Consider the following 72089-nt stretch of genomic DNA (forward strand, 5'->3'; position numbering starts at 1 on the left):
TGCTCCAGAGTTATCAGGTCAGCCAAGGCTGACGCTTTGTGGAGCCTTCCCCCAGAATGAAGGTTCAGGACCGGGCGAAAGCTCCACAGAGCCTCGGGGGTACGAGGAGACAGCTCCAGTGCTCTAATGCAATATTCAAATCCAGCCTGTGTCTGATGCTGCAGCGTGCCCCGCTGCTGTAAAGCTGTCCTGTCTTATCACCGTCCACACTGAGTCACGCTCCCCACGCCCCCGCTGCCTCCACAGCCTCTTGACATTCTGTGTACCGCTCGAGGGCCGCGGGGGTGAACACACATGCAGGGACATGGACGAACACACACACACACACGCTTTAAGACAACCACAAGTAGGCAAGCACACACTTTATACACCTACACACTCACTGGAACATGAATGTTTCAAGATGAACACTTTAATTATTACAGCCTAAATGTGTGTTAACATACAATATCCTGTTTGACCCACTTTGATGTGCAGTATTGGGTTAATGTGCATGTATATTGTCCTAATTGGAGTGACAGTGCACATAGAAACAGCTTTTTCATAATTACATTGACCTTAATTTAAAACTAACTCCCACATGAAGGCTCTACTTGGTAATGGTGGAAAGTAACTACGTACATTTACACAAGTGCTGCGCTTATAGCCTGGTAAGATCATCCTGATGAAATGAGTTCAACATTGTGTTTCACTCTCTATACCTGTCTGGCCTCACACACTGCCACCCCAGACACTTTCCAGAAATGAAAATCCAATCAGGGCCAATCACGGGGTCGGGGATACGCACTGTAGTTAACAACGTAAGCAGCCAATCAGGGACTGCATTATAGTTGATGACGTAAAATGCAAGTCCCAACTTGCAGAGCAGTCATGATGACTCTTTCCCTAGTAGAGTATGAACTTTTGGATTTTCTCAGAGTAAAAGATATTTATCACTGTTTTTCAAGCTGGATTTGGCTAAAGCTTTATTAACAACTGGCTCCGTTGGTGCTGAGTATTTTCTTTAATGTTTTGTTACACTGATTGGCTGAAGGAGTTAGTCTGTCAAGGTGAGTACTCCTGCCCACTGAAAGTGTTTGGGGTGACAGCGGGGACAGACTGACAGAGAGCAACACAGGATGTTGAGCTCACGTCATCAGGATGGTCGTACCGGGCTACCTTTATAATGATCAGCTTATGGCAAAATGAAATAAAATAAAGGTAGTTTAAGCACATCAGCTCTGTTTCAACCACTGTATATATACAGTATATACAGTTTGTCCAGCTCAGGGCGTTGATGATGATTATTTTTCTGCAACTTTAAAATGTTTATATATTGGTCACAAGTGTTTATAAAAACTTACCTAACATTTGATGTTATGTGTTTTTATCTGTCCTTATATGGTTATTGAACTTTTAAAACTATAATTAAAATGCTGCTTACATGTTTATGCATCATCCGTTATATGCAGAATTATGTATAATACTACCGAACTCTTAATGAGTACTTTTACCTAATATTCATATCTAATATAAGTACATCTGGCTGGGAATAATTCTGTACTTTAATCAAAAGGGGCTGTATGTGAAATTCAGTGTGTAAGATATCATGGGTCTCAACATGGAGGTGGCTGAGCCGGCGGCTAGCACCTAACGATGCTAACTCCATAAACAGCACTAAACAATGGCAACAGTGCAGACCGATCAAACAGTATTAACAAAGGGGGAACCAGGATGTGGGAGCTACTCCTCCCAGACGACGCCGGTAAGCGCAGTATGAAAAAGAAGTGGTTGCGATGACTTTGTACATGCACTAACTACTTAAACATGCACTAACATGCAAGCGCAACCAGACAGGTGTTGATCGGTTGTCTACCTGTCGCATACTGTTTTTCTCCAGTTTATGCATAGTGCACCCCTCCATGATTAGAGTTGGTTCAGGTTTAGGAAGGGGAAAACACATCGATAAGGAAACAGTCTTTGACCCAACACCGGCGTACCACAACAAATCACAGAGAAGCTCAGACTACAAGAAGCTTGACTTCGTTTTCTGCTCAGGATACAATCACTCCACTAAATCTTTACACAGCAAATATTAGTTTGCTGCTACACTAATGCTCTGAATGTCGCACACAGAAACTTTAATGCAATTCTGAATGTGGAACTTCTGCATGTAATATTGTATTATTTTCCGGTTCAACTCAGTTAAAATATTTGACTGTGTCTATTGTTTTTTTTTTCGGTCATCCTTGAGTCTTATTTGTATTTAATTCAAGATTGATCCAGTTCAGGTTACCAGGTGATGCCTTACACTCAGGTCTTCACTTAAACTTTCATTACATTAACATAACAAAACAACAACCTTGTGCTGCCATGATTAGATTGTCAGTGATGCAGGTGAGCTAGATTTGTCTTGGATGATAATCTGCAGTTTATCTGACGTTGTACAATGAAATCACCTTGACTGCATTTAAATTAGTAATGCTGAGTTACCCGTTCTTGTTCCAGTACAGTAGCTTTTCAGAGCCCTTTTCTTTGCCATCATCTCATCTGAAATGAGTATACATTAATGCTCTGTGGCTGCTCCCACAGAATTACTGCTCAGGAAGTATAATTCAGATGTACAGTATGGTGAGAGCCAGGAAGGATGTGGCCTCTCCTGCCCTGTCCTGTGCTGTGCTGTGCTGGCTCACTCTTCCTGCCTCTGTCTATGTACTATATAATGTACGTTTAGGCAGGGCTTATGCTTTACATTCTCTCTGACTCATAAAACAAGTCATCACATTGTAACAGTGAGACTATAAACCAGTTTAAGGCATGCCCCAGTAGGTTCCATAGCTCCCTTTTGGTACAATCGCACCATCTCCCAGAAATAGTCCGTGCATATTTTATGAGGACCTTTATTTTTGTCGTTCCCGAGCTGAAAATGGGGTGAAGACGCAGTTTTGTGGTTCTTTCTCTGCAACGGGTTGCTCCCTTTATAGACTCTATGGTCACTGTGTGTCTCTTATGTGGTTTCACTACGAGGCACAGTGGCAGTGAACTCGTCACCCTGAGCTGACACAGTGGCAGCGGTTATACGACTTAAACTGAGAACTGCTGGACTGATTAAAGAGGGTGACAGAGCATGGTGACATATTTAGCAAAGCAAAAGTAAATGGCAGTTTACTTAAGAGTAACAGTGTTTAGATAAGTGTTTGGAAAGAAATGCACAGTACCATGACACAGTGACCTGAGGCAGTCTGTGTGTGGGTAAGACACTCACTCAGTCAGAAAAAAATTTTGTATCACTATGGAAATTACAGCTTCTCTGCCCAATCAGAAAGCATCTTGTGTTTGGCAGGACAAAAACAAAATACTGCTGGGAAAAGACTGGAGCCAAGTCGTAACACTGCTATTTTAACGTTAGCATGTGGCAACTATACATTGTGCACAGACACACACATCTGGTGATACAAGTGACTGAAGAAATTCGAGTCAAAATGTGCTAAACTCAAAGACTGATTTCTTTTAAAGTGTTTACAATGTGAAAATGAAAATAGAAATATATATGTATCATTTTCTACAGTGTGGTTATTCACAGTCAGTGATCAGCATCCAGTCAATTTCCAGTGTGCCATCACAAGCCAGTGTTTGATAAAAGTATTGCATTAAGTGTGTGGTATTATTGATTAACTGCTGTGCTTTCCGCTGTTTAGTTATTATCCAAGAGATGACGCAATGATGCAAAACTCAGAACCTACTAAAGGGTATATATATTCTTTGAAACAGCTATAACTTCTTTTAAAGCTGCACTGATCAGTGTTTTTGTATTAAAAGATGGCTGTCTGACAAGAAAAGGATTGTTTGTAGCAACGATCCAACTGAAAATCACCACGATTCTGCAGTTTGTTTTAGCATCTTTCACTTTATGGCCCACAACTTTTGGTTTACTCCCACCACTCTCATCAGTGTCATTTTCAGCAGCTTAGCAACTAGCTAGTTTCATGTAGCCACACCTATTTCCACAGCTCTGTTTCAGCACTAAAGAAAGGTCTGGGATCAGTAATTATCTTTATGCTATGGGAGTAAAAAAATACTCCGGTTTGTTTTTGTTTCTGTAAGACAATCACAATCATCTTGAGCAGCACTAATCCCAGTATGCAGCAACGACACTCTTGCAAAATAGTGCTGGGGGTGAGCTTGTTTTGGTGGAACATTTGCACTTGAGGAGGCCAGCACTGTCATTAAAATGGCCTTGCTAAAGAAAACATCAACTGTCTCATGTCACTGAAGCCTGAAGGCGAAGCCTGACTTTAGCTCTGGAGAAGTTCACTCGACTTGTTAAAACCACCGATGATTTGCTAGCTGAATGTGACTCTTGCAAAACATTATTACGATGATATCACAGAAGCTCGTATGAAGTGGAAGGTATCGATACATTAGAGAAGTCACTGTCACTGCTACATACTGCTGCCACAGTTGAAAGATGTGGCGAATCAACACCAGCTAGCCCTGTCACAAAATGGATCAACATAGGACACAAGAGTCCTGCGAGACGGAGTCTAGGCTTTTCCCAGGTGCGTTCACAAGTTGTTTTAGTTGTTGTAGATCTTTACGACAATTAACTGCAAGAACAAATCAGGCGTGCCTTACTGCACGATCGAAATCTTGCCATTTTCAACGTGTAGGTTGTCGGCTTGGAGGTTATTGTTGTTTTCTATAGCAAAGGGGATTTGGAAATGGTAACACACAGATAGCTGAAGGAAGAGAAAGTGCTGGCCGAAACAAGCGCTCAATGACAGGCTCATAGCCACAGTCTACATTCGGTGAATCAGGGAAGCAACTAGCTGGTGAACACAGTGGAATATTTGGCTACTAAAAAGCCAGAAACTTCCATCAGAAGTTGGTTTAGACCAAAACAGAGCAAAAGACGAGTGAATGTTGGAGTTATATTCAGAAGGTGAGCACAAACATGACTCCAAATGAATGCTAATGTTGCTCTGTGTCTGCTGGCGTTAGTTCAAGCAGAGCACTAATGTCGCACGTGTACTGACTGATCAGCATCCTGACTTCATCCTTACAGTAAGTCATGTGGTATTTCATATCTTTGCTAAGACTCAGTGTTCATGTATGTTTATTAAGTGCAATTCGCTCTCTCAGAAGAATTCTCTGCATCCAGGCAGGAGTACACTGCACATCTTTACTGCCAAATCTAGATAGATTTGTGCTCGCTGACTTTTATTTGCCTGTTTTACTGCAGTTGTCCCATAACTATATATCCACAGGGCACTTAAAATGATGTCTCTTGAGCAAAAAAAAACACTTTTTGATAAACAAGCTAAAAAAGAGTAGCCTGTGGTAAAAGTTTCTGGGGTTCAGGCTTCTGGGACCTCACTGATAGCTACAGCGTTGCTCTTAATACATCTATAGTTGTTACAACCCATTTCCATCCCCTCCCCTATTAACCCTTTGAAACCTGAGCAAATTGGCTTGATTTATTTTAAAAACATGGGAAAAAGGCAATGAGCAATGAAAGAAGAAATGACCCCAAAAATTAACAAGATATTAGTAAAAAAAAAAAAAAAAAAAAAAAAAATTAAGAACAAGAAAATTTGTGGAAAAAATGAAACCTGGAAATAGTGTTTAAAAATTATAATAATTATAACTTAATTTAATAAAAAAAAAAAGATTTATAATTTAGAATAATTCATGGTTATAATTTTTTTATTATAACATAATAATAATAATAATAATTACAAATATTGTTTTTTTCTAGCTTCCCTATTTTTTAAAAATATATATATATATATATTTTTCAATTTGTGTGACATTTCTTACCAAGTTGCAAATACTTGCGAAAGGTGTCTGAAAGCAGCACCTGAAAAGTGATGTCACTCCAGGTCTCAAAGGGTTAAGACATGTATACTTCATATATTCCCTGTAAATAAAAATCACCTTTTCCTTGTTGTGTATGTATCATAATATGTATTTTGTATAGTAGCCTATCCTCTGTCCTCTTTATGTATTTTTCTGCTTTCGTCTACTAGTCGTGCCAATCCTCAATGCCCAGGGATGTTAAGATGAATTTGTTTAGGAACACAGTCGTGTCATTTTTCTCTGCCCCTTCTGGTATCCCAATGAATCTGAGATTATTGTGTCTGTATCGGTCTTCAGTTGTAGCCAGCCTGTCCGTCAACAGCTGTATGTCGGCCTTTGTGGCTGCAGGATTAGCATTCTTGCTAGCTTGCTCGTCTTCCAGCCAACAAACTCGTTCCTCCACCTCCGTAATGCGAGAGATGAGGGAGGTTAGATTAGCTTGACTGTCGTATTTCTTTTATATCTGCAATTTCCTCCAGTACGCCAATGTTTTAATAGCTGCAGGACCTTTGCTAGCAGCTAGTCCCTCAACTTTATTAGCAGTAGAAGACACGTGCAGTTGGGTCTGTTTGGGTGAGCGAAGTTTTCTTTGTTCCATAGTATTACAAGCAGACGAACCATTTAAATCTTCTGACATATTTTGGTTTCTATTAACCTTTACCCATAAAAATACTCTTACCTGAGCATGTCTGAGGATAAAAAAGAGGATATTAAGCCCAAAGTAGGAAAGAGAGCACTCCCTTATCCCTGTGTCACGTGACTCCCTCAAATTATCATTATACTATGTGCTTTATGGTATTTTCGTGGCAATGTAAGCAGCCTGGATCTACTCATTCTCCATTGTACCCTACCATTAATTATATCTCATCAACTTGTGTTGATCTTTATACTGAAATTTTATACTGTAGAATTATAGTTGCAATTTCCTTTATTGTTTCTGTTTTATAGTGCACCTGTTGGATTCTTCCCAAAGTAGCACCTGATTATTTAAAAGGTGATGATGGCAAATGAAGCACAGAGGGAATCCCGTTTGGTAATTTTTCTTTTTTGACGGAAGCTGTCAATAAAATAAGTGTTGATCTGAGTATCCTGGTGTGCACTGGAACTTTGATTTCCTTTTGGTTCACTATGGTTTTTCCTGCACTGGCAGTTTTATTCAGTTTTTGGTCATCTATAATTGTATTCATGTTGTACCCAAAAACTGGTTTTACTGCACTGTATATAGCTAGCTGCAAAATCTTAATGCAGTTATCAATGATGCACCAGATGTCCAAAATACCAATACCAATTAAAGCTACATAAACATACAATAATTAAAGTAAGATTACAGCGATATAACCAAATAGAATACACAGGTTTTATGCATTTATTAGCTTGCATTCATTTCTAAATTAGACCTCAAAACAACTGCCTATAAGTGTCTTTATTCAGTTTCACAAACTCTCTCAAACAGTCAGCTCTGCATGGACATAATTGCACAGTGAAAACAGTGCCGAGTCCAAATGACGGGTTACTCCGTTTAATAATACATGGAAGAGGAATTTCTAGCGGTGGTAAATTATACATGAAAACTGTGGTGGTGAATTACAGAGCCGCCATGTCAAGGTACATGCTGGAACATCTCCTCCTGGCCGGCTGCACCTAGCTGAGAGGATGATTTGTGTTCACGCTTGTAGACTGTGAGAGGTTGAGTCAGAACATTGTTAACCGCCAACATCTTTGTGAGTGGCGTAATGTGTGTGTGTGTGTGTGCGTGTGTGTGTTTGTGGGTGGAGTGTGGATCTGTGGAGTGTGAAGAGAGCAGCTGATAATGCCCATGGTGTCCATGTATTTAGATGAGAGCGAGAAAAGTGATGCTCCTTTTTATGTCTTACACTCTGTATGTTCATATTTATTTGTAGAGGTGCTGATATACGGCTCATATCACAGCTGACCTTGACTGGTGCAGACTGAGGTAAGCCATTCACTGTCTCCCTCTCATCCTCGGCCTTGTGGATGAAGTCATAACTCTAGCAGATGTTCACCTTCACTTTGGAATTAATAGGGCCCTCTGCAGGTTCAGTAAAAAACTGACAAATTGTGACATAAAACAAAACTACCGAGTAAAATAATTCACGTCCACTAAGATAACCAGAGTTCTGGTGTGCTCTAAATTTTGCAGGCAGGTAAAATATTCATAGGCGGCGACATGTGAGATGGCTTACCTCTCAAGTGCTCAATCTATGCTGAATACAATGTCATGTGTGTGTACAGTGGAATACCTCCAAGCAAATTTTACCGCCTGCTTTGAAGTTCAAAGCTGGTTCCCTCCCCCTCCCTTTTCGTCTATTTTGGGTGGTGCCAGATGTGACCTGGGCAGAATCGCTGAGCGAGCGCACCTTTCATGGTAATGAGGTAAGAGTTATGGTTCGCCCCCGGAGCCAAAAGGTCTGCCTGGAACACAAAGAGAAGAACACCTTGGCAACCTCGACCTGACAGCACAGAGCAAAGTCTGGCTCTGGTGCACTGAGCAGACTTTTATTAAAACAGTGTGTGTGTGTGTGTGAGAGGAAAACAACATGTGATGTTTCATTTTGGGTAAGGCCACATGGCTCCCATCTGAACCTGATTTACACCGCTCAGATATGAAGTGCATCTTTGCTCTGGGATTCGAGCCTGTCCTCACTCAAGAAGCTGAAGTCATTATTTTATACCACCATGACAGACAGTGAAGGCTATTTCATACAGTTGTGTATTTTGTTTCTGCCAGTGACCGTCTCTAGACTCTGTTGACAGAAGCTCAAACTCAGATTTGGGCAACATAATCTTCCAAATCAAAATCCAAAACATCATGCTTTTTTTTGTACTTTCCTCTCTACCTTCATGTTTCCTTAGTGGATATGTGGACAGTCTTTAACCTGCTGTGTCAGGTTATATTTCCAACACGATGGCACCACCTTCAGGCAGAAAGTCGCATGTGCACTTTTTACCATAGCAAAACAATGACATCCACTTGACTTTGGAGGATGGTGCTGCTGCATCATCACAAGACAGCTTGAGTGAGTCAAGTTATTTTCATTCATTCATCTTCTAACCGCTTCATCCTCTTGAGGGTCGTGGGGGGGCTGGAGCCTATCCCAGCTGACATCGGGCGAGAGGCAGGGTACACCCTGGACAGGTCGCCAGACTATCACAGGGCTGACACATAGAGACAAACAACCATTCACGCTCACATTCACACCTACGGACAAAACATGCAAACTCCGCACAGAAGGGCTCCCACACCCGGGATCAAACCGGCGACCCTCTTGCTGTGAGGCGACAGTGCTAACCACCAGACCACCGTGCCGCCCTCAGGTTACTTTATTTATTTATTTTTTGTTTTGTTTTTTGAGGCAAACCTGTCTTCAGCATGCAGGCAGGTGTCACTATTAGGAGACCAAAGGGGAAGAGGGAGAAACAGAGGAAGGAGATGGGAGGAGGGAGAGAAGCTCGCAGTCTCACTAATGACTCTCATGCTGCAGTGGGGAGGTGGTGGGTGTTAACCCACAACAAATTAAACAGAGAAACCATGACATCACATCGACCACTTTCACTTGGTTGGTTTTGTAACTTCCTGGTGAATTCCCTTATTTCTCATTAACTGTTCCGCCCATTTCTTAATGCATTTCTCCATCTTCGTCTTGCTGTGTGAGCCGAGAACATTAACATTGACGGACATTGATTAAAGAGAGGGAGAGCAAGGCAACCCAACCCACACTTCATAGTGATTAAAGGAGCACACCCTCAGATTAACACTGCACTCAAGTAACATTGTCGGACTCACAAGGGACAGTTTAGAAAATGATCAAAACAAATGCAGTACAACCATTTCCACTTATCCTTTTTCCTTGTCAAAACTTGGTGCCTACATTACCCACAATGCAACTTGATCACTGACTGATGAGATGCTACAACCCATTGCAAGGAGGTTGATAATTTTGAGACTTACAATCTAAGGGCGTCCCAGTGCATCCACTTGGGAAAACACGGACACCTATAGCAAACTGTATGTTTGTATGGCTTCTGAAGCATCTACAAATGATTTATATCACTAACCACAGTGCCACTGGTGAAGAGGAACAGAGTATAAAGTAAGGCAACTGCCTTGCTTGTCATTACCTAATCAAATAATGTGCAACAGTTCAAAATTGTGAAAATGAAGCTCAGCATATGTTCAGTCAGGAATACTTTCTTTATGCTGTATCCATTCACAATTCTCACAATCCCACTCCCACCACTTCCACCAATCAGCTGACTATGGGTGTTCCCTCTCCCGGTTAGCCAGTCAAACGTTGCCACGATCTCCTTCAGCTATTCATTTCGCTGCTGCCAAACTTTAAATCTGTTCTCCTCTCTGCTCCTGTCAGCTGTCATTTTAGGTGGAATCGTCACACCCCATTCACCTCCTGTGAACGTATCCAGAGCCCAGGACAAACTCATCAAAAGCCCACTCCTCTTCACACAGCATCTAGACTCCATAGGGGAGGATCCCTAATCTACAACATCTTCACCACCCTCCTGGAATAGATGACATCTAATTATTTGCACATGTAAATAAATATTCTTTTCTCTCAGAACGAGTCTCTCCTGATTGAAATGGGTGCCAAGCAAGATAGACCACAGCCAATAACATAAAGTTGTAGTACTTGTGTGCATTCATTTTGTTGTAGCCAGAGACGGAGATACATGTGCTCACAAAGACTATCAAGCACAAATCAAGTGATTGGAAATGTAAGTGGCAGCTACAGCGTTGCTACAGTATGTTTCACAACACAAACACATAAAGTAAAAGATGATGAATATGCCACAGTGTGTTTACTGTGTGTGCCTCCATACTGCTGTGACGTCATGTGTGTTTATGTCACAAACTTGGGTCTGTTCCATTGCACTTATCCATGTCGGAGGTCCTTTTTTATTGCAGCAAGAGATTTGGGTGTGTTATGTTAGTAATGGCTAATGTAGTTTGAAGCTGGTATCGTGCTGAGATGAGAGGCAGGCTGCAGATGTCTGGTAAGCTGACTTGAAGTCTTCAGCTCCAACCGACACTGACAAAAATGTTAATTTCTTAGAGTTTGTGCAGCTCCCTCTGGGGTATAAGAATATTTTATACAAGTTTTTTTCCCCTGAATATGTAATCGTCTCCAAGACCTGTAAAGAGACTTTGAAGTGTAAAATCAGTTTCCCTTTAAGTCTCATATGACCGCTGACAGCTGTGGCCAGAGCCATTATGGTCGGAGAGTGTATGTCCATTCCATTCTCATGACCACAATATCTCAAGAACGCCTTGAGGGAATTTCTTCAAATTTGGCACAGTCGTCCACTTGGACTCAACAATGAACTGATTAGGATTTGCTGGTCAAAGGTGAAGGTCACTGTGACCTCACGAAACCCATTTTTTTTTTTTTTTTTTTACATTGCTCAAGAATTCATATGCTTATTATGGCAAAAAATTTACATAAATGTCTAACAGATTAAAACGAAGTGATGACATTTTTATCTCCAAAAGGACAAAGGTCAACTTCACTGTGACATCATAATATTTTCTGGCCACTAATAAACATCATAGACAAAGTAAATGATGACACTAATTTTGGTTGCCTACACTGTAACTGTGCTGTTTATATAGATCTTCTGTGCTGCTGGGGGGAAGATGTTTGTGAAGCATCAACAGTTTGCCAAAAAATACACTCAATACCTTTAATTAAATTCCACAAAGTCTTTACTGCATTTCTATATGAGTCTAGACAGATATGGATTTAAACTGCAACTTGACTGGTAGCGGAGGCGTACAACCACAAGGTGGTAATTCTAGTTAGTGTTACTCTGGCAGATAAGAGACAGGCCCACATGATTCTGCACAGACATATTTCAAGAGAAGAAAAGGCCTCCTGCTGTATGTGGCTTTTTTCAATGCTCTACATTATGACAACTCATGGTCATTTGATAATGATTGCCTACGGCATGCTGCCAGCTACAGTAAGCTACTGCAAACATTTACGTTCCACTGGTCATGTTGATTCTGAGCAGCCACCAGATTACACCAGAGACATTATGTGGATGACCGTCTGACCCGTCGCATGCCATGACCACATGGCCATAATTATGAAAATATACCTTTGCCTTAATCTAAGATGATGGGGAATTATACCCTACGGACACCAGTGGTCTGCGGGAGCTATTGTACACTTACTAAGCATGATGTGATCTGGCATTAGTTAGAGCAGTGATATTTGCAATGGCTGACAGGAAATGGGGGTGAAGAGGTTTGGAGCATGGAGGAGAGAAAGAGAGAGCTGGACATTATCCTGGATAATGTCCAGCTCTCTCTTTTAATTTATCCAGATGCTTCAGCTCCATGTCAGAAGTGACTGTTTGCCCAGCGAATCCTCAAAATAACCACCTCTGCCACAGGGTGCGCTGAGTGCATTTAAAACTGTCAAAATATTTTGCATCTCTTCCCCCCTGCTGACAGACATGCTGTCAGAACCCGTCATCATTTACAGAGCTTATACCAGGTGGCGTCATGGCAACACCGGATTTGTTTTTTCAGGTTTTATCCTGGATTTCTGCTGGGTCATCTTCACAAATCCACGAGGCGACAGCTCTGGATTCTGTGGCCAGCCTCTAATGAGAAGCCATGCTGATACAGTGCAGCCATGAGCACATCAGCGGTGCCGGCAGTTTCTCAGCAGGGGAGTGAAAAAAGGAGTTTGCAGATAAACTGTAAATTTGGTGTGATTTATTTATTTAATTGGCCCCTTGGTTACCATATGTAAAGTAGGTTTTGATGTCTAATTTTGCCCGATGCCACCTGCACTGTATGTGTTGTTTTATTCTGGAAATTGTGATTCTGTACAAGTCACTTTTTCCAAATGAAACAAACAAAAGACAAACAAACAAAGAAAAAGAACACAAAGCTTGTAAATTGCCTTGTTTTTAAATTCCATGAAAATAGTAAAAATTACAGCCAGCTTTTGTTTCTGTAGGTTTGAATGCCGCCTGGCAGTAATTGACTTGTTTTGTTCCACATTGCGTGGTTTGTGGGAGAAGACACAGTGACTAACTTCATGCAGATAAAGGCAGAAAATAGAAACTTCAAAGCAGACATATAAACCCATGCGGGGTCAGGGTGAGCTGGTGGAGTTTTATGATCTGAAATTGTATAATTGCACAGCTCAGATTTCTATCACTGAGACCGGACTTTCTTTAGCTTCAGGAATATGAAAGAAAGTCTCCCAAAGCAAATAAACTCTGGACAAGAGGCTTGGTCACTACACTTCAATAAAACTGTTTGTGCCTGATCTTGGATGAAAACAGAGCTTTCAACATGCAACTGCTTGTTCTTCAGGCTGGGGATTTATTTTTGCAGAGTACAATTTATCTTTGATCAAATCTGAACCTCTGGCTTCAGCTGTAGGGTGCTGAAAGTCCTTGACCTCAGCATTGAACCCATTTCTGGTTCATGTGGCCTTGAAGCACATATTCTGTTTTGCTATAAGTAGTCCCAGCACAAACAGGCATAGGCCAGGCATGTGTTTAGCTCTGTCCTCCTGAGTAATTTCCCTCATATCCGCTAACCACAGCACCGTGCCTCCTATTATTTTCTCCAGAGTTTTGATGACGTTTGGAATCGTGTTGTAGAAATCTTGGCTCTTGCAGCAAAGCTCTTGGCATCATAACTTTACCACAACAGAGTAGAGGGAGGTAGATGTAAGTTATGCATTGACGTGCTCCAACATAGACCTTACTGAGGTTACTACCTGTTTTGTACAGGGAGAAATTTACAAATGGGGTTGTAAAGTCATGCTAGGTATATGCTGTACATTATGTTCTATACAATAGCAATAAGTACAGCAGTAACCCTACTTAAAAATACACTGACATGAAAGAGGAAGCAACTCCTAAATAGTTGTTCTGCGAAAGAAAGGAAGAGACCTTTGACATTCATAAAAGACCGTTATCTTAAAAAGAGAAGGAAACACAAGCACAATAGACACGCATGCCAAGAGACACACAATAGCATAATTAACTGGCAAGATAAATGTGATAGTGGCTGCACCACAATAACTAACATGCACAAGTACAGATAACAGATTCCTCCACTGAAGCAGTGCAAACTGCTGCAGATTCTGCAGACATACTGAGTGATACATCTCAGACAAGACAGGTACTGAACCCGGAGGCGTACTGCCGCTATTACCATGAACATAGCCACCAGGTTTATAGGCCCATCACCTTATTTCTGTGGGTCAGCAGAATGGCTAACCTGGCCTGCCTACACGGAAAGTGTTGCAGTGTCATTTGTCATTTGCTGAGCACACAGGAACAAGAACAAAAGTTCAAAGACACCTTAACAGACTCACTTTAACACAGTCAGTGCCCTGTTAAAAGTGAAAAACAAAAAACAAATAAAAAGACAGCATCGCTTCTTATCACGTAAAAAGAACTGGCTGTTGAAGACTAACAACCCTAAGCACGTTTTGAGTGTGTGCTGAATAAACACTGGGAAAATAACAAAATGAAGTGTATCTGAATCAAACAGCATGCATACAAAACTTCTGTCCAACAAGACAGTGCAAAGGAAATGGATGCACCACTCACAGCTGAATGAAATGGAACATCTTGACTTTGCATAGCAGGAAAAGCACAGCTGTTACTAATAACATCAACAATGGTTCTGTTCTGTTCCAGTTTTCCAGTGAGCCATGACTGTGTGACTGTGAGCTAACATGCACAATACTAGGACTCTGACGCTGAGGCAGTTAAATGATACCGGGGCTTTTCCTTCTGTGATGTGTCAAAATGTCCTCGGTAAAAACTGAAAACTGCGACAGTGCCAAGAGGACCTTGGAACACAATATATAAGTATTGAGTCAATAGAAAGACAATTTTCTTTCTCTTTGTGAAGTTTGCATTGGCATTCTGAAGTTGTAGTTTGACTCCTATATTAAACATACTGTATCATTTCCTGCTCTGTTATTACATAAATCAAGAAGGTGTATTGATTTCTTGTATACTAATGCAAAAACAGTATACTTTATATCCTCCAGAGATCCTGTGTCTTCATATGAGGACATCACATTTTGGGTTTACTTGACCTTATACTTCATTCTACTTAACTTAGACCTGTTGTCCTCATTTGTGGACACATTTTTGTGCCATCTAGTGGTAGTAAGAGCACAATACACTAATCCATGAAAAAACAAGATGGCGGCCATCTCTGCCAAGTCAGTCTGCACAGTGGTGTAGTGGTAATTGATGAGGTGGGTGTACTACTAGGTAGATATGTAGGTTACTGATGAGGAAGTGGGCATACTCTCATATATATTACAATGGCTTTTTAGCTGATAGGTGGGTATACTGTAACTGGATAGAAAAAGAAGTGGGTATACCCCGTATACCTGAGTATACCCTCCACTGCACCACTGAGTCTGCAGCTGATCCCGACACAAAAGTGGACAAGGTCCAAAACCTGATCACATTTTATGTTTGAAACTTGTTTATTTATGATTTATGATTAATGACGTTTGTAGTTTGATATGGCAACAAATTTGACCAATTTTAGCAACTGTAACAACAAAGAAAGTGCTTGAAGATATTGGGACTTTACTATTGTCTCGTTTCAGGACATTGGAACTTAATTATCACTGACAATGTTTTGTTTTTTATACTTACCGGTTCCTACTGATCCCAAATAGCTAGGAGAAATGTATACCAAACAAAAGCTCAGGTTGAAGATGACTATGTAGGTCATACTGTATACAGTTATGGCTGTCTACACCCATCAAAAGACGACAGTGCAGGGGTATCTGATGTTTCCCCTGATAAACATGCAGTATCTTATTGTATCTTAGTGCAGTGGAAACAATTTAGCCCAACAGCAATAAGAGGCTGTAAAACATAAAGCACCTTACGGTCATAAAGAGTGATAAAGACATAGACCGAGACAGAAATGACTAACGGCATAGACAGTTTGCCGCCTGAACTCTGTGACGCTGTGTAAATTTGTGTGTGTTTTGCAGGACACTGTTATCAACACTGACCATACCTTATTAATGCTGCACCCCAGATCATTCTGACGGACTAGACATTATCTAATTCATGTGTGTTTAGCCGTTTTGCCTCAGAACAATTATCCCTTTAGTCTTCTCATCACCGGACAATCTCTTGTCTAAAAGTCTAGAAAGCAGCTATTTGAGCACAAAACTATAATCAAGCTATGTGTCTCTTCATTTCTGGTCTTAGCGGCCTGATCGTTGGTGACTCAAAGCGGTTTAGAATACATAGGTGGAGACATTTCTCAACAGTAATTACTGTCATTTCACATTAAATTACAGAAGAGACAAATGGGTTGTTTGGATTATCAAAAATCAATAGTGGAAGCTGGCTGTGCATAGGCTGGTGTATTTTCTATGGCATTCATTGTTAGTTAATCTGCCATATATTTTCTTGATTAATCACTGATGCAACCCAAAGGTATTTCATTTACTATGATACGTGATAAAAAAGCAGCAAATCCACATGTTTCAGAAGCAGAAACCAGCAAATGTTTGGCATTTTTGCTTGACAAATAACTTCATGAATTAACTGTCTTTACAACAACTAAGCATTTACTCAAGTAACTATTGCAGCTCAACAGCAGGGTTGCCCTTGCGCTTGCTCAGGGTCAACATTACTGTTTTAATAAGACTGTAGCATTAAACACAAGCAGGCGTTTTAAAACAACACACCTGCTTCAAAGGGATTTTATCAGGAAGGTGTGCTTGGAAATTCACGGTTATGTTGAGTCATAATTTTGAACTTGCAATGCAAGTACTTTCCAAGGCCACTCCCACAGATACACACAGGGAACAAAAGACAAACTGTGAAGTCCTTCATATGACTATATCTGGATATAAGCATCTTGGTTCAATACATACATAGTTGTAGATTTGGGGGATGACACAGGGCACATGTTACCATTTAAATTTAAAACGTGTGCATTTGTCTCCCATGAAAAAAACATGAAAGTAGCATTCAGTCATTCATTTTCTGTAACTGCTTATCCTGTTAGGGGTCGTGGTTGGGCTGGAGCCAATCCCACCTGACATTGGGTGGGAGGCGGGGTACACCCTGGACTCGTCACCAGACTATCGCAGGGCTGATAGTAGCAGAGAACTTTTATTTTGGCAAAATTAAAGACAAAATGTACAAACCGGTGCATAAAAATGTGGCAGAGGAAACTCCCCATTTCATATGCCCCCACATGTTGAAATGACACTTCCGCCCTTGGTTCATTACAGCATGCATGTACACCGCAATATATTGAACTTGCTTTATGTGCCCTGGTTGGTAGCCAAAACTGACACCTGACCTCTAAGGCAAACATAATGTCCCTGAAGGATATTAATACCCAGTTTTCTATTCCTGTTAAAGTCAATTTCTGTAAATGTATGCACCCCCACTCCTCAGCCAGCCATTGAGAATATTACTGCTCATAATGCTCAGTCACATCAGGCCTAATAAGTATTCAGATCATGGAGCAATCTGGTGTCCTCAAGTATAATTTCCATCATCTGAGATTAAGGCAGGGCACACGTCTACGAATGGATTCATGTAACCAGGGCTAACTAAAGGCTAAATACTGATCTGTGCAATGGTATTTGTGTAATTAGCTGATTACAGTCAAGCAACATATAGACTGGGAAATGTTTTCAGCGAGGCAATGGTAACAACTGGGAGGATGTCATGGTGATTTAAGGTGGCAATACTAAAGCAATGAGCATTTGCAACAGTCTGGTTAAGTGTGCTTGAGGATAAAATAGTGCTCTCTGGGGTGTGGTCTGTAATTGATCCTGACCTTTGACCTCTTGGAAGCAGGTAAGCAGCATTCCTATGACATTGACACGGCATCCGATTTCTCCTATTAACACCACAGACAAAGCATTCAGGGACAGATGTGAGAATTGTCTGAGCATTTATAGAGATGCAATTCTTTTTCTTACCCAAGAGATACCTTAAACCTCCTTTCCTATAGGTGTCACTATAGTCGTCCACCCCCCTCCCCTCCCCTCTCACTCTACTCCTCCTCCTCCCACCCACCAAACCTCCGCGAAAGGGTGTGCGTTTTGAAGGTTGTATGAAGCTAAACACCACCGCAGACAGGAGCTGTCGCCACTTGCCTTGACAACCCCGGGACGAGCCTGTGACGCCGGGTCAGACCAAACCCCAAGTCTTCCCTCCTCATCCTCCCTCTTGAGCAGAGCCCCCCCGACCAAGGTCTCGTCCTCCCGGGGAACACACGGTGGAAATGCCGCATACACGGACACTGATATCAAAAAGTTGAAATACTTAAGTGCGCGGCAAAATGCAATGTGACAGCAGTGTGGCTTCTCCTCAAGGTCAGTATCTGAGCACCGCCGCCTCACGGACGTGTTTCTCGGGCAGTCGGAGGGAAGAAGAAGGAGAGGCGTGGAGGGGGATGCCGCTGTGTCTCGCTTGCCTCCAGCATCAACAATGACATCTTTCCCCCGACGCGGACATTGTTAGTCACTGACACAGAAACTTGTGGATCGCCGCTGTAAAAGAAAATACATAGGTTAGGTTCGCTTTTTATGACATACTTGTTGTGAAAAGAAACTCTTCCCACTTCCCAGCACCTTGGCGTTTCCTGCTTTCCTCCAACGGCCTGTGTCGGTGCGACGGTTCACCTGGCTACACCGAAGTCAAGCTAGCTAACTGTTAACTGACACAGTGGAGTTCTGGTTCGGTTTAAGCTAACCGACCGTTGAAGTCAGTTAGGATGTTCGACGGGGGAAGACGTTAAACTAACCTAACGTAACGAAGTTGTGCTCAACTTCCTTGAACTTGCTTGTTTTTCAAGCGGATTTTTACCAGCTAATTTCGTTCACCCCTTTCTTTTTAATTCAACAACATGCCTTCGAGGAAAAGTTCACACAGCACGGCTGGCACCGGTACCAATCTCCCGGAGCGGGGGCTGCTCCTGCTGATGGTTCTGGTGCTGCTGTGGGGGTTCATGTTCCCTCTTGGAGCTGCCAGCCCTCCGGAGAGCTGCAAAACGGAAAAATTGAACGAGCATAAAGCAACCGAGAAAGCACATAACTACACTAAAAAGGCGTTTCCTGTGCTGAGCCTCGACTACGAACACATACAGACCCCCTTTGAAATCTCATTATGGGTGCTGCTGGCCTCTTTAATGAAATTAGGTGAGTATCATGTAAATGTCACTCATGTTATGTTGCCTGAAGCCCGGCATTGGAGCACAGCCTGTCCAGGGAATGCTACCAGGGGTTGTCATTGAAGGCAACTTGGCACATTTGCAGCAGTTGCTCAGAGGGATTATAACAAGCATGTCAAAACAATTGTCTGTTTTATTAGGCTGCTCTTTGAATCACATGTTGAAGATAAGACTGGGTTCAGATAACTACAGCAGAGATAGCGTAGATAAATCAACTTAAATAAGCCTTGATGCTGTTGCAACATCTGCACATATAGCCATAGATGTGCTCACAATAATTAACAGAAAGATCAAACCCTTTAGTCTAATCTCTGACCACCCAGCAGTCTATATTTTGGATACCAATTAAAGCTGCCACAAGCTGACAGAACAAGTTGGACCAGAATAGCTCAATTCAGCTGGAAACTCACAGGATAGATCTATATTGCTGCTCAGGCAGGTTACTCATCGGATCTGTCAGTCTAATGTAGAGGGGGTCTTTTGCTAGTGCCGTCCTTACTCCTTGCTACAGTGATGACTAAGCAGCTTGGTGCAGCAGTCTGGAGGTTTGACAGCAACGATTTGGCAAGCTTTCAACACAGGGGAACCTCCTGCTATGCTATTGTGAGCCAGAGCCTTGCGACATTTTCATGGATGTCTCCAAAGGGAAATTTGAGGTGTACCACTTTATGATTGTTCCCAACAGTGGTGCAGACTGCAAGACATCTGTCCAGCTCCTCACTTTGCTCTGTTGCTGTAGTATTTTCTGTCGACACCGTTTGTTGCTCCTCCTCTCTCCACTCACTGATGCTCTCCTGTCTTCCTCTTTCTCTCTAAGTACCGTCATGTTTCTCCCTCTGTCATCAGTGCCTCCTCGTGTTGTGCTGTCCACAAAACACTGCATTGTCCCCCGCTATCTTTTTCCAAGAGCCAGCAGCTTGTCAGTTGCCTGTGACATCAGGGGCCTGACTGAGCAGCAGCCTGTAGCCAGGGAGGATACTGCCTCACTGTCTGGGCGAGAAGCCCAGTGTCTCTGGGGAGAGGACAGGCAGAGGGGGACCACCTGGCTTGGGTGGCTCTCTGTTAGGACGCAAACTCAAGGGCACGGAGTAAAAAATGAGAGATGAGGGTAAGGAGAGTGAGTTAAAGAAATGATGGAAGTACAGCAAGCAGAGGGGAAGGAGAAAAGTAATGAGACAGAATGAGTGTATGGGCTGACAGCAGCCTACAGTGGTGAACTTAAGCCTCTGATTATCCCTCTGATGGCTGAAAATGGGCTGTGGGTAACTCAATGTGGCGGCAACACTACTCAGCCTTGGCGCAGCGTCCGATTTGCGTTCATGGACCACATATCTTACAAGCTTAAAAGCACAGCCACAATCCATTCATCTCTTAAGCAATCCTGCCAGTGTGCATGGTGCCTTTCTGTCCTTATTTTTCACATGAGTACTTTTCTTGAATTGATTATACCCGGTGCAAAAGCTTTCTATATAAATCAAGACCCTGGGGATGTAATTTCACTGGGAATATCCCCTAACAGTGTTAAAGTAAGTGGCAAGGTCCTTTTCGTTAGAAGACATACTCTTGTGATTACACTACAGACCAGTGTCACACACAAGTAATAATGTTTTTTATCAGTCTATGACTCAAAAGCTACAGTCGTCTTCGGAAACCTGCTATATAGTCCACATTAAATGAGCAGTGTTTGTTTTGTTTGTGTAGGGGAAGGATGTGTTTGAAAGGATCTGTTAAGCTATTATCTAAATGACCTTGTTCCACTTTCATTTCAATGCAGCATGTAACAAGAAACTCTCATAAACAATGAGTACACTTCTAAAGTGTAATGCTTAAAATAGTTTATAGCCTCATCAAACATTCTCCAGGTACCAGCTTAATGTAGAGCTTTCACTTTTATAAGATCTGGCAATATTCTGTAGTAATAATTCACAAGTGGGTGGTGGGACACACCTTTTAGTATTTCCTTTTGATAGCTGTGAAGCAGCTTGGTTTCATCGTCCCTTTCCTTCCAGTGAGGTTCCTTGTAACATGCCTTACAAGTCCAGTTAGTCTCACCTACCATTCATAATTCACAACTAGGCAAACAATTTGAAGAGGTGTGTGTTACTTCGGTGTGACTCCACGAAAGCCACACAGCAGTACATACAGAGGTGCTGTTATCTGAGAATAGTTTTTGTTGTAGTGACAGTTGGACTGCAACCTGAGCCTTGTTTCCTGTCAGTAGGAGTGAAGAAAAGGGAGTGAGCAGAGTCAGAGAAATAATATGTGATGTCATGATACAGATCTGTTGAACAAGAATGCATACTTTGAGAACATTTTTGACTGTTAGTATCTTACTTTATGGCGTGTTGCATCAGATAATGGCAGATATTCATTAAACGATACAATAACAACCACACCGTGTGAGGCTTGCAGTGATTTAATAGTCATGACCATGTTCTCTGCAGTGCTACAGTTTTATTATTGTGGTTGTCGACTTTGTTTTGGCTGTGCAAATAAAGAAATAACTAGTTGTTATCAACGCAAGCCTCTTTTGTTATTAACAGACTTGTAGTATCAGGAATTAGAGGCGCAAATGAGAATTATTTAATGTTATACTCACTACATTTGTCTTTAAGAGCTATTCAAGCACATACAGACATAAACGTACATTAGTGGAATTACAGGTATTTATACTGCAGTCAGATAATTTGTTATTTTGTGTTTTTGTTGTTTATAAGACAGCAGCAGCAGTGTATAAGGGGAAATGCAGGAGACTATACTCATTAATTCCTGGGACAGCGTGGGCACACTCAGGTTCCAGAGGTCAGGAGGGAACCACTCCACTTTGAGTGGGCATGTAAGTGCTTCAGCTAAGAAAAGTGTCCTTTGTCACAGTTTAATAGTAAGGCCCAGAACTGTAATTTCATCAATCATTGTTAAAAAAAATGCTGTAACCTGGTTTTACTGCGATGCAGTGAAAAGCCAGTGTCAGATTTTATTGATTTATTTGTCCACTCCTTTGGTTTTTGCTGATTCTTACACCTGTGGAAAAGTTTTTTGCCTCGTAGTTAGTAGACGTGACTGTGATCTTAAATCTATTTTCACAGGGTGTTTTTTGAATTTGCAAAATGCAGATGTTTAATTTCTTAAGATCCATTAAGTCTTGATTAAGTGTTTCAGGAATGCCTCAGTTGTGTACCTCATTTGTTTGCTAAGTAAATGGTTCACTCAGAGACCTGCCCATTCCTTAAAGGATTGCTGTATCTATGGTAAACAATAGGCGATAACAAAGGTGGGAGACACTATCAGTTTCACAAGGTTGACCAATAAACTACCTGTATAATCATTGTTGAACTGTGCTCTGCATATTACAGTTACTATATTCTTTAAATTCAATCACGGCATTTAGTAAATGAAATTGAAATTTAAAGCAGTGTGCCAGAATCAACCAGGAATGGGCTTAATATAATTTGAATTTTAAGACCCAGACAGTGTCTGGTCAGACTTTGACAAGACATATGACTCTCTATGAGTAAGTTCAAGTAATACAATAATTGTTGTGTGGAGTCCAAAGTTACAGGATTTGACTAACCCATTAAGAGATATGGGCCATAATATTGTCCTTATCGATAATGCCTGTGTGGGAAAGATTCCAGGTACATCATTAGAAACCCCACCCTTGGCAAAGCTTGAGTAAATGTGTCACAAGCGGCTCTCTCTGGAGCTGAAAAATGAAGCCAAGTGCCAAAAACTGCAGTTCCTCTACTGGCCACTTGAGACTAGCTCCAAAAGCAAGTCAATCTTCATAGACACCCATGTTGAAATGCTCAACTTTACAGTACATATAAACATGTTCGCAGCCTGGTACAAAAAGTGTTTTTGGTCTCTATAGCTAAATTATCTATTTGTGAATGGGGGCTTTTTATGTAACTTCTCCGTTTACATTCTATTAAGGCTTAAATTTGCACATAATTGAGGGTGTCGACAGTTTGAGTGACAGGCTGCGTCTTTGGGCTCACAGACTGATCCACACCTTGCTCCTCCACAGCTTCACTCTCTTGTCCAAACATATTCTCTTCTTACTTAAAAAAATCCAAAATGGTGAACTCCAGGCTTCAAAACAGGATTCCACAAACTAATGGGTGACATCACAGTGGCTACTTTCACTGTTTTTTTTTAAGTCTGGTTACAAGCAACACACATCTTATTTTCAATGTGTTACTTAGGTTATAACTTAGCACAGAAGTTTCAAGTTTTTTTTAAAGAAAAAGATGCCTTTAATCTTTGAAATAGATGTCTTTGCCTCTCATTTAATAAGATTACTCCATATTCATGACATTTAAGTAAATAGGCTTTAAAGTAATAATGAATATTGACCAGTTTAATGGTTATCCAAGCTGTAGTTGTGCCACAGGGTTGCAAGCAGTAGTCATCATTTTAGGCGTCATAGCCGAAGGACATCCTGGCAATTAGTGGTTGCAGTTGACACAGTTTTCCATTTCATCAGTAGATCAGTGGCTTAGACTCTGTCAACTTTATAATACATGACTATTTTTTGTGAGTCACAAGACAACCTAATAAAGGTAGATCTACTGGTGATATCTACAATGTTTATGCTTGTAACAGACATTTAATTCTGTCACTGAATTGTGCTCCATTCAGTAGTTATTGTGGAACATGTGCTTGTAAATTACAGTAAGGATCACACAATTCTGTTTCTCAGAAACAGCCATCATGTGAGGAGTCCCCCATGTGAGCCGGCAGTATTGTTGTGCAGATATGGCGTCAAGGATCATACTGAAATATACCAGCAGCAGGCCGTTATTAATAATTTAAACCAACACTCGTCTTGCGCAAGCAACTTGAGAAGCACAATGGTCTGCTCCAAACAATCAAACAATGACTCATAAAAGCTTATTTTTCACACGGCCCTCTTGTCCGGAACAAAGCCTACATCACCCTGAAATAAATGTGTTTCTTGACCTCTCTGTGAACATCAATATGTTATGGTGTTGGAAAGCCAGCCAGCCATTTTAACGTCTCCATTTCTAGGAGGAGAATCAAATAAATGTATCATCAATCACCTTCTATAACAAAGCTACTGTTTAAATGTTTTCTCTCCTTTGTGCTTGCTCGGTCCTGCAGATTTGGTTGCCAGCATTGAACAATTAGTCACCTGGCAACAGGACACAGTTCCTGGCTTTGGAAATGATCGTGTGTAACAAGTATCAGGCTGTACTGATGCTGGGTACACATGCGGAAGTAAAAGAGCTGTTACCCTTTACTGGTTTTCAATAACCTTGGTGCATAAAGGCTCTCAGGAGGGAGAGGGGCAAGGACACAATGCCTGCCATTATTGACGAGCAGCCAAAATGAACCTCCTGATCTTACAGCTCAAGAATCTGGCATATAAACCGTTACAGATGTTTTGCACAGTTTTTTTTTTCTGCCACGGATTACACTTACCGCCTATATGCTTCATACATATGTCTTGGCCACACTGCAGCTGTGTGCCATGAGTTATTCTTTGAAGTTCACTGCCCTCCTTTTCATGTATCTTATCTCCTGCAATATGGCTCTTCACTTGATGAGTACTGAAGCCCATAATTGGAGTCATGCTGGAGAGGTTAAAGAATGTGTTAACTGTCACCACTTCACCAAGCTTGGACGTTTCAGTCTTCCTCCACTGAGCCTTTTGTCCTGAGTCCTGCATGTTTTGAGATTTTTTACACTTAGAACAGGAAGTACTGATGCTGAAATGGCTTTTTGTCTGATTCCCCTGGTTGTCGAGCTTGCACAGTCCTCACTTGTCCCTCCTGGTCATCCATGAATGATAATGGGTCATTTAAAATGTCATTCTTGGATTCAGTGTTGAGTGTGCCGTTGCTCAAGGCACCAGCAGTAATCCGTTGAGTCCAGCCAGTCGCGACCTGTTTACTCTGTCCTCAAGGGCTACACTGTCCATCTTTTTATTGAAGGTTTTGTGCAAATGGATTTTTTTTCTTTTGCAAAGTTGGGACATTCAAACAGTTTAAGTATTTTCTATCCTAGAGGTGTGAAAAGAAATTCCTGTGAGCTGCTGAGTATTGTTCCACAGCTTCTGCTGGGGCGAGCCTGAGTGCAAAATACTATTTTTGCAAAGTTTACAGACTCAAGAATGTAAGCTCTGGTGCTGTGAAGATTTAGATCTTATTAGGGCTGGGCGGTATGACAAAATTTTCATATCACTTTTTTTTTTTTAAATCATATTGGTTTCACGGTATTTGACGGTATTTTGCTCGTGTTCGGCCCACCTGACATGCTGCTGTGTTGTGCTATGGCCTATTCAAGTGCCGGAATTTGTTATTTACATGGCAACGCCTGAACGCAACACAGGCTCCGCTCCATAAGTGCCATGCTCAGACTTGGGGCGGGTCAGCTTTGGTCAGGAAAATGTGGCCCGAGCTGTGCTCTGGTGTGCTCACCTGTGTGTGTGGGTGGGTGGGTTAGGGCTAGGGTTAGGGCTAGGGTTATGTGTCAGGGCGAAACAGAGAGAAGAGGAGAATTGTAAACAGTGGTGTGCCGCTGCTAGCTGCATATAGGGGGAACATTGCTCTTTTTGGTATGAGTTTTTCTGGGTCGTCACTTTCAGGACTCTCCGGCAGCCATTCTCGCCTCTAAACTTTTCTCTGTGCTCTCACTCTCACCCACTCAAGTGTGCCTGTGGTGTGCAGCGGTGAAATGGTTCCCCGCTGAAGCACTTTCCCGCCGTGCACGTTCCGGATGTTGTTTGGGCTATTAACCGGTATTGCGGTATATGAAAAATTCATATCATAATGAAAATAAATACCAGTTTTCGGTATGAACTAGTATACCGCCCAGCCCTAGATCTTATACTGAAGTAATGAGAATTGCCAGGCTTTGCTATGATATGAAAAGATGGTGAGTGATAATATTGGCAGGAAAACCCCAACAGAACCTGATATGATGTGTTGATACTCAGATATTCAAAAAAAAAAGAGCCTGTCACAGTTGTCATATGCCTGTCATTTTTTAATTGCTTGATTAAGCTTCCAATGCCAGTTCACTGTGGCCTTTATTTATGGATCGTGATTCAAGGAGTGAAAGCTGGGAGCCAAAAGCACCCTGGCTCATGCTCATTACTTAATGTCACTCGGAAGAACACTTAACACAAGGGATCATGGGACTCCTCGTCTTCTAATAATACTCCCTCTTGGTTTCCATGCCACCGTTTGAATTCAGTTTTACTTGAGTCTTTTAAGTAGAACTTTGAAGTATGGGCAAGTCTTAAAGTGAGTGTAAAAACACTCTGCACGACCAGGAGTTCTCCCTCTGGCTGCTCATGGGCCAACAGATGAAGTTTGTCTAACTAGGCCACTCCCAGGTGTAAATGTTTGGGTTTATGGATTTGTGAAGCCACTGGAAGTACTCCCTGTGGACACTGCTGAAAACAAGCATGTGTTTCTCGGCAAGTTTTCTGAGTTACGTCATAAAGAGCATTCCATTCTGTAATTTCCCCTACACATGCTGTAGGCATGCTATAACTTGATTATTAGGATTAAATTACACCCCTTATAGATCGTAGTTGGAAGCTGCTTGCTCTCTTCTTGGACTATTTCAGTTTCTTTAAGATGTGGACCTCACTTGTTGTCAGCTGTTGACAGAGACTGTTTATTCTTCCAGTGCATAGCATACATGTGCAATGTGTTTGCTCAGAAATGTAGGGCACAAAGCTCCTGACTTGAAAAGGTAAACACTCTTTGTTAGCAGATCGTGTTTCCTTGGATCCCATAACACCTTGTTGTGTGCGTTGACGTCTGCTGCCCTCTGTCAGTTTGCCACCGGCTGGACATGCTTGTCTTCCATTAAGGCGAATGCTACATGCATGTGGTATTTAGCAGACCTCATGTACATACATGATGTTCTGCTGAAGCCAAATTGTTAAAAGGGGACTAATTGAATTCTTTGCAGGTGTTGACAGTCAATTGTAATAAAGCAAGGTGATAAACAGATATTAGCTCTCAGTTACTGGCAGAATCACATAAAATGCTATTATGAGTATAAATCCCGTGGAAGGCCTGTCACTGTAATCTATTCTGTTCAGCTGGGAACCAATTAGCCAACTGGAGGTGTGCCGGCCCACTCGCGTTATCTGGTGTCATCCATTCTTAGCAGAGATCTGTGCAGTGTTGAAGTCTCAAACGCTTAGACACAGCCTCTTAATTATGTAGCAGGGTCTATAGGGGGTTGAGATGTTGTGCACATTAATGTGGTAATTCGTGGTGCTAATTTAGCTCTCATTTTGAAGCCTAGAGTCTCCTCTGAAGAGACTATGTGCAGTTGATAGTCTCAGAACAAGCTGTGGAATTTACATCCTGCTTGCCATGTAAGCCATCGGGGGGGAGGCACAGAAGGTTTCTATTTACTGTGTTTCAAGCAGTTATCACAGAATATCTTTTGTCAGCCCACCTGGCTGCTAAGCCTCTATGGAGCTGTGGGTGGTGCCTGTTTTCCAATAAAGTGCATTGGAAAAAGAAGAGCACTCAGTCTCTGACGTCTCGCAGTGGGAAAATTAGGTCTCCTTAGATCAGACCATTTAAGATAAAGACTCCCTCGCTATCTTTCCTCAAAGCTTCAGAGCTACAACTGAATGCAGCTGCATAATCCACAGACATGCACTTGTTGAACACTAATAGTGTTGTCCTCAAGCTGCCCAAGTATGAACACCCCTCCCCCTACCTCAGATGTCTTGAATTCCCTCAGAGAACTTCTGATACTTTGACATACTCTTTGGACAAAGCTCTGCAACATTCCATCTTTTATGTCGTGACTTTCAGTGGTAATTCTTGTTTTCTGGCAGCATGTGTGCAAGACCTGGCCATCGCATAACGAACTGTGCAATGTGCTCATAAGTGAATATTAATTAGCTGCTCCACTATCCTCAGTCTGCAGACGTAAGCAAACTGGAGCAGGCCCAAGCTGTTCACCTGCCTGCCCCACCCCTATTGGCTCAGGAGGGAACACACCCTGTGGCTACTGTGGCAGATGGTGCTGCTGTCACTGCACCGTCCACTCTTGTCTTGAAGAGCTCACTTTGTAGCCATGCTGCTTTTTGATAATTTAACGTGTGTGCTGCTGTGGGTGCTTTGATCCAAGCTTCACAAAGCAACATGGGCTAAAATTCTATTCATCCATTTAAAAATAAGATTATAGGGGTGGGTGGACCACATATTTCCAAAGAATAGCTGCAGCTCAGGGTGGATATGAGGAACAACTTGTTGACATGTCTCAATTAGCATGTCAGGCCCTCTGCGTCTGCCTCTCATAAAAACACTCGCACACTGACTGCAAAATACAGCTCTCATTGTACCATTCACAAGGGCATTGAATCCTTTTGAGGCACTGAAAGCAGGTGCCATTTCTAACATGTGAGCTTGTACCATCAGAGATTGTGTTGCACGTAACTCACACATTAAAAATTAAAAGTCAAATTCAAAGTTTATTGTAGTGGCAATATTATTTGCAGTGCTGGCAGATTAAGTTTCACCATGATAATGTCTGATATGCCATTCTTTATCTGCCCCTAGAAGATTGTTTAGCCTGTGTGTGAGCATGTAGCCTTATGTGGTTCATATTTCTTTGTGTGTTTGTGTGTGAGTGTTAATGCAGCATGTCGTCAGCGGGTACCGTTCCAGCTGGAAGATGACATGTCTGTGTGCTGCTGTAGTGTACTGTAAATATAGCCGAGGAAAGACTTCTCACTATGGGATGCATGCTGCGGTCTCTGTGAAATCTTCACCTTCTTTTGCTAACTAGTTATGCAGGCTGCAGTTTTTCCGTCACCTCACTGTGTGTATATGTAGCCTTGTCTGTGTTTAGAGATTTATGTCAAACTTCTCAGCAGCTCAGGAGAGATGGTATTTTTAGACCCATATTAACTAAGTTACCCATGTCGTGCCAGCCTTTTTCAAGTCAAAAAGACAGCCTTTTAAAGTCAAGCAGCTTTTGTCTGTAGTTAGGCGGTAAGTCTCACTGCTTGTAAAGGCATTAACATTAACAATCTCTCGGAGATCCCTGCAAAGCCGCTTGTGCTGTGACATGTGAGCCATGCAGCCTTGAGTAATAGTAGATAATTGCATAAGGTTATTTCAATTATGTGGAACTCCTCCAGAATTGGATTAGTATGTAAAAGAGAAGACAAATAGAAGCTGAAAGACTGTATTTTTGTTTGACTGGGAGCATTTTTTTTTTATAAAACTCACCTCCTAAATGTGGGATCACGGCAGCCTTGACTTGCTGAACATGTCATGTGAGATCTGTCTACAGTAAATGTTTTGCATATTATTTCCATGTTTTCCTTTAAGAATTCACAAGGCCATTGTGTTGGCTATATGTCATACCAGTACCTTCACACGATACAATACACTCCTTATGTTGTTTACCCAGCCTTCAGCTCAAAGGCCAGAGATACCATTTTATTCAGGTGTCAAACACAGGCTGAGAATATCTGTGGCTGGTTTGTGTTACAGACAGGTCGTAGTTCTAGTGAGCACTTAAGGGCAGGCGAGCTCTGACATGTCTGCATAGCCTATGCAAAATCAGAAGTTTTTCCCTCTGCATTTTCTACGAACACAAAATATTGGTTTATGCTGAAATTTCTTAAGAACTCGGCAAAAGTTAAATTTGGCACCAGGGTGGTGCCTGTAATCACTGAAGTGTGGTATATCACAGCTGATTGTTCTTGTAGAGTTGACAGTATTCAGTTTGCCTTTGCAGTGTTGCTTTTTGTAAAATGAAAACCAATGGGAACAATTCCAGATACTCCTAACTCACTCATCACTCAGAGACACACACAAACAAACAAACACACAGAGGCTCACAGATACCGTTAAGGCCTAAAGCAATGAGTCCATTAATTGATTTCCAGATAAATCGCTCCCTCATTCTTGTTCTCCCTCATTCTTGTTCTCTCTCTCTCTCCATGACATTGCATCTTATCTTTTTTCATTCCATTATCCCAGGGTTCCACCTGATTCCACGTCTGTCCGGTATCGTGCCAGAGAGCTGCCTATTGATTACGGTGGGTCTGCTGGTCGGCGGGCTCATCAAACTAGCTGGAGAACAGGTACCCCCCGTGCTGGACTCCAGATTGTTCTTCCTCTGCCTGCTGCCACCAATCATCCTGGATGCCGGCTACTTCCTGCCCATCCGTCCCTTCATGGAGAACCTCGGCACCATCCTGATGTTTGCTGTTGTGGGGACCTTGTGGAACGCTTTCTTCATCGGTGGTCTGCTGTATGCTGTGTGTCAGATCCAGCCGGCCAATCCATCCAATCTCCACCAGATAGACCTGCTGCCCTGTCTGCTGTTTGGCTCTATCATCTCAGCTGTGGATCCTGTCGCTGTGCTAGCTGTGTTTGAGGAGATACACATCAATGAACTGTTGCACATCCTGGTGTTTGGCGAATCACTGCTCAATGATGCTGTCACTGTGGTGAGTTACCAGGACAGGAAATATGTGGTAGACTGGTAGATTAGAAGCACGTCTTAGTAGGGATATCCCAATCTGATCTCAAAGATCTCGATTGTCCATCTGTCTCTCCACTCCGTGTTTGTGGCAAACATCACACACCATAAACAACAGCAAAATACAGTATGAGGGCATGGTCACACATGAGCGAAGGCAGGCAAGTGAGTGACTATTGCTCGTTGTGGCGATATTCGTGCTGAATGTGGGCAGTGCCTGATATGATGGAAAGCTAGCTTGCTAGCTAATACAGCAAAATATGATGTTACAGTGTTCTTATTTTCCATCCCTGTCTCCCAACTTACTGCCAGCCAGGCCGCATCTCTTATTTAGGGCAGTTTGTGATTTTCATGGTCAGTATCATATGGTATTGGCTGATTAGACACAACAAAAATCAGTTTGTCTTGGACACATACTGCTTCGCCATTGATTAAGGCTGTGACTTCGCCAGTCGGTGTTCACCAAAGTTGAAAACCACACAATATGAAGATGCAAATTTGCCTTTCCACTGCAAGCAAATGTTTTATACTTTGCTCTTGCTGAATAGACATGAAAGGGAGGCAAATATTCCCTGTTCTGAGACTGTTTATTTAGGTTATTTACCTAAGTCATGTGCACGTGTTTTATTTCATCTCAGTGTGAGAGAGTATCTTGCGTTTTGCCTGTTTTTTATCTATGGTACACAGTGTTTCACCACAGGCGCTCATCATGCTACTGCAAGTGTAACAAAAGCCCCATGAGCAAAAAAACAATAAGAGCAATTAATTGATGTAATTCGCGTAAAAAAAAGTACAGACATCAAAAATAAACACTCAGTGGAATGCAGTTCATTCAGGTAACACAGGCAAAGACTGCATGGAAGCAACAAACACTGGAGAATACTCTCTCACTGGGGAATTAAAGGGAGAGATAAATTCCCCTTCAGACAGCAACAAAGCCAAAATGATTACAGAAAGGATTTTTTTATTTAGTATTTTTTTTTTTTTTTTAATAATAAGATTAAGGAACAGCTTGGATGCAGCCTCTTTTTATTAATGCATGGTAGAGCTTTTCAGTTGCCAAGCATATTCACTGGATTGATTTTTAATAACTTTAATGTACTTGAAGTTTGCACTGTGCAGCTCTACTATCTAGGAAGAAAGAAGTATTGGATCAGGACTCTGTATTGGGTGATACTCAATATTAAATAATAATAATCGAAATTGGAGGCATAAAACTTGAGTGGCATCCCTAGTTCTCAGTCAAGAATGCATATGGTATGCTTAGGTATAAACCTTTGATTGTAGCCCTGACAAACTTATATATCATTATCAGAGCTGTAGTTGGGTGGCAGGTGAAACTCTGATGTCCAGAAAGAAATAGCGTAGTCTCCTTATGTAGACCATCATCAAGTCATTTGTAAAACTTGCCACCCAGAAGGCTTCCCATTGACACAAATTAGAAATTTGGTGTTAAGCTCAGCAGTTTGTGAAGCAGCTAAAAACTCAGTCACTGGGTGTTATCGTCAGATCAGGTTGTGTATTAAGTGAATATTTTTTTAAACCTTATAGTTGGACTTAAGCTGTCGACACACAGCAAGTGATCCACTTGCAAGTCGTTCAGCACATAATAATCCTCAGCTCACAGCACAGCAGTTGGCCTGTACACAAACAGCACCACCTACAGTATCAAGTTACTGACAATGCTAGCACCATAGCTATCTGATGCACCAACTTCAGTTTCACCAGCCAGTTTTTTTGACATCATCTGTCACAACACTTGAAGTAAAAACTGTGCTAAATGTTTCCATAAATCTGCTCCATCACCAGGACATTTGCCCACTGTCTCCAGGTCATATGTTCAGCTACAAGTTTGGCTCCAGCGCACAGTTGAACAAGCCGGAGTGTGTAGATCCCCATAGTGAGATACTTAGCAAAGGCTTGGTACAGAGCAGAAGTATCTTTTTATCCATTTGGCACAATTGTACATCCTTTAACTGCTCCTTGCGGAACAGTTAAAGGATGTACTCAGTCTTTACATATCCAGAAGCATGTTCAGTAAGAACTAAGACAGAACCTGACAACACGTCTGCTGGCTTAACAGTTTTTCAAATCACCAGTCTGTCATGATTTACCTTTAGTTGTGGATTTGTGGTCTGCTCTGACATTTATCCTGTCTTTTTTTCTGCGTGTAGCCAAATCTATTTTAAAAGCACTTTCATCGTGACGTCTTTATTCTATACTCCTCTTTTGTTCACAGTCTCAGAATCAATACATCCACAAAGTGAAGGTTTATGAAACACACTAGAGTCATCCTAACAACACCCTGTTGCTTTGTTTCTATTGTTACCTATTCATAACCATTTACTCCTCCTCTCCTAGGTGTTATACCACCTGTTTGAGGAGTTTGCAGGTGCTGGCACGGTGACAGTGATGGACTGTTTCCTGGGAGTCATCTCCTTCCTGGTGGTTGCGTTGGGTGGCGTCCTAGTGGGAGCCATCTATGGGATCCTGGCCGCCTTCACGTCACGCTTCACCTCCCACACACGTGTCATAGAGCCACTTTTTGTCTTTGTGTACAGCTACATGGCCTACCTGTCAGCTGAGATGTTCCACCTCTCTGGCATCATGGCGTAAGTTTGGGTGATGGTTATATAAATAGACTTAAATGTGTTATCTCTGTACAAGTGAAACGTCACTTTGCCACCGCTTTATTTAGTTCATAGTATTATTTTCCTTTTGGGGTGTGAATGTATGGTTAATCATTTTCTGCTTTTACCAAATTTCACCAAAAACAACCTGAATTTTGAGGATAAACCCTAATTGGTTTCTTTTATAGGCATACATTTATAGGCATATAGGCTTTTACTACTCCATAGGATCTGCATTTACAAATTTAGGATCAAGTGTGTCCAGTGTGCTCTGGTATCTGTGAAATACTCCAGCTGTTTCAGGGACGTCCCTCTTGTATCGCATGTTTTTAATATGTGGATCCTTCCTCAGTGATGAGATGTCATACTCTATATTGAACCTTGCAACTGCAGGGAAAATCTATTTCAGTCTTTCCCCTGCGACAGTAACTCAGCTGTAAATCGTAGCTTTTTACATTCACTATAACCAGTGGTGTAATGAATTAAACTGATCCAACGTCACCTAAACCCAGCCTTAATTTATTGGCTTCTCAACATCCCCTGAGGCGCCATTTCTCATAAGCTCTTCCAGTAGTTTCAGTACATTTTCTGTATATGGTGCTCAGAGTTATTGATGTTGCAAACAGGAGGTGATGATATACTGAGTGTCCCCTCTGAGTCATGTCCGGAGGACACGTAGCTTCAAGGACGATTTCTTCCAAAGCCTGTGGCTGTCTTCTTGCACCTCACATCAAAAACTAGATTTGTGGAGGTGTTTATGAAGAAGTAAAACAGCTTACTGGTCTGAATTCCTTTCATCATTTCCCTAAAGCCCTGAGAACCAAACCAATATTGACATGGGGGAGGAGAGGCGGGTGAATGTTGAGCAGCTGCTGCGGCTAATGGGATATGAATTACGGTCATTTCTGGCCTCTGCATTTTTAACATAGAAACATTGCATGACACCAGAATGGAATAGAGAAGTGGTCACCAGACGGGGAGGTAGACATCTTGACGTCACATGTTTCCAAAGTCAGTGTGGAACTCAGGCCGGGTATACAACTCTCCTTTAGTGGAAAACTCTGTCATCACTGTTGCTAATAATGCAAGTAAAGCTACCACTTCTTCTAAGGTGACATTCCTCTTAACATTTGTAAATTACTTAGCTTCATTTTAATGATATGTTAAACAGTGTTTCATTTTGATTACATCCAAAAATGTATACATATCTCCTCTGAGCACACCTTTGTCTCTACTCCTTCCAGGTTAATAGCATGCGGAGCGGTGATGCGACCCTATGTAGAGGCCAACATATCCCACAAGTCCCACACCACCATCAAGTACTTTCTGAAAATGTGGAGCAGCGTCAGCGAGACACTGATCTTCATCTTTCTGGGTGTGGCCACGGTGGACGGACCTCACGCCTGGAACTGGACCTTCGTCACCGTCACTGTCATTCTGTGTCTGGTGGCACGGGTCATAGGTCAGCTCTGCTGCAGTGATTCTCACAACTTCTTTAAATACACGCAATAGTGCCATGCTGGAATGTGTAGCAATACCGTATGAAGGGGAAACGGTTGACCTAGAACAGAGAAAATGTTGCTGCTTTGTTACGTTGTCCGTTTTTGGGGTTGAGTCACGCAAGATGTTTTTGATAATGTGGTTCTGATAAATGTCTACATGACACATTTACACTTACACAGAATTCTCCATTAAGTGTTTTATTTATTTTGTGTTTTATTTAACAGATTCTTCAGTAACGGGTCTTAATTGCAAACCAAAAAGCGCACAAGTAAACTTGCTGACAATTTATTTTCTAAGTAGATAAGTGTATTCTGGTAGTCTTTGAAGTGAGTTGCAAGTTACACAAAAAGGCTGTCTTTGTGTGAAAGACCTTTTCAGAAAGGGAACTGGAAACACTGACAGGACTAAATTTCACCATCAGGTTCCATCGTGAAGTTGTCAGTGTGTGAGAGGAAGCGCTGCAAAGGATTTCGTGTTGACATCAGTCTGTCACAAGTCCTTCTGTTGATGATTTGTCATACTAGAGAAATTAACATTGCTGGAGAGAGAGATTGAAAGTGAAAGAACGATGAGGCACATTCATTCGTGCATCCTGACTTCTTTATTTGACATTCATGGTGTGAGGAGCTGTTAAGGCTTTGAGTAGACATTCCAAACCCAAATATGTTGTCTGTGATTGAGTTGTTGCTGTCAATAGTCATGCATATCTTAGTTGTATCACATGAGACAAGATCTTGTGATGGAAAACGACTCAGCAGTTCTTTGTCCTGTCAGTTAAAGGATCATTGCAATGGTTTTGCAGGTTATAGGTTGCCCAAAGTGTCTTTAGTGTCCCTTACAGGGCTGTACTGCAGTTCTGTGGTCAGAACACATTCTCACCTCAAAGTTCGGTAGTAACCGGACCAAGACCACCTCCTCAAGAACGTCTGTCCAGTTGTTTTGGTGTGCACCCGAGTGTGACTGCTGTGTTCACACCTGCCCAAACGAACCACAGGCAAACAAACTAGAGTTCAACTGAACCAAACCAAACAGGGCAGGTGTGAAAGCACCCACAGTTTACAGAGTGGTTGAGTTGGAGGTTCTGCAGTGCAAATAAGCAATATACTGACAACAGTTAAGTATCTATTGTTAACATGTATATGGCAGCAGGGACGCTGGAAACTTTATATCTCCTGGTCCTCATAACAGGCACTTCTTTGTTGGTTGTTTACTGCAAATGACATATTTTGCAGTACTGTGACCTACTTTCCAAAGAATGCTTTAGTGTTTTTAATCTTCCAGGCTGCAGTTGGTTTTCATTTATTCCAAATTCAAATAGCAGACTTTGCTGGAGATGGGTTTTCCACTATAATAACACCATATCCACAAGTGCAGATTGTTTGGAAAAAAGGGACAATGCGTTACCAAGCATGCTTTTGGGGGAGAAAAGCAGATAGGATTTTCACTGTGATGGACTGGCTACATCAAGTGTCAAGTCTTTGCAAGTTGGTTTTATTAGTTATGTGAAAATAAATCAAAGCAATGACTGTGTGAACAGCACACAAAAATTGTGTTATTTTGACTTAGGTATACTTTTTTGTTATGGTCTTATCATAATGGCAAGCACTGGCATCTTAAAATGTCAGAAAGGACACTGTAAGATCTCAGTCTGTAAAATGCATACACAGCCACAAACCCCAAACTTGCTTTCACATTACATTGTCCTCCCCAGGTGTGGTTGGTCTGACCTTCGTGATCAACAAGTTCCGCATCGTCAAGCTGACCACCAAGGACCAGTTTATTGTTGCCTACGGTGGCCTGCGAGGTGCCATCGCTTTCTCCCTTGGCTTCCTGCTGAACAAGGAACACTTTGCCATGAGAGAGATCTTCCTCACTGCCATCATCACTGTGATCTTCTTCACTGTCTTTGTTCAGGTACGAGTACCTAGTATTTCCTATTTGAAGAAGAAAATGTGTCGTTCAGCCTGGCTTACTGTTTTCAGCCTGCCTCAAGTCTTAACCTTATTATGGGATGTTTTCATGACCACAATCAGAGCACACATGTGAAGAGATTTCTGCGTTTTGACTCTTTCACTGTTCCATGTTTGAGACTGTGGGTTTTATTCATGCCTTTTGTTTTTTTAAATATATTTTTTGGGCCATTTTTGCCTTTAATCGATAGGACAGTTAAGCGTGAAAGGGGGAGAGAGAGAGGGAGTGACATGCAGCAAAGGGCCACAGGCTGGAGTCGAACCCGGGCCACTACGGCAACAGCCTTGTATATGGGGCGCCTGCTCTACCTCTAAGCCACCGACGCCCCTATTCATGCCTTTTGTATGTCACCCATTTCATTGCGTCTTTCATCACCAACTATATTGATTTTTAAAACTCCCCTTTTTTGTGATGCATATTTGCCTGTTAAGTCTAAATTGAGTTTTCACAATCATCGCCGTTTGAGTTCACACAGACAAACAAACACAAGGTACACAAACGACACCAGTCTGCCTCAGAACAAACATTTTATTTGCAACCATTCAGTTAAATGTTTGTTGGGAATTGGACATGAAGGAACACTGGTTTGCCTATTTGATGTCACATCAAGTGGTCAGACTGTCTTGGTCTTGAAGTAAACCACTCTAGCTCGTTCAAGAAAATGTAATTTCAACATCTACTTTGAAGTACGCTGCCAGACAGACGGACTGGCAGGTGAAATAATTCATGCATCAAATGTGAAACATATGCCGAAGGAATGCAAAATATGTTTTATGTAGAGACACACTCCGACTGAATCTTCTCACGGAATGAACCTTATCAAAACAAACACAGCACCATAAACTGCCTCAGCCCTGCAGAGTCGGATAAACTAGCCTCCCAGTGAAAGTGTAGGATGATTCTTGGATGTGAATCGGACCCAGAATGGAAGCAACTAAAATAAAACCCTGAAGACGTGTTCTCTCCCCTCAAAGGCGAGATCAGAAACATGTTTTATTGATGCTGCTGGATTCAGCTCTGGCAGTCTGATGCTGAGACAGATGCAGACCAGGAGGGAGAGGGTAGATGCTCCTTTCACCTGCAATATGGAGCTGTTTAAAAGCATGACTCTGTGTGAGTAAGAGTGAGATTGAGTGTGTATTTTTATATGCAGAGAGCTAGTCCAGGAAATATGAAGTAAGAATCTTCAGCATGATATATTGTCAGATTTTCTTGATAATAGTTGATGTAAGAAACAGTGTTTTAATATCTGGCTTACTTCTGATGTATTGTCAATATAACTATTGTAAGTATTCAGACCATTTATTTAAAAATGCTTCATTCATTATCCAGCCGTAGAGGAGAAAATAATTTCATATTTCTGTATTTATGAGGACCAAACATCTTCACAAGCATAGAGAGATGAGGATTCATTGTTCATCCAACTGAAAACAGGTCTCTGGTCTTTTCTAAGAGACAACATTTCCCCCACAATAAAACTGAGGTACAGAATATGACTGCTGCAGGAATTACCAGGGCTGCCCTCGACTAATAACTTTCCTAGTCGACCAATAGTCATCATTTAGGGCCATTAGTCGACAAGTCGCCCGCATGTTTATGGTATTAATTTAAGTTTTAAAATTATATTTTGGGCGGGGCAACACAATGGTTTGAGTTGAAGGTGTGAGAAAGAATAGTATCAGTAACATTGTTAACACTGTGCTACATTACAGAGAAATACAAAACCATACTAATGAACCTTCATTAATATAGGCCTATATTTTATCTACAAGTGCACGTCACACACTGAGCGAGCCGCCTGTTAATGACGCTGTCAGCAAAGCAATAATGATTGTGCTAAGTGGCTAATGGGCATGTAGCTACTTCCATGTTTCAGATGATACGTCATGTTTGTGGTCGACCAATGAAGATGAGTTTACATATCACCTTGGGTTCATCCTTCACCTTCCCAAAATGATCCCACACTTTGGATTTCCTGCCCGACATGTTATTAACTAGCCTGTGTAATAACCGCAGGTACCAGCCCTGGAAATCAGGGAGTGTAAAATTGCTGTGTCTTTAACCGCCTGGAAAACATGAGGTCAGGCACTGGGCGCTACTTTGGTGACGTTTTTGTGCCAGCTTTTAAGAGTACGGCAGCAGATTGCGTCTGAGATTGCTAAGCAACCTTATCAAGCACTGTACCTGTTTACCTGAAATCAAGAGTGCAGAGCTGATCTTCTCCCAGGCACTGTTTATAAGTGTGTAGGTCTATCGTCCATGGGACAGATGTAAAGCTCTGGGTAGTCCTGCACTAACATGATCAACTTTTCCATATTTATCAGACTGAATATTTACTGAAGGAGGGAAGTATGTCTGTTGGCTGTGATTGGTTTGTGACTCCTGTCTGACTGCTGAGCGTGGCCTCTTCCTGTGTCTGTCCTTTCAAATTAAATTCCCACATGGTCTAGTCATATAGGTTTTGTTGTTTTTTTGACACAGTGCAGCTCCAAATAGAGTTTCACGTTGTTGTTTTTTTGTTTTTTTCCCCCTGCTACTAAGTGGCCAATGAAATCTTGCAGAGTAATGACCTTTCTGGTCGACTAACGTTTGGTTGACTATTACAGGGCAGCCCTAGGAATTACCTTTGTTTTCATAGGCCGACCTGGCAGTTAAGGTTGCCCTGGTTTCCTCGGCAAAAAACAGATGGGAAATTTTCCATTGGATTTTGTTTATGATATATACATGTTTGTTCAGCAAGATAATAATCACAAATAAATACTTTTTTATTATTTTTAAAACATAAGTGGAATCACCAGAAGTCATTTAGCCATTTGTTAGCAACCACCTTTTTTAAAACAAGTAAAGGCTTCAGAATTTAAGAGCTGAGGTATTTACTGACGTATTTTATGTCATGGAACCTTAAAGTCTCTCAAGCTTGTGTTAACCCCACTTGTTATTGCAGGCATCCAGCCAAAAGCCCATTTAAAAAATCTGTTGACTTCGAGATAAGTTAACCAGAAGGGAAAAACTGCTATCTCACTTCCGGTATTTCGTTCCTGCAGCACTTAATGAATGATTCTATGGGTGAACCATAGAATTTTGTACATATTATACTGAGTGGTCTCAAATGGGACTCAAACATTCTGGATAAATAATAATGAAATATTAACTCCCCTCTTGTTTAGGGTGAAGGCATGAATTAATGTTGTCAGTGACTATCTTTATGTGTGATCTGCGCGTTTGAATAGAAATAAGCACGAGGTGATATGAGTGTAGATTCCTTGGCATACATGCGGGGAAGCAGGACTGGATATTATGAAAGAGCAGGAATCTTCTGTCATCCACTTGAGTCTGCTAAGTTAACCAGATGGCTGGCTTAATCTCTTTAAGGAGCAGAATGATATGCTCAGGGTTTCAGGTGCAGAGAGGCTGATACACACACGCACACACACAGGACTGGTTATAATTCAACAGTACCCAAACATCACAGTTTGATTTTACATTCCTGGCACCACTCTGTTGTGGCAGTGCATAGCTGACCAGAAATACACCTTGTCATTACACATGAATACAGTGTTCTTCTAGTAAAACAGCAGTGGGGTTAGGTTTGAAACATACTTTCAACTATTGAGAATAAAAGAAAAAATTTCTGGTGCCAGAAAAAGAGGAAAAGACTGTTTCAGCTTTAACATCTGAGTTGTTTGCTTATTAACGTGGGATGAGTGTTTAGAAGCACTTCAATTCCTGCTTTACAACTGTATACACAGGAACAAACACAATGATCACACACAATTCAAACTGGTGATGCATTCACTTACCAGTTGTGTTTGCAGCCACATTTCTCTTGAGAATAGAATCGTCAAACCCCCGTGCGAACAAGTTGCTGCTTTGAAGATAACACTTGGTTTTACTGTAACTGAAAATAGATAAATCTACACAGAGCATTGTAGGTTCAGTTCTGGATTTCTCTGACGCTTGCAAGAAACATCTCTTTGTGTCTTACATCTCACCTGCTTGTATACTTTAAAGAAGTCTGTCCAGGGAACAGTGGAGGCACAATGTAATGTTTTGAGTTGTTGATAATAAGAAGGATTTCGCTTGGACGTGGATTTGCAGGTTTATTAAAGATCTTTAATGCTGAAATCTGTAACTTGAAATCTGTAACTTTCCACATGTTGTCACCGTCTTAAGTGTTGAGAGATTTACAGTAACGACAAACGGTTTGTTGTGAAAAGCTGTGTGAAGACCTGCTGTGTTTGTTAATAAGCCGTTGCAGAACTTGGGAAATGTGCCAGCTAGTGAAGTGTGATACTACTTAGCTTCTGCTTGACTTCAGTGAATTAAAACTCAAGCGTCGTCGCTCAGTTTGAAGTTATCTGTAAGCCACACATAAAGATTATAAAACATTTAGGATACAAGCTTTAAAGCACTTGAAAATCCACATGCAACCGTCTCATTTCACTCTTACACAGAGTTGGTGATAAGAGCCTACTTCCGCCTTTAGCTAAGGTCAGGAGGTGAATAATGGATTATGTTTTGTTCCTCTCATCCCTCTTGCAGGGCATGACCATCAAACCCCTGGTGGAGCTGCTGGCAGTGAAGAAGAAACAGGAGGCCAAGCGGTCGATTAATGAGGAAATCCACACCCAGGTAAGACCTCTCCCTTCAGCCTTCATGATCAGAATGATGTCTTGATGGTTTATACATATTAATAACTCAGAGCCTTCGAAATGAAATGAAATGTTTTGAACCACATGACATCTTCTGTATAATTTGATGTGATACACATAGAAAATACTTATAATTTCATCAGCTTCCTCTTTCACAGAGCCTCATTGTTAAGCCACATCAATGTAGTCACTTCCTGCCATGCCTTCTATTTTGCAGAAGTACAAACATAACGAATAATAATACCATTATATAACATTTTGAAATCGAAAAATACACAGCAAATATTTGAATGTTGATATGGGATCGATTTTCTGATGGTGTTACACCTTCCTTTCAGTTGTAGTTATGTAAAATGTCACGTCCTTCAGTAGCAAGAATCAGAAGCCATTAAGTTTTCATTTTCAAATGTAGATGGCTGCTTCCACCTGCTGGCTGTATGGTGGTACTTCATGTTATAGCAGTATACTTGCACAGCGTAGTGAATGAGAACATGACAGCTTTGTTTCCCCCTTTCATAACTGCAACAATTTTACCATCTAGTTAAATATAGCTTGAACACACTATCTCTCTCAGCACACACACAGTTTTTGGTACTCAAACATCTGTGACTGACCACCATGCTCCACAATCCCTGAGTGTTTTACAGCTATTAATACAGCTCAGACACACACACACAGCCTCCTCTGGGGCTTTCCACTAAGTTGCCAGTGCTCGAGGCTAAAAGAACAGTCTGTCCTAATGTCTCCTCCACTGTATAACACCGGTGATTAGTGTTAACAGAGCTGGCTGGCAAAACGGTCACACTGGGCCAGGATGTAGTGTTAAATCTAAAAGAGTGCTACCTCGTCCTCTGGTATGGAGGCTGTGAATGTATTTATGTGTTTATTCTGGCAAGTGGCCAGGTGACGTACCTGTCCATCTGTTACGGAGATGCTGTGGATCACTTTTAGTGATTTCACTTGGTGTATTTATAACTGTGGTGGGGATTAAATCACAACCCAGAATGCCTAGCGACTACAAAATGTTGCTCACAATGACACTGGTAACCTTGTGTAACAATCATGTATGGATCATAATATTTGTGCACCTGAGTAGAATATTTATTTATTTTATTTTATTTTTTTAAACTAAAAAAGTGCACTAGGTTGAGTGTAGATCTCTGTCAGGTGTGTCTGGGGTCATGTCAGTGGGGAACAGGGAATGCAGAGCTGGCTGTTTGTCCAGCGTGTGTGCATAACAGTAGTGGAATGAGGGTGAGACAATATGCAGGTTACATTATCAAGGTGTGACCAGAGTTAGACAGGCTATATGGAAACAAACCTCGCAAACAATGTCCAATTAACCTCTTCCTAAAGAAAGAAGTTGAAGCTCACTCAGTTGTCCCTCACGGCCCCCTTACAGTCAAAATGCCGGGGAAGATAACATAAACAGGGATTTGATTATCTTGTATTGTGCTTAACTTCAGTGTATCATAACATAGCAGGTATGGAATTCATCTGCAGATGCTCCAGTTTAAAATGAGACCAATTTTTATTTTTTGTGGATGTCGATTTTTGAGCAACAACAAAGGCCAAAAAGTGGTCTGCAACAGACAATGTAAAGCTTGTTTTTTAGCCTGGTTGATTGCTGGTAATGCCTGTTCCTATGTGAATTTGCTTTCAGAGGAGTGAGGGGTCAGCAGTCAGTGATGGTATAAAACTGTCAATGAAACAGGTTTTCAACCATTGTGAATCTCCTCAATCACTAGTGCTTCTAAGCATACAGTCAGGCATGTGCACATAAAATATTAGGCTGATGAGTCCAGTAGTTTGTGGGATAGTAGAAGTTAGTAATGGCTAAAAAGTGTGACACACACAGCTGCATGTATACCTGTACCATTACCATGTCCAAATGACAAAACATATTAAGCTAACAGAGTAAACTGGTGAGAGGAGTTAAAGTGTTGGTAGGAAAGAAGAATACTTTTATGACCCAGTCTCAACATAACCAGAGGAGAATGCTTCATAATATACTGCTCTATTGTCTCACCATTAATCTTTTAGACCTGACAGCCTATAAAAACTTTTCATACAGTTGCCACTTTTTAAAATGACTTTTTCACCCCCGCCCCAGCAGTGCCGGGCAGCCTTTACATAAATCAGTCTCTTGTGACAAAGCAGAAGTAAATTCTGTGGCTCTGCTTAATGACGTGTTCCCATAGCAACGCTGCCTGTCAGCCTGTCATCTGCAGGCTTAGTCAGAGCAGCAGGGCGACCTGTGGCCGGCTGCAGTCTGAACAACAAATGCATCTGTACATTTCTGTGGTTCTCTGAGCAGGCGTGCTGCCACAGCTAATGAACACTATCCGTTCAGTCACCTGGCTGCTGGTTTTCTCCTCCGACTTCCATTTTAAAGCTTATCTCCTGCTGTTGTTGATAATGATGTTGGCAGTCTTACCTTGCAGGGTGTTTTTATTGTGAGGAATGGTAACTGGTGAAGCGAAACGGACAAGATGCAGCTGAGTAACGTCTTTTGTGCTAGAGTGTACCTAAATACAGTTAATTAACTTTGTTTGTCATAAATGACAGTTTATACACCAAAAACACATTTCACAGTTTGCCTTTAAGTGGTCTACTCTACATACGGACATTTAAGAAAAGGAAAACAAGGAGGAAATCAGTCTTTCAGTAATTAAAGAGCTCTAAATGGCATTGGTTTGTTTTTGTTCATCTCCTTTTTAAAAGACAATTTTCTGCCTCTTTTTATCCCCAGTTCCTCGACCACCTACTCACTGGAATCGAGGACATTTGTGGACACTACGGACACCACCACTGGAAGGACAAGTATGGATTTTATATTTACCTGACATTAAACTTTTGTTGTCATCATCACAGAAAATGCAAAGTAATATTTTTACACATAAATCATTAAATTGTTGACTGAGTAAAACAGTGAGTGAAAGTTTCCCTTTATTATTTGTCAAAATGGTCATTGATTGTTTTCTGTTATAATCTAATTGGTTTATCCTTTGAGAGAATACACATTAGCTCTACATTGATTTCCACTCTAAATGTGGAACTACTGCTGTCAGTGATCGATTCCCACATGTAATGTCTTTTCTCCCTCTACTATGCACCATGTGTCAAACCTCTCACATCTGTCTCTGACCAGTTCTCACTCACATACCTGTCCTTTTCCCCTGTTCTCTGTATTCATCTGTAACTCATTTCCTCCCTCCAGACTGAACCGCTTCAACAAGAAGTATGTGAAGAAGTGCCTGATTGCAGGCGAGCGCTCCAAGGAGCCACAGCTCATCGCCTTCTACCACAAGATGGAGATGAAACAGGCCATTGAGCTTGTGGAGAGCGGAGGGGGAGTGAAGCTGCCTTCTGCTGTGCCTTCCACAGTTTCCATGCAGTGAGTACTGTAGTCTCTCGTACTCTGAGTTACCACACACAGGATACCAAAACGTCCAGACTAAAGTCCTTAATCCTGCAATAACTGACTTTTACGGCCACTTAGGGGGGAACAATGTCAACACAACACTGACATAACCTGTCAGCTTTTAAGTTGATACTGTGAACTTGTTAACAAATAGTTTCTGATGTACACATATAGCTGTTAAAAAGCAACATCATCACTCACTTGGAGTTGTGTTTTTGTCCAGTATTAACTCTCTTCTAGCTGTATATTTGGTCTCTACCAACTCCTGAGGGAAATTCCTGGCTCTTTAGCTGCTAAATGCTGCTCTGTGTTCACCGGCTAGCAGCTAACTGTGTCTGTCTGCTGTTTGGTGCCGAGCAGGGAGTGCAGTTGGTTTTAAGAGCAAAAATAACACTGTGAGAGAAGTGAGAGTGAACCAGAACAGTGCAGCTGCATCCGGAAAGCTTAACAGTGGGCCGTATCTAGCAATACAACTCCATACAGGCGACAGGAGCTGCAGATTTGTGTTGTAACTCTCTGTAAGTTCATCACTATGAACAACCCCTCTCACAATGTCATTTGATACATTATAATTATCAAAATACCAAGAGAAGGCAATTTAAATGATTTAAAAATACTTGTATTGCTAAATTAATTGATAATTCATAATGCAATGCTCATGTATTTGAGTTAACTTGGACGCATAATAAGAAACATGCCAACATGATATAAACAGAACTACGGTAACTGCAGTAGTTCCTGTCACAGCCTTGAATGGAACAGAAAGTAACAGTTTTATTTTCACACGTTGTTTTACATGACCTACACTGCACTCTGCAGTCTGTCATTTCATGTTTAATGTGTATTGCTTTTATAACTCCTTAAGTTTTGTTTCATTTCTATAGTTATATCGACTGAAAATCTCTTTTTAAGAGAGCACAACACTACAGGAGCACTGATGGGTCACAGTTGTGAGCTGTTTTGTAGCTGCTATTACATTAACAGCACTGTCATCATCACCTCATCTCTCATGTTGCAAGTGGCAAGGAGTTTGTGGTTTTCATTACCCAGGGTGCCCGTATGCTGTAACCTCTAAAAACACCCACTGTACGCAGCTGCATCGGCCTCATTAATTTCACATCTGCAGGATGAAGTAGTCAGTGATAAATTGTTAAATTAAGCCTTGGTCAGTGTTAATTCCCAGTGTGAGTCCATCTTTGCTAAATGTTTTATGTAAATAAAAGCTGGAGACAGTTGGATACACTGGTTGGGATCCTCAGAGGTCACAATTACTTTGCTCACCAGTTTGATCTTAGTAGAAATTATATTTTCTTCCCCACTCGACCGCTCTCAAACCAAGAGTGGACAAGGTCAAACCTGTCTGCGAAATTAATTCAGCAGTGCCAGATACAACAGTAATAGCATCACTTTACAGATAACAAGCCACTTACTTTGCTGATACTGAGTATCTGTTACAGAAAGAGCTACTGTTGAGCTGATAGATTATTTTCCTGGTGTCTGTTCTAAAAACACTGGCTGCTCAATTACACGAGCTGTTACTGACAGCTCACACTGTTCGACACTTGCTGTCAGTCATCTGATCAGTCGATACTAGAAGGACATTTTTAAGGAAATTCTGATTTCAGTGGTTTCATTATTATCACGCCGTTGATTGTCATGTGTTTTTACAAAAGCACACATGATGTGTGTATGTGTCTGTATTACATGTAGTCATAGATTTTTCCCCCACTTTTCTCAGGAACATCCAGCCCAAGAAGCCTCCTCCTGCCAAACCTGCAGAGAGAGCGCTGCCCCAGCTGCCTAAAGGCCGAGAGGAGGAGATCAGGAAAATCCTCAGGAGTAACCTTCAGAGGACACGAATGAGGGTAACACTGCTACATGAACAATAAGACATATCTTATTTGTGTCAGCTAAAGATGTATTGTCTTGTATTACTGGGAGTTCAGAGCATGTCACTACTTGTATTGATTTGCACTGACACCAGTGGTACCTCTGGCATATTAGGCTGTAGTGTATTGATTGCTGGAGTTAGAATTAAATCAGTAGCTCCTCATACACTGACTGATACTGACTTTGATTTTTAGGGACACAGCAAAGCAATTTCATTGATTTGCACAGGCTAAGAGCATTGTTCCCTTGTGGTCAAAATGGCCTCCACAAATGTGCTTTTATCAGGGTTCCTGTGGATCCTTAAAAAGTCTTACAAGGAATTGAATTCATTAGTCTAAAAGTAAGGTCTTAATTTGTATTAGTCTTAAATCAATCTTTTAAAAGTCTTAAAAATACTCAGGCATGGGATGTAGGGTTTCATAAATCATTTTTATCTGACGTCAAATTCTAAAATCTCAAAATAATTGGTAAAGTCTTTTTTTTTTTTTTTTTTAATGATTTGCTGAATGCTTTTTGCATTAACGTCATGCAGTTCAGGATGGTGGAATCAACAGCACTCATATTTTGTTCCTGGCCAGGATGCCCAGAGCAGAGAATAGCTAACAGTCTGTTAGCTAGCTGTTACTGTATCCAGGACGACACGGGGAAGTGCAAATTCTATGAAAATTTGCGATTTAACCAAGATTTCACGGTGTGGCTGAAAGGTGCAATGCATATAAGGCACACTGTACTTTATGCCAAACTCGGTATGATTGGAAACGAGGCAGTGGAATACCACATGCAGAGTGAGAAACACAATATTGCCAAGAAAACTTGCCACCAAATACCAAGTATTTCCCAGTTTGTTCTACCCTCGTCTCCACCATAGACAAAAGTTTTACGTTACAACAAACATTTCAGCAAATTTATCTTTAAATCTCATGAATTGATATTGTGTCTGTTTTTTTCTTCAATTTTGGTTATTGTAAAATTGGTCTTAAATTTAATTCAGGGTGGCTTTATAAAGTCTTAAATCTAACTTGTCTTAAGCTGTAGAGGTCTTGTTTTGTCGTCTGCAGGTCTTGAAGTGGCCATTGCAACATACCACATTTCCAAGGACACTGAGTTTGTGTGATGTCTTGGTTTTGACTTGTGTTTCTGTTCCTTTTCTGGAACTCCACAGTACCCAACTGAGGCAGCTGAAGCTGAACAGGGTTTATTGAGAGTGCAAAAAAGAAAACAAAATGGCGTGTCAAGTCCTTCCAAAATGACATCTCTGACATTCCACTACAAACTCCATGTCCTTTTTCTATATATTCTCACGTATCACTTGTTATTATATTTCAACACCGCATAACACGGTCAACACCTTATCACAAACATAAAGTTCACGTTGTCTTTTTACGCATGAATTTGTCCACACTCTCTTTTTGTCATGAGCACTAAACTGCCTTATGGCACCATACCGGTTGTAAATAACTTGTGCCTGCATTCCAACATATAAATAAAGTAAAGATAAACATAACTATAATCTTATGAACTTATATGATGTCATATCAACACAGAAATTCTTACCAAACATAAATATGGGCTTAACTCTTACAGGTCTTTTAAAATAAACAGAAATAAAACATGCCAAAAACCTCTTTTGTTTGCTTTAATATTTTATCTTAATAATTAAATTGCACAGTTAAACTGAGATGCTTTGTGTGTCTTCTCTCTCTCAGCTGCGCTCCTACAACAGACACACTCTGGTGGCTGATCCATATGAGGACGGCTTGGGTGACTTCCTTATAAAGAAGCAAAAGATGATCGAGCTGGAGAAGAAGGTACGATTATCGGCCTCAGCGAAGGCTACACCTCTTAAATCAAGAATCACTCAGATCCTGCTGTCTGCTTTGTCGAATGCCATTGACACCAGGTCACAGCAGGGTTGATCAATACACATTCTGTTGATTAGTCAAATGCTAAAGAAGACATTTTGTGATGTCACTGTGCAACAGAGACCGTCATATGATCTGGTGTATAACAAAGTAAAAATCAGGAGAAACACAGTAGACAGATGAAGAGCAGCTCTTCTCGTTTCACACCAGGCCACCATCAGTTAAATGATTCAGCAAAAACTATGATTAGTGTTCTAATTAGACTCCACCTTCAGTCGCCTAAATTCATTTTCCCAACACAAATAGGGGCTGATTTATTCGCACGGCTGAGTGGCCCTACCACAAACTTTCATTTCATCAGCCTGTAATTACATAATGAAAGTAGACTCTTGTTTTGGGGTAAATTGAATGTGCCAGAAGCAACTGGAGACTCAAGAGGATTTCTGCATTGACTACCAAAGCACTTTATTTAAATGAAGTTTCTCCGAGATATTGATCAGTGGTGAATTACTGAACTGTTGTTGTTCGGCTGCAGCGCCTCCCAAACAATTAAAGGACGCAGAATTTGTATTTCCTGTATACATTGTACGGAGGTTGCTTTGTGTAACTGCTACATTTTGATTACATGCTGACGGCGCAATCATCTCATGAGCAAACAATATGCCTGTTTTCCCAGATAAAAGACATGAATAACTACCTGACGGTGCCTCCTGCTCCCCCTGACTCCCCCACCATGTGCAGAGCCAGACTGGCCTCAGGTAAACACATCCATCTTAGCCACAGCCAAACACAAACACTCAATAGCTACCACCATCATACTGACAGGTACCACGTGAAACAATAGGAGAAAATATACCATGTCACTGACGGGACCCACCGGGATGAGACATTATATATTGTGAGGCTCATGGGCAGCTTTCACAAAACAAACACAGCAGAAAGCACCGTTCACAGCTGCAGTAACAGATATTTCCCCAATGATGGAAATATGTTTGCATGTGGCAGCCAGCATGTAAACCAGTGTGTGGTTTCATTTTAGGCAGAGATACTGATTTCAAACCTGCTCAGCAGCAGAAAGGGGACAAAGGTAGGTGGTGGGCTTAGAGAAGATTCATTTTGAGTTGTGATAACCTAACAGTGACCCTAACATGCATGTGTCAATTATGTTGCTTGTTAACATTCATTAATTATCCATCACTAATTAGGGGATCTCATGACGTGATTGATGAAGCCAAACTCAGACGAGTTGTTTTAGATGTTTACCAGGGCTGTAACCGTTGTCTATACGGAAGATCACGGTCAGGGGTCACGGTTCAGTGCACGCAGCCACACAGAATACGTGGTATGTAGATTAGAGCTGCTACGATTAACCGATTGATCGATTAGTTGTCAACTATTAAATAAATCCCCAAATAAATTGCTGGTTTCTTTACTTCTCTCTGACAGTATTTGAGTTGCGGACAAAACAAAACATTGTTTTGTCTTGGACTTTGGTACGGTAATAGAAATATTTTCACCATTTTTGCCTGATGAAGGTCTAGTTACTGAAAAGTTGTCGCATTAAAATCAGTGTGTTTGCAAGGTAGACAGTGGGACGTGAGTCTTTTCTACAAGTTTTACTCTGCTCGTCCCTCTCCTATGCACCTGTCTGGAAATAGATGTGTGACGTATTCCTTTTTCGTCGCCGGTCATTTTGACCGACAGGGTCATAAAAAGTCATAATCTATTTTTACTGGTCATTTTAATTTTCCTTTAAGATATACAAAGATATTTAGTTTTCATTTGTTCGTTTTTAATAAATCCAACAAGCAAGTTATAAAGTGTGCATTAATAAGGACATGAACGAAAAGATGAACAGACATCCACACACTCGTGCCATTCTGGACACACCGGACGCGGAACCGAAACGCAGGGCCCAGCAGCGGAGGCAGTTTTCAGTCAGCGCCCATGTTAACCTATCTGACTGTCCACACAGGCCGCTGAGCAGAGCGGAGCGCCCGCGGAGGCAGCGCTTCAGTTCGGCGTCTGGTCTGGTTTTCACGCGAGCAGTAAAATACCGTGTTTATAATTTAAAATAACACAACAGTGCATAACCGAACACATTTTTCAATACCATAATCACTTCATTACAATTTTAATTTTGTGTCACCGAGCCTACAGACATAACTACATGAATAAAATGGTCAATAACAATATGCCCAGTGTTTATCCAACACGCTCAATACATGGATATGCAATGACAAATTGTAATTAACTTATTACGTTATAAAAAACGATTAAAATATGGACTTACCAATGTTTAAAATGACCTGTTTAAGTGAAAAAACGAGTACTGACGGGAACAGACGAGTGGAGTCGAGGTTTAACCGGCGTGGAGAGCGCAGGAGAAATACGCTGCCTGTGTGGACAGTCAAGCGCCTGCGAGTACACTCACAGGACTTCCGCGGCACTACGTGTCCAGTGTGTCCAGGGCTCAACAACGCTACATGAAGCAGATGAATGACTTTTTCTCTGCAGTGTGAAAACGGCAGCCACTGGCTGTGCACTCCGCCACCATGTGGCCAGGGGTGGTAATTGCAACCGGTCAAAATGACTGACGGCCTTGAGATTTTCCGGTCATTGTTGTAAAAAACCGGTCAATGACCGAGAATATCCGGTTAACGCGACCCCAGGTTTTGAGTTATGGGACATTTTATAGACCAAACAACTAATCGATTAATCAAGAAAGTAATCAGCAGATTAATCCACAAGGAAAATAATCCTTAGTTGCATCGTTACTGAGGTTAGTACAACAAGTGGATTGTCTTCCTAGTCAAGCACATTGTAATGAGCGCAAATGAAATGCATGAGCTGGGAGACTCACCTGCTGGTTCCCAGTCAACTACAACAGCAGCAGAGGAGAGGTGTGTTTAAGACCAGGACGATGTGTCAGAGTTGCTACACTGTTGTAGACCATGAGACTAAAAACAAGCACAACGGACATTCGACAGCATCACCCAGATGTGCCAATAACGGGCATGATGAATGTTTTGCTGCTTTGAATGTTTAAATACAGCCAAGGTGGAACTAATAAATCACTCCTCCTATTGCACAGGTTCATTCTGTTAATTTTCAGTTTTACAGCTTATTGTGAGCCGTTACCTTTTGGAGAAAGTGTTGAGTGTTAGTACAGAGTAATATAGTAGTGCCAGTGGGCAGAATGCTACCTCAGCCCCCAACAAAAGGATTGTGTCTGTCTTTGACAAATGAAGACAAAAGTATCCTGACTGTTTTTTTCCCCCCACTGTACCGAACCGTGACTCCTGAACGCGGATATGAGCCAAACCGTGACTTTCTGCACCGTTACCTCCCCACTATTTATAGATTACAGTCAAGCATGATATATTGGAACTTCAGCTTGTGTTTTTCGTTGTAAGTTTGGATATAAAAGTTGAATTATTTCCAGCATGTGTTGCATTATAAATCATCTTGTCTTATTTTACATTAGTTTTGTTGTGTTGTGAAATATCCCAACAGTTTGTGCAGTGATTGTACATTGGTACCTTTGTTGATCTTAATATTTGTTGATTGCATTCCTCTCCCCCTTGTATATCTTATGTTCATGCACGCAGATGGCATCATGGAATAATATTCAATCCCTTTTCAAAGTTATGTTAAAGCTGATTGCCTGATATGGTACCTCTGTCCTGCCTGTAGACCCACAAGCCTACAGCATAAAGCCGACGTCGGACAATGTGCCGACCATCCAGGTAGACCTGGCCTCTCCTCAGTCTCCAGACTCTGTCAACATGATGGATGAGTTAAGACGGGCCGGCCAGCAGCAGCAGGATGAGGACCAAGGCCTGATGATGAAGCCTCCCTCAGGGCAGAGTGGACCTAACAAGCCAGGCGAGGGAGACGGAGGCAGAGACCAGCAGAAGCTTATGAGGTGCCTGAGTGACCCCGGTCCCAGCGCGGATGAAGAGGAAGATGAACCATTTCTGCCTTGATGTGGCAGACTGGATACGGAGGGGTCAGGCTGCATGCCCACCTCCACAGAGGAGAGAGGGCTGCTTCACTGCTCCGCTCTAAGTAATCTCTTTGGTTCAGAAACCAAACAAGCCAAAACTGCTAATACTGTACGAAACCAGAAACAAAAAGCAAAAGGAGACTGTCTGAAAAGAAAAAAAGAGCCATTAGGTTATTATCATTGCTCTTTATTTTTTTTAGACGGGATCGGAACAGCAGTCGCTGCTATCTGACAGATGGTGGAGTTTATGGTTGATAGTCTAAGACATTCAGGAAAGAACTATGCATTACCAAAGGTTTGGACTGTTTTAGTGTCAGATAATGTCATTTTTACTTTAGTGTCAGACAGTTTTTCTTTTTTAATGACTGTGTAGCTGTTGGGTTTTTATGTTTGTTCATGATTTTTTCCATTCTTCTTCAAAGCTACATTCTTTGAGACATGCTGGGCCTCTCTAGTCCTAAATTGCATCAACAAAGCAAACTGCTTTAATCCAGTTTTCTTTTTCGAACATAGCACTTGCGTTTTAAAGTGCTTGTTTTAATTCAGTATCTCACTGAAACTGCTCTTTCACTCTGTCACTTGAAATTGCTGGATATTCAAACAATTAGAGAGTCAGTAGTTTAATATCTTTGGCCTTATTTTATGTCAGACCTTTTCACTCGGTGCATTTCTATCTTTGTCTTTTTTGAAAAATGTATTTTTAATTTCAGGGGTACTAACATCTGTTTGCAATCAGAGTTTGTTCCAGTGTGCGTGGGATGTAGGTTAGAAGCTGGATGTATTTACTCTCTTCATAAAAGAACCACAGTTCTTTGTAGTTGTGCTTACAGACCTGCGGCCTTGTCCTGCAGCAGCGGAGGGAATTATATGGACTTGAGAAATCCCTCACTGCTGTATAAAGAGGTTTGGACAAACAAACTTGATTCTAAAATAGTTAGGATGCTGTGTAAAACGTTAATAAAAACAGAATGCAATGATTTGCAAATTATTTCCGACACATATTCAATTCAATTCAATACAATACAATACAAAGATAAGATAATTATATTGTTTTTTGTAAATTATTAGGGACCAAGCAGGAGTTGTTGACAAAATTGTGGGTTTTTATTTAACCCCCAAAAAATGTGTGGAAAAATTACAAACCAAGAAATGAACAACTAGGCCTATAAAAGAGGTCAACATAACATTACTATACTTAATATAATAACTTAACAAGGTGTTAACTGAACAAATTGACCATATTACTGTGGGGTAACCAAAATGGACGGCAACTACAAAAACTAACTAAACCCAAATCCCCCCCATCTTGTCATCAAACAGTCTTTGTACTGTATGCAATTGAATACATGTCAGAAAGGATTTGCACTACATTGCATTCTATTTTTATTTACAGTTTTAGGAATCAGGGTCGTACAAACGTTGAGTGTTTGGGCAAGACAGGTTTTGATGTCAGTGATCATGCTTGATTCTCCATGTTTTATGTTATATGTTATACCTTAGTTTTTGAACACCCTTTAAAACTCACTCAAGTAGGGGTGGAGTTGTTAGACTAGATGTCTTTCTTAATATTGACTTAACGAATAAGTGCCCATCCAATAGTCACCTTCACACTCCTCGTATATTAAACTTTAGGACCACATGAGCTGATTTCAATATATCAGATCCAAATGCTCACTTCCTTTGACATGCCTGTTTGCATTCTTCAGTTTAATGGCCTTTACAAGAAGCATTCCTGCTCTGCGTCACTGTTCAGCGTATTACACGACAAGTGAAGGTTTGATTTTACAGGAATCCATCAGCACCTCTTAACCTTCTTGAAATGTAAGACTGTAGGCATGTCATGGCAAAAAAAAAGTAATTCTATGCAGTATAGATGTGTAAGATATGTAAATTAATGAAAATATCCTATATTTATGAATACCCTTTAAAACTGAAGTCTTGTAATCTTGTAAACATGCAACACGTTGAGGCAAACCACGAATTCAGAGCTTAGTTTAAACACGGGCATTAAAATAACTGGTCACAAAGGAGTTTTTGCACATCTGACTGAAACGTTCACTGCAGGCATGACGACACAGTCTTGTGTTTTCTTGATACCATAAATCTTTCTTTACTGCATACAGTTGTACAGTGTGTAAAATACATTGCACGTCTTTTTACGGGGCAGCTCATTTAAGTGTAACGACATGAGTCAGTTAAAGTTGTTAATGTGATCATTTGCTGGTCCATATCCGTTTGAACACCTTGTGTGCCACAGCCAACAACATGTAGATTGTAAACCCACAAGTATTCTTTCACCAAAGTCACTTGACGACAGATGAGTGCAGTTTCTCCATACAGGCCATCCAAAGCAAACACTGAAACACAGTCCTCCTCTGGGCGAGTCACTGCTCCAGTTTTCCGGCTGTGTTCTAGGTGTTAGTGGCCACTGAATCCTTCCTGATCCTCTTACATCCAGAAGGCTCACATTACAGCCAAGGGGAAGGAGCAGAAGAACCTGACAGGTTGTTGAGTTTCCTTAACTCCTCTTCTCTGTAAATGGCTTGCTATGGTTGCTATAGCGAGGGTAAGAGGATATTTTGTCTGTGCACAAATGCACTCATGTAAATCCGGGTGTGTAAATGTGCAAATATGAGCGTACTTCTACTGTTGTCAAGCATATTTGGTCCCTTTTGCCCCTGACAATTTGCCTGCTTCCCAATTTCTAAAAGGATAATTACAGCTGAGAGTTGGGAGGGTCAAACCTTAAAGCTTCTCATTTCCCTGTCTGGACCAAATTGAATTTACTGTCGGAAATGTCAGCGTGTGTGACTGAGTGTCGCAGTGGAGGACTGCTGAAAATGTCAACAAGGACGGGGTCAAAGAGAGAAGGGTTGTTTAAAACCCAGAAATGACAAGCCAAACGACTTACAGCGCTTTCCCCCATCTTCACATCCTCCTTTTATCGCTGCTTAAGGGACAGTGATACTTACATGCAGCGTTGAATTTATGAGGTTCTAAAATGGTGTGTAAACTGCAGCTACAAGAATCCCAGAGGACTGTTTCTCTCAAACTGTGAATGGTCACTTAACGTGCTGCTGTTGGGGAATATTTCTATATCATCTTCCCAGATGCTCTTTGATTTGGCTTCTATTTAATGGCAAGTTGTTACTCATGTAACCCTTAACTGCCCTGCGGAGGTTTCAGGAAGGTTGCAGCAAGTAATGGGTGTCTGAACTTACTTCCACTTGTGAATGCATGTAACTGTGTGAATGCAAAGCAGGGTATTTCAGAGCGTATATGCATCACACTCTGCATAGATGCTTATTTTATTGTGTCAAAATAGACGGTTAAGGGTCCGGTGTGAAGGGTTTAGGGGCGTCTGTTGGTAGAAATTGTACATAATAATTATAACTGTGTTTTCATTAGTTTATAATCACATGAGAATTAGAATTGTTTTTGTTACCTTAGATTGAGCCGTTTATATCTATGTACAGAGCGGGTCCACTTCTAGGGAGGATAAAGCCACTCGAGGTCGCCTGCCCGTTTGGCACGCAGGTCAAGTTTCAGTTTTGCAACCTCACCGTGAGATGCCACCAAATCTACACACTGGACCTTTAACATAACTTGAGGGGATGTGATCGAATATAAGGAAACAAAAACTTTCCATTTAAATTAATCCTCAAAGCAAGAGACATCAAATCCCTGAGAACTTCACATTATCCCAAAGACTTTTAATTTCTCCAAAAGAAAAGAAACACTATTTTCATACTTTTACTTTTAAAACCAAATGCATTGGGGGTTTTTCGGGCAAACATTCTCACACCTCAAAGGGAAATGTTTGGTGCAGTGAACCTTAATCTGAAGCCATACAGCCTATAGAAGAACCTATGTCATTGTATTCATATATTATAATGTCTCATACACACGTCATATTTGCCTTTGTTTTGCTCGAATGAAAACTTTTACATTTAAATCGCTCGTGTCTTCAGGTGAATGCTCACTGTGCTCAATGTTCACATGTTCACACTGGATGTTTTTCTACAGTACTGAATTCATCATGGCAGGTCTCTACGTTAAATGTGTTGGACTGAACTACAACAACAACAACACTGTTGTCTCACCAGCATTCACTTCAGCTTTAAAGTTTTACTTTGCATCTGTTTTCTTTATTATGTGCTTTAATTGTGTAACTGCTTTAATGTGCGATTACTTTTTTTTCTGGCTTTACAGGGATATTGAAGTCCCTTGCTTTATTGTCAAGTGCTTTATCTGGATTCATGTGCATTACATCACTCCATGTGCTTTACAGAAGTTTTTAATCTTCACTGTGGGTTTTTTTCCCATCTCTTTCTTGTTTATCTTTAACGGCGCTCCAGAGGCATTTGTCACTCAAACTTTAAACTGTGGCGTTCAGGCTCGAGGAGAAAGAGGCTGAATTTACCGCTTTAAACTCTAATCAGTACAGCTTATAAGCTTTACGCTCAAATTCTCCTTTTAGTTGGATTGTTCCACTGGGAAAGTAAGTTGAAGGCATCAATTACAATCAGCTCCACAATACTCTTTACTTTAAAGTCACACTGGGGGTTTTGCATGTTTTAGATTTGTATTTTAGTTGTGGTATCCAGGCAGCCACTGGTTTCTGTCCATTCACCAGAGCATAACAGACTTTGTAAATACTCTATTATATTGCAGATTCATTTGATAAACTAGGTTCACTTTTTTTTTTCCAGATTTATGAAACTCTCATATGTACATGAAACAGTAGATTCCATGCTAAAGCTGTTTTAATGGAAGTGATGAAGGACAATATCCACAGTCCTCATCCTCTGTGAATGCATTCCTGACCTTAACCAAAGATAATACGAGACTTCAGCAGTCAGAGTTTGACAAACAAGTAGATATCTTCTGCTCTTTTTTGTAGTATTTTTTTGTTTGTTAAACTCAGACTGCTTAGGGCTCATATTATCTTCTGTGTTAAATTGGAAGGCATTTTTTGTGTTTGAGTCTGGATTTTGTCTCCTGTCACTTACATTGAAATTGCCTTTAGAGAGGATCTTTTAAAGGCCAGTATGAGCAGGAGAAACTATTGCAGCAACCAAAAACTGGAAAAAAAAATGGAACCTATGCCTTAAAAGTGCAACAATAAAATGAAAGGAAATAAATGGTTGCCATAAAATTAGGAAAACACAGATCACAAAATCCTCGACACTACTTCAGTATGATTTGAACAACTGTTAGGACTAATTTGGAAACTACAAGAGTTGTACTACACGGGCTAAAATATACAAAAACACAAGTTTGTTCCTTTTTAAAGTGGAAATGGACGACTTTTTCCCCCCTAGCGTCTCCAAGTGGTATTGTTTGTGCTGCTGTTGCAAAGACAACCAACAACGCAGTACACATGCATTCTCTTTCCCACAGTTACTTTAGTTAGTTTCCCCCATCTGCCATCTCCGCTACTGGGGCGAGTAACTGCAAAGAACTTACTTTGAAATGCTTTGGTAACTAGGGATAGCCGCTGATAGCTATCAGGGAAACTAAAGTGTTATCCTCTGCCTGTTTTGGTTGTACAGTGGTTGGCACACTTCCTTTGTGCCGCAAATCGAGCCTTTTCCTGGTAGATCTTACCCAGTAGCAGAGAGACTTGCATAGTGAAAGCGAGACTTATAGGGAACCAATCTAAACTCTGATGATGTCATTACTCTGTGGCCATTACATTGTGCAGTCAACGTTAACGTCGTAATGATAAGTTAAAGCAAAAACACGTGTCTGTTTCCACTTTAAGTACTGAAAGATTTGACCGGCCCAGCAGTGACAGACTACCGTTACGTTTCGGATGAACAGTTGATTCTCTCCAATTACACAGGCAGTAATTACAGTGTGACTCACAAACGCACGTCATCAACATAATGACCCCTGCGGTGTTGTTACTCCACCACCCAGAGACTGTTTTCCTCCCTCGGTTACCTCATCGTTCTCCACCGTTTCACACCACACGAGCACTTTAACGAAGCTGTACCTTTATCTCATAATGGTGATGTTAAAGAGAGCAATAAGTGGCTTTAATGTAGTGTACACATCGTGCGTGGTCATCAGGTGACGCATCATGGGGAAAAGAGCTGTACTTCATGATGGGCCTTACAAACAGGAGTGTGTCTGGGGGGTTTTAGTCATAAAGAAGAGAAGCTGGGGTTTAAATCCTTGTGAATGCCATGCTATGACTCGATAAAAGAGTGAATTTTATTTCCCTTTGTTCATTGTTTTTGTTTTCTTTATCTTCATGTGTATGAATTTATGTGTGTCAGTCAATTATTTGCGGTTTGCAAATTTAAATTTTGCAATAATTAAGAGGTTTTTTTTATTTTATATACACATAAATGGGAATATAGATATATATATATAGAAAAAGAAAAAACTTATGTATTAGAAATTTATGATAATGTATAAATCAGAATCTGAAAGATAACAAGTGTGCACTCTCTTGTTGATTAATCTTTAGATTTCAGCATTCCATTCCTGTAATGAACCGTAAAACTAACAACCAGAAATGAAACTACATCAGAAACTATATACCAAATTAAAGTTTTACTTTATAGCAATGCTGTGTCCATGTCTCATGATTTCAGAAAGATGCGTCTTTTGTTTGACCATGCAACAACTTAAATTAATATTACTGATTTTGTGCAGTTCAGCATCCTTCAATTTGATCTCTACATTCAAGTTTACACATTGGCGTTGGAAGAAGTATCCAGAGCCTTTATTTCATTAAAGTAACAGTTGGTAACTTTTATGAAAATAACTTTTGTCATACTTTAACTAGTTTGTCACTATATTCGAAAGGAAGCACATGAGAAGCATCATCTGTGGGGAAAAACAAAATCATGTCCCTTCTGCCCTCCTACAGCCTCTAATGGAATTTGCTAGAATTTACTGCCACTTGCTGACAACAACCAATCAGAGCCGAGGACTCTCTGTCAATCACTGCTCGTGAATTGCTGTCAAGCTAGTCAAGCTAGTCAAGCTAGTCAGCGCTAACCAAATATGAATCAAAACTCTATTACTGTTTTGCCTATTCCTTGCCTCAAATGTTCTCAGAAACATATTTTAGTGTACTGTTGAGCTGTAGAATGAGAACACTGATCCGTCCGGTGGCCAGTGCCACATTTTGCCCGGACTGTTTCCATCTCAAAAACGGCAGTCCTCAAACCAATGGGTGACGTCACAGTGTTTCCAACATGGCAGCCAGATCACAAACTTTTTATTTTACAGCTAAACAGTACACTAAAATAGTTTGACAGTTTGACCACAGTTCATTAGCAGTGATTGACCGCAGGCGACAGCCATGGCCGGAGGCATCATGTTTTCAGGTTGATGGTCTGTCGGTCCCATTCTCCTGAACGTGACATCTTAAGAACGCCTTCAGGGAATCTCTTCAAATTTAGCACAAATGTCCACTTGGACTCAAGAATGAACTGGTTAGAATTTGGTGGTCAAAGGTCACTGTGACCTCACAAAACATGTTTTTGGCCATCACCCAAGAATTCATATGCTAATTATGAAATTTCACACAAATGTTTAAAGGGATGTAATAATGAAGTGATTAAATCTGACATCTAAAAGTTGACTCTAATCTTGGTTGCCCGCCTTAAAACTGTGCTGATCGAATAGATCAGACAGGAATGTGAACTCTAAGTGAAGCGGTAAATCTAGTCTTCACATATCTTTAATCAACTACAGCTGTTAGTAGAAGCAGCAATATCACAATATAAAAATTCTGTTAGAAGTAATTATTAGGAGCATTCAGAGTTAAAGATCAGAGCCAAATATACAAAAAACATCAAAAACATTCATGATGCAGAGTTCCCCCTTTCATAGCATGTTACTATGTCATTATGGGTTATAATTTTTAGAATTTTGAGCTTTATTTCAGTCTGCAAATGGAAATAAGAGCACCATGTATTAATCTACAAATTCATGTAAATAAATGCACAACCTCTCACAGAGAAAACTTAAATAGCACAGTACAAAACATTACAATAAAGTCATTTAACAGGCACCTCTGTATTCCGAAAAAGCTGTAGGCTGAAGCTACAGATTATAACACTCATCATATTTAGCAATCAACAACAGAACAAACCAAAACAGGGAAACAAGGCGTAATAGCAACAACATACAAAAGTTGTTGTTAAAGTTGACCAAATCTCCAAATTTAAGAGCACTCCCTGATGGCAGTCACACCACAAAAACTGCTCAGGAATGGCCTGGGGTATGTGACTAGGACCTCAAGGTGTCAATCCGACCTCCAAATTGCTCAGATCCCATTCTGATTGAACATCCATTGAGCATGCCAGTACCTTACCTCGCAACCCACAGGACTCAAAGGATCCTTCGACAACGCCTTGGTGCCAGACAACACAGGACGCCCCCAGAGGTCCTGTCTCCATGCCTCGACAGGTAAGAGGGGTACTGCTGCAATAAGTGGGGGTACTTTGTCTATAACAATGTTTGGGTGGAGTGTGTGAAGAGGCATCCACATGAATGCCAGGACCAAAGGTTTCCCTGCAGAACATTGCATTGTAATAAAATGATCGATGTTATTCACTTCACCTGTTAGTGGTTTTATTGTTATGGCTGATCGGTGTCAGATAAACTATGTCTAAACTGTACTGTAAAAGTAAAGTACTTAGTTACTTTGCAGCTCTGTACACAAGCACCTTGTTGGTGTGCCCTTGAGCAATAATACAAGGACAAGGGGAAGAGAAGAGATGTGTTCAGCATCCCTGCAGGATCAGCAAAGTTGTTTGCAGCACCTGTAATAACCTTTTCTTGCCAGAAGGGAGAGTGCTGCACACTGTAATTAAAATAAAATCATTCAGCATTCTGAAACACAACAAGTCCCAAAAGTAAAACATTAGTGGAAGAGTTGAATATATATATATCTGGAAGACATTTCATAACTGGATACTTGGTTGAGTCTAATAAACTGAGGATGAACTGTCTGCCTCGTTAATGTCTAATGACATTACGTGGTTTGGCAGTGTTTGCATGGAGCGTGTGAGATATCCAGAGAGAGAGCTGCGGCCGCTCTGGCTGAGGCGGTTTGTTTATTCCACTTCTGTCTCGTAAATGGAAAATTCACAATGATTCGTGTGCTCCTCAACCAGCTTGGCCTCACATCCACATTCCCTCTGTAATATTTTCTGGAATGGATATGCCCTATTTATAACATTCGCTCATTTTAATTGTTGGCAGTTGTTGCTTTCTATCGTTTTCTAGCAGAGCCTGTGGGTGGCCAAGTTAATTTTACATCTGAAGAGTTTAATTTGAGACTCTAATTACTAATATTGATGTTGGCTGAAAATCCTCTTTATATATTTGTATTTGTAGGAGTTTTAGCTGATACTCATCCAGAGGAATTAACAGTAAGTCAACAGTAAAATAAGCTTAAACTCCCGGATCACCAACAGTACAAGAACACAATGAGATGTGTTTGGCCCGTCCATATTGCTGTAATATCACTGGTGAGAAACAAACTGAAAGTTAATGTGTGTTTGAAAGGATTTTAGGTCCTCAGTTCCCATCACTTTTATTCTTATCCAAGCTGCAGATTGGATGGCAGCAGAAACTAGCGTCTCGAATCTCACCAGTTTGAATCTCTGGGGTCAAGTTGCTGTGTTGAGTCCAGATTAAAGGAAGTTTCACATGTTGATACCCATCAAGATACTCATTTGTATTCTTGTCAAGAGTTCAATGAGAAGACCAGTACCACATCCTTGGTTTTTATAGTACATATGAAGTTACCAGCAGCTCGAGGAGGGACCAAGTCATTGTTCTGCAAGTCACAAAGTAAGTCTCAAGTCTTTGCACTCAAGTCCCAAGTCCTTAACTTTGAGTTTCAAGTGCTAAACCAGTGGTTCCCAACTGGTTTAGCCCTGGTCCCAACATGTGAAGTTAGTAGAAAACACATTTTATTTTGAAGTGCAGTGAATCTCTGGCACAGAGCTTTTATTTTGAAATGCCATTTTCTGCTGTAGAGTGAGTGACTTACAGACAGCTACTTAACAGAGACAGCAAACTAGCTAAACAACATGGCCAAACACAAGTATGACGTCGAGTGTGTTAACCTGTGGACCTTGAACTAATGAGTAAGGAGAAGATGCTGTCGGATTGGTTCAAGCAAAGTGGATCTTGGGAATTAAGTGTTGACTTGTTCAGAATGAATAATGTTAATGTTAGTTGATTCAAGAAATAAAGGTAAATTAATTGATCCATTGCGCATGTATCTTAGATACCATACTTTTTAATCTTTGGGCTTGGGGGAAAGTATCAAGTATTTTCAAGTTAAAAGGCTCAAGTCCAAGTGAAGTCACTGGTGTCAAAATTCAAGTTGAGCTGCAAGTCTTTTTTAAATTTTGTCAGGTCGAGTTAATGGTAATCAAATTTGTGACTTGAGTCTGACTCGAATCCAAGTCATGTAACCCAAGTCCAAGTCAGGGGACTCAAACCCACATTTCTGCCACCAGTAGCCACCTCTCTCTTCATGAGTTAACTGCACCCAGCAAAGATATAGTCCTGCACATAACCCAACTGTAAAATCATTTTTATTTGGATTAAACAAACAAGATATCACATGTTAATTTGTTATAGAGGTGTTGGTAGGTTTTGCTTGCAACGAAACCTGTCTGGATATACTACAAGCAACAATAACTTACAGGGAGCCTGTTGATCTTTGAGCGAGCCTGAGGTAGATGTTGCTGTACATGTTGGAGGAGCACAAAACTCCACAGCTGTCAATGGCGAACAACTGCTTCTCTGTGATTATTGTGCACATGAAAATACAGAACCCGACCCTTGAAACTTAAGATCAGAGTATCAAAGATCAGAGAAGAGTCTGAATAATAACCATAATTTTGTGTATGGTATAAAAATGCTTTCCTTTCCTCTTTCATATCCTTGTGACCCATCAGACTGAACTTGTCACCTTTGTTGGAAACTGCTTCTTCAAAGAAAACTGTGCATAGCAGAGTCGAACACAATAAAAACAACACCTCCACATGCGCGTCCTGAAATGTAACAGCACTGCAATAGGTTCTTTGTTGGTAAGTCCTTTGAATCAGTTTTCCTGGGGACGGTATCATAAAAGACTTGATTCATCTCTGTTATAAATTTAAACTGAAGCCGTACTTTGTGGAGGGTATTCACTGCACTATATTGTACCAGTGTTGTTTTCATTTTATTGTATATATATTGACCATCTTTGACACAAAACTTTCCTTTGGGATGAGTTAAGTTCTATCTTATCTTATCCTATATAGCATCTACTCCCTCTCAGCTCCAATCAGGTTTTATATTATTTAAATATTGCCATGTATCTGTATCTACTCTTGTGAATTAATGAGCAGCTGCAAACAGAATTTAATTAACTGACTCTCACTTCATGGGTTCTTTTTTTACAGTGGAATAAACACGCGATAAACTAATGCCAAATATTTAATAGCCTTCCCCAGTGTGAATTGAGCCTGAAAGCTTTTCAAATGAACTGGTCCGAGTGTTTATTTACTTCTATTTTGCTGCAGTTAAATCACCGGGTCTCATTTGTCTGTCAACTGGGCTCTCATCGCGGTGGAGCCGCTTAAATTGGCCTTGTTTGCATGAGGGCTCTTCTGTTTGTTTACTCCTGATCGCTCTTAATGTTTAGAGTGACTGCCCTTTACATATAATGATGTTGTTTGTTTTGAATATTGGAGCCGTCTGACCCTCGGCCACCTCTGCATACATGGAGGAACGGAAGGTTTTGTGGTTATTTGCCTACTTTTGGTGCAAAGTCTGTGCAGTCAATTTAGACTATAGTCAGTTTTAATGTTGGTGCAAATGATTGAAAAGTGAATTTTACAGCCTCACTGACACCTATGGGCTCTGCTTGCAATGCATATGAACACCAGCGGATGGCACTGTGTAGCCATAAACTGACGCAGCTCTTAACAAGTGCTGTCATCATTGAACAAGCTCCTACTTTTTCACTTCTAATTTCACTTTAGGAATGGTTAGTACACTAAAAGCATGCTGGCATGTTTAATCGGCGTGTTGGGGAGGGAGTCAGGCTTTCTGTGGCCCCATTACATCAGCTTAATGGTGTGTTTGCTATTGCATTCACTCTCATTTACATGGCCCATATACCCCCTCTAATGTATGGCTAATTGTTGTGTTCGGGCTATAAAAACCCTGAACCATTGCATCGATGTTCCTCACAAGAGAATGCTCCCGATTTTCAGCGTCGACTAACGTGCTTTGAAAATGTTTTGTTACACAACAAGAGATGTTTTGATTATGAATCTGGTGGAGACGGGTCACATGAGGGGCCGCGTGCACACAGCAGTTTGCTGTTTGTCTCGTCTATAAAAGGAACAGACAAATATAACTTCAGCGAGGCAATAATGCTGAGCTTATTGTTCCACTGATACTATTTGCACTGATGGCTGATCTGAGCTGTGTTCTATTCATGTTGACGGGAGAGACGAAAAATGTAACATGCCACTTTGGACCCACTTCTTTTCACGAGAATTATGCACACGATTAGCGAAGTAGTGTAGCAGCAATGTTTGAAGTAGTGGAAGGTAACTAAATCAATTTGCTTAAGTGCTGTACTTAAGAACAATTTTAAGGAACTTGTACTTTGAGTATTTCAATTTTATGCTACTTTAGTCCACTACATTTATTCGACAGCTATTTACTTTGCAAATTCAGACTCTACAGAGAAAACACATGATTGTTTTATAAAAGATGATGCTATGTTAAAGACTGAACACTCTGACAGGAACTATTCTGCATACTTTGACTTAAATAAACTTGAAACTTGATACATATACTGTTACATTGAAATGAGCAAGAAAACTTTTCTTTTCTCGCATGCCTCAACCGCGAATGAAAAATCCAAAAACTGAGCATAGCTTTAGTTCAGGCAGGACACGATGTCAACCTCAGCTCACATCCCAGCTACATCAGCTGATATCAAACAGCCAAATCAACTGATGGAGCAGCTGACTGATGGAAGGGAGTCAGCTGATAGATCACATGATTCCTTTCTATGCAACCAGTGGATCTCATTCAGGACGCCCTATTTAAACTGCTCTGGCCTGCCTACTGTTACTGCTTCCTCTACAACCCGCCTCTACCCCAGCTCCTCCTTTTCATGCTGTGTCTGACTTATCGATGTCTTTTCTGTTTGTCATTGATGCTGCTCTGTTCTGGTTCCAGGGGTCTTTGCTGCTGCTCTCTGGCTTTCCACGTAGGCACATGGAAGGGCAGGGAGGTTTGCTCTCTCTGCCTTAGGCTTTCCTTGTTTGCATGTGGAAGGGCAGAGGGTTGTGCTCTCTTTGCCTTGAGGCTTTCCACATAGGCACATGAAAGAGGCTTTCTGTGTAGGCCCAAGGAAAAGCAGAGGGGCCCCAGAACTGAGCCATACTGCTAAATATAATACTACAAATGGAAATAAAGTTAAAGAAGTTAAAGAAATTTCTAAATTGAAGTCATAAGGGGATCATGTTTAACAGCAAAACTCAATCAAAACATTCATTTACGGACTCTCACACAACTCTAATTTATCCAGTCATATGCTCAGTACTCACTTAACCACTTCCGCAAAAACAGCACAGGCACTCTACTCATCGGTGCATGAGAATGTTTATACAGAAGTGTTTTAATAGCAAAGTTTTAGCTAAAATAGATGTGTATAGGAAACACTGAGCATACGACTGGATAAATAGGACTTGGATTTCACTGCATAGTCTCTGTGAGAGTTTGTAAACTGATGTTCTGATGTAGTTTTACTATTGTTCAGCGTGATCCCCTATGACTTCAACTCATCAAGAATTTTCTTTGTTTTTGGATTCTTCATTCACCGTGGTGGCATAGAAGATAAACAATGTTTTCCCCCCGAATTCAGTGTAACACAGGGTGAGTAATTGATGTCCAAATGTTCATTTCTGGGATGGCACAGCCTCAGCAACCACCCATTAATAAGACGAGGCGATCTCCCATCAGAATCATCAGGATTGAGGTGCCAGTGTCACGTCTCGCCACAATTCATGGAGGGTTACACTGGGGTCTCCATCCTCAATATGCTTTGTCAGGACTTGTATATCTCTCATGCCATGCACCAGGGTCAGCACCCCCATCCCAAAAAAGCCATCCCTGATATTTATGACTCGACATCAAGCGTCCTGCAGGGCCATGATTCCCAATGTCAGGGAATGCTTTGCAGCAGTGCTTAAAGAAACAAATAGCAGGCACAGTGACATTATTAATCTGGACACGCTGGCACGAGCTAATACATCTCTGCCTGCTGTTTGATGTATTGGAATAAGCAGAGCACAGAGATGGACTTTCTCATTGGCATCTTGTTTGATGAATAAAACATCAGTGCGGGCTGGGACAGAATAGAATTTTTGAATACAAGAGCAGAAATGGTTATGGATCACAGGACTTATTACAATCTGTGACCCTCTGCAGAAAATGTTTTAAAGACAGTCAGCGAGTTTTAGGCCACGTCCTGCATACTTTACAATCTCAGTGGTGTAATTGTTTGACGAGTCCTAATAGTCAGTGATTATACTGTAGACTGTAAATAAACTCTTGTCTATAAGAGTAGAGTGAAAAATACTTTCTTACAGTCCATCTTTCCTCTGATCATAATCACATGCCAGTGAAGTACAGAAAAAAGGGCACAAAGTCAGTGTCTGTGTTTGGAGACGCTTCCCAACTGATAAACCACGACACAGTCTGATGCAAACAGCTCTACATGCAGCGCCAGACTTCCTCTCCATGCTTATTATAAATTATGTTTGCACATGGAAGAGCAGGATGCTAGTGTGTCCAGCAGTGAACCGATGAGGCTGTGTGGTGCCACTGCTGCATTACGAAGAGTCGGCCAGTCACCACAAATGACACTTCCTCTGTGAAATCACTAACTGCATCCAGACAACAACAGTTAGTTTCAGTTGTGAGAGTGAATACAAAGCTTCCGAGAAATTACCTCCGTAGGAGCCATTTACCTATACAAACCATTTATTTTCTGTGAAAAATGTCTCCGCTTTGATTTCACCCTGGTAGTTGGTAGTGGTGAGACTGTATTGCCTTGCTCATCTATCCTTGTGATAAACTAGGCTGTCACCGGCCCGGCGCAGCTTCATGCAAGCTCAACGACTGGACTCGTGTATAAGTTGGCCTTTTGAGAAATACTGACTTGATGTGTCTATTGAGCTGTTTTAAACAGGCAGCAAGTGGTGTTTCATTTCGTTGCAATCAGCATAAACATATGAATAATCCATGAGGTGAAATGTATCTAAAATGCCTCAATGATTATGTTCATGTTGTGCTTTTTCCTCTGGAGCCGGGCAATATGATCACCCAGTGGCCACTTTATTAGGTACACCTCTGCAATCTAATGCAGTCCAATGCAACAGTTTTTGTTGACATTGTGTAAGAATTGTGTAAAATCAAAATGTTTATTATTGAGGTCATTCTTAAAATGGTGTTGTATTGGATCATATAGAGAGCTTTTTTTTGTTTTTGAACTCCTGCTGCCCCTAGTCCCCCCACCCCCTAAAAAGTTTAATGTAATTTAATTTACTTTACTTAACTTAACTTAACTTAACTTAACTTAACTTAACTTAACTCAATTTAATTTAATTTAATTCAATTTAATTCAATTTAATTTATTTGAGTTTAATTTAATTTATATTTATCTAATTTAATTTAATTTTATTTTATTTCAAATGCATTATATTTATTACAAACAAGAACAAAAACTAATGAGAAATCAACACAAATAACCAACTGAGCTAACAAACTATAATAATAAAAAACAAACAATAAAAGAATACGGTGAATGCAAATGTGCAAATTTCATCTTCTTTTTTTGTACTGTTTTCCACATACACTCTCTTATGTGTGGTTATTTTTGATTAATAATAATAATAATGTAACAAAAAATGAAGAGGGGTCAGGAGGTCTATTATGGCGTCTCCCTGGGGCAGCCACCTACTGTATGTTGCCTATGGGAAGATCCACCCTTGTGTAAAAACACCTCTTAGTATAATGCAGTGCAACACCACCAATGCTAACACATAACTGTGACCAAAAAAAGAAAAGAAAAAGAGCAGACATCATACCTTTACGACAGAACAGTAGCATTGGACTGTGTTACATTGTACTGGTGTACCTAATAAAGTGGCCACTGGCTGTATGCTGTAGTGCATAGAGTGATAAAAAGCACAAGATTAAAGCCTCATTACACACACAGACACTGAGCCATCACAAAGCCCCTCTCTCTGACTACAAACTGTCCTTTTGTCAGTGATAAAGCCCGCAGAATGCTTCATAGATTTACCTTCTTTCTGCGAAATGTTCTTGGATCAGAAAATAAAAAGGCTAATTCATGAGTCCTTATTTCCCCCTCTCTGTTCTGTAAATTACAGACAACCAGTCTGACTCAATTATGGCCGCTGAGGGAGACGGCTTTACAGTAAAAATGTGGGGTCAAATGCTGAACAGATTACCTTTAAATGAGCTTATCCGCCATATGCACCTGACAAAAAGAGCCCGAGGAGATCCATGTGTCAGATGTTAATAATAAGAGAGTATTACCTGTGCAGGAAATGTTTAAATTCTACTCAACTTTTTTTGCAGGGAAGGAGGACAAACATCCACTTTTATTTTGAAATGATTGTTCCAACAACAGAGAAGGAGGCTGAGGGAAGCAGAGAGGAAGATCTGTGCCTCATCAAGAGTTCATTAAACATCACAGACATTGTCAGGAAAGTCGATGGCACTGATGGTCTACATTGAAACACTGATTGTAACGATATGCTGGGGCAACTTTTGGACAGCAGAGCGACACTAACCCCCTGAGGCCAGCAGAGGTCATTGGGTGGCATTGTGGGTTTGTGACTTGTAATTAAAGACCAATATTGAATCCAATCAGACTTTTATTTTCTCATTCCTGCTTTCAGGTGCATTAGTTGAATAGTGCTGTGCAGGCTGTTCAGTAATGGCCAACTCATGGGCTCATCTATCTTATTTAATCCTGAGAGAAAACACTGTGTTTACACTTTAGCTTCTATCTTGCTTATGTAAACGTTATGTAAACACGCTTTTCTAAACTTCCTTTGCAGCAGCAGCACACCTCAGTCACGGGGATGCATCGAAGACAGATTCAAACTGTTATTCAGTGTGTTGGATTCAAGCTGTCAAGCATGAAGGGTCGCTCTTGACCTTGGACATAGTTTGACAGCAATCCCAACTCATGGTCCACTTACCTGCTTTGCCCAGATCTGTAAACTTTATCACACAGTCTTTAATAGCGGATAGTGTTTGCTCAGTCCCGGAGATGGATCTGAAATCCTAATGTCAGCAGATCCGTCACCATGACCACTGAGCCAAGTCCATCCGCGGATGAAGACAGTGTGACATGGCTAAAAGTCCCAGAAATGCTAGCAAGTATAATCATGACCTAATATATCCATTATTTGACCAAAATTGGTGTTAATAGTATGGATCTGTTGTCTAAATCAAATATTTAGCTAAATATAACATTGAAGCAGATTGGTAAAGTACTGAGAACATACAGTTTATAGTCTACTTTGTTGTCATAATGAAACAGGATAGAGCGTCAGATGATGTCAGCACAGTGTGAAGTTTTGCAACACCACAGACCCAATGACCCAAATGCAAGTCACAATTAGTATGAAGAAATACAGAGTGTGTGCGGGCGATGAAAACTGCAGTTCATGGCCCCTCCATAATACTTCATTTGCGTCTAGCCCCAGTTTATGCCACTTATCGATCATCATTTTTCAAACAGTTCACCCTTTTGCACTGATGATTACATCAAATTTTACATTAAATGTTCCCTTTTTTATGAAATAATCCTAACTTTGAAACCTCTGCAGGTGTTCCGCCAACACTTAGCACTGTTTTACGGACATTTCCAGATTGCTTAGAGACAATTCCCTAGCATATGGATTAAAAATTGAAAAAATAATAAAAAAACAAATTACATTGAAATGACGTTTAAAAAATATTTTTTATTAATATTATTAGATTATTAGAAAATTAGATTAAAATATATATATAATTTAAGTAGATTATCTTTAGCCTTAAATGAATGAATAAATACATAAATAAAGTTTTGATTTTATTGATGCTCCAACTAGACAAGCAGGTAGATGCGTCACTTCCGGCTGCGAAATTAGTAAGGCTAATCAAGTATCGCAACGCTGAGTCCTGTCAAATCTTCTTTAATGTTTATCCAAATTAATAATTTTGTTTCAGCTTAATAGAAAACTATTCAAGGAATTGGGAAATGCCATAAAAACCGGGTAAGTGTCGTCAAACGACTTGCTAGCTTCTCTTTAAACTTGTGTTCATGTTTGAGAGTTAGCTAACGTTCACGCTAGCTTAAATGGAACGTTGAGTCAATGCCAAACTCCCATATGGAAAACCGTTAATTAAGTGAGAGGCGCAAACTTACGCTTAACAGGCTAACAAAGGGGAAACTTGATAATTTAACGCAAAAAGTACGTATTTAAAGTACGTATATGAGTACGTACGGATATGAATTGAAATAATAGATGTTACTCCTCATCAGGTGGGTTTCTCCACACCTGGGTTTCATTAATACAACATCAGGTCTTAAATAAGCAAAAACCGGATGAAATCTTGTTCGGTGGTCTGCAAAAAAACAGCGGTTGTTAGAAAGTGCTTTCTTTATTTTTAGCTCATTGTGTTGCTTATTTAATTCCTGAGGACTGCTTAGACATCTGTGGCAGACATATCTATCCTCTCCTAAAAGCTTTACAAGGATTAAACGAGCTCATTTTCCTCGGGGGTGTGGATGGTTTTCTAATGTACAGAGCCATTCAGACCTCTCTGCTTTTGTCCAAACGGCTTAACTGTGTTTTGATAAGCCGCTGTGAATATCCATCAAGAAATCCGACCAGCCCACTGGATTGCCGAGCAGCGGACCGTTTCGCCTCTCCCCCTCCTCGCCCCTGCCTGCACTATATGTTACATTTCCAGCCCTCTCCTCTCGCTTTTTTACGCAAGCGGACGTCCACGGCACAGCGACACAAGTGCGCACTACAGGCGAGAGAGAACGAGGCACGGCAGGCGGACGGACGGCGGCGGCGGCGGGTACCGGAGCGACGACGCGGCGGTGTGTCTGTCTTTGTTGGACACCGGCGGACTGGATGGTGGATTTGTTTATTCTATGGATTTGGATCAGGGGCTAGGATAACTTCGCATGGGACAAAACCCGCCTTCTTTCATGTCATCCACCGATTTGTTTCGCCCGGCGTGTTGACGCCAGTGGAAAGGGGGGAAACGGAGGCTACCGGAGGAGCGCAATTGACAGAAAGGCGACATGAATATACACGCGTTTCCGTCCACCAGCTGTACAGGGTAGATGCAAACAAAACGGCTTTGCGATCTCAGATGTGATTTCAGGAGCTTAGATTGCAGCAACGTGGGTCGGTTCACACGCAGACAAGGAAAAGATGCTCTGCTGC

At 41.0% G+C, this 72089-nt stretch overlaps 2 protein-coding genes across 3 annotated transcripts in view; both read left to right on the forward strand.

Moving 5' to 3' along the window:
* Positions 1 to 17963: 17963 nt before the first annotated feature.
* On the forward strand, positions 17964 to 59123 carry slc9a1a (solute carrier family 9 member A1a). The gene is made up of 12 exons (XM_050047561.1): positions 17964 to 19064; positions 30097 to 30569; positions 32963 to 33213; positions 34476 to 34693; positions 36446 to 36648; positions 41248 to 41337; positions 44110 to 44180; positions 44578 to 44754; positions 46520 to 46646; positions 48378 to 48479; positions 49210 to 49291; positions 52230 to 59123. Exons 1-12 carry the CDS (start codon positions 18773 to 18775, stop codon positions 52520 to 52522), a joined length of 2379 nt encoding a protein of 792 aa, XP_049903518.1. The 5' UTR covers positions 17964 to 18772; the 3' UTR covers positions 52523 to 59123.
* Positions 59124 to 71604: 12481 nt separating this feature from the next.
* The window catches only part of LOC126392256 (mannosyl-oligosaccharide 1,2-alpha-mannosidase IA), a 254432-nt gene continuing 253947 nt past the window's right edge, over positions 71605 to 72089 (forward strand). For both annotated transcript variants that reach the window (XM_050047564.1, XM_050047562.1), the window contains exon 1: positions 71605 to 72089. This exon is cut by the window's right edge and continues 1166 nt beyond it. The gene's annotated coding sequence lies outside the window, so the exon portion shown is untranslated.

Source organism: Epinephelus moara, chromosome 6, assembly GCF_006386435.1.
Source record: "Epinephelus moara isolate mb chromosome 6, YSFRI_EMoa_1.0, whole genome shotgun sequence".
Taxonomy (NCBI): domain Eukaryota; kingdom Metazoa; phylum Chordata; class Actinopteri; order Perciformes; family Serranidae; genus Epinephelus; species Epinephelus moara.

Coding starts and splice junctions, on each gene's coding strand:
- slc9a1a (XM_050047561.1), top strand. CDS start 18,773: ATGCCTTCGAGGAAAAGTTCACACAGCACGGCTGGCACCGGTACCAAT. Junction 36,649..41,247: donor TCTTCACTGTCTTTGTTCAG/GTACGAGTACCT, acceptor TCCCTCTTGCAG/GGCATGACCATCAAACCCCT. Junction 48,480..49,209: donor TGATCGAGCTGGAGAAGAAG/GTACGATTATCG, acceptor CTGTTTTCCCAG/ATAAAAGACATGAATAACTA.